General features: G+C 42.5%; 1 protein-coding gene, 5 non-coding genes and 3 pseudogenes across 6 annotated transcripts; 3 read left to right on the plus strand and 6 right to left on the minus strand.

Annotated features, from left to right (window-relative positions):
- Positions 1-3,942: 3,942 nt before the first annotated feature.
- On the minus strand, positions 3,943-12,290 carry LOC135560343 (zinc finger protein 501-like; annotated as a pseudogene).
- A 3,285-nt stretch (positions 12,291-15,575) lies between these two features.
- On the plus strand, positions 15,576-26,789 carry LOC135560332 (zinc finger protein 271-like; annotated as a pseudogene).
- Positions 26,790-29,337: 2,548 nt separating this feature from the next.
- Positions 29,338-29,419, minus strand: trnal-uag (transfer RNA leucine (anticodon UAG)). Its single transcript has one exon. It is a non-coding gene; the product is annotated as a tRNA-Leu (tRNA).
- A 729-nt stretch (positions 29,420-30,148) lies between these two features.
- On the minus strand, positions 30,149-30,230 carry trnal-uag (transfer RNA leucine (anticodon UAG)). The gene has a single exon. It is a non-coding gene; the product is annotated as a tRNA-Leu (tRNA).
- A 727-nt stretch (positions 30,231-30,957) lies between these two features.
- trnal-aag (transfer RNA leucine (anticodon AAG)) lies at positions 30,958-31,039 on the minus strand. Its single transcript has one exon. It is a non-coding gene; the product is annotated as a tRNA-Leu (tRNA).
- A 727-nt stretch (positions 31,040-31,766) lies between these two features.
- Positions 31,767-31,848, minus strand: trnal-aag (transfer RNA leucine (anticodon AAG)). Its single transcript has one exon. It is a non-coding gene; the product is annotated as a tRNA-Leu (tRNA).
- Positions 31,849-32,575: 727 nt separating this feature from the next.
- trnal-aag (transfer RNA leucine (anticodon AAG)) lies at positions 32,576-32,656 on the minus strand. Its single transcript has one exon. It is a non-coding gene; the product is annotated as a tRNA-Leu (tRNA).
- Positions 32,657-35,486: 2,830 nt separating this feature from the next.
- LOC135560316 (gastrula zinc finger protein XlCGF17.1-like) lies at positions 35,487-43,789 on the plus strand (annotated as a pseudogene).
- Positions 43,790-52,461: 8,672 nt separating this feature from the next.
- LOC135560342 (zinc finger protein OZF-like) lies at positions 52,462-60,044 on the plus strand. Its single transcript, XM_065002230.1, has 2 exons — positions 52,462-53,220; positions 56,557-60,044. The coding sequence occupies exons 1-2, from the start codon at positions 52,722-52,724 to the stop codon at positions 57,609-57,611; spliced, it is 1,554 nt and encodes a 517-aa protein (XP_064858302.1). The 5' UTR covers positions 52,462-52,721; the 3' UTR covers positions 57,612-60,044.
- Positions 60,045-72,089: the final 12,045 nt, after the last annotated feature.

The following is a 72,089-nucleotide window of genomic DNA, read 5'->3' on the forward strand; positions in this document are numbered from 1 at the left end:
AGGATGGAAGTAGCCATCCACACTCTTCGGGGACTCCCTGAGTAACGCCTGGAAACCTCTCTTTCCGTTCCAGAAACCCAGGGAGTCCCTGAGGTACCTCGCTGAGGAGACATTGTCCATATATCTCCCCAGAAAGGCCCTCACCTCTTCATCCTTCACATGCGGATTGTACATGGTTACGGTGACCACCCTGAAGTTGTTCTTCGCCAGGCTGGTCACCGCATAATGGCACAGGGGTCCCGTTTTCTCCGCTTCCTTTGCCATCTTCATTACTTCGTCATGTTTTTCTTCTTTGTGAAACGTCACATCGAAAGCCTTCTCATTCGGGTTCCCTTGAAGGCAGAGCACTTCCTTCACCTCTATCCTGAGGCATCCCATCAAAATGGTCCTTCCAAATGTCTCTCTACTCCACGGTTCCATCTCCTTTTCAGTCCAGGCAAATCGTAAGGTATTTGCCATACCAATCCCCGGAACCGATCTTGTTTGCTTGTATTGATTCATTTTCAAAAAATAAGCTCTCTTCAGAAAGAAGCTTCAACCTGAAATGAAAAACATCTTTAATAGGAAACGGTGGAGCAACTAAAAGGTGTTGACTCTCCACATCTATCAAGACAACTGGAGCACTGGGCCAGACCCTCTTAAATAGAACCTGGACCAGCTCAGTGAAACACCTTCCCACTAACGAGAAGGACAAGCCAGCACAGGTGTAACACATACTGACTAAGGAGGTGACACCAATCAGTGCACACTACGTGCTAACGAGATAGACGTGCTAAAGTCCAACCTCAAAACATACATGGAAAAATCAAAGCCTGTATCACCTTCCCCCTTAAGAAAACAAACATATCCTATATTTTTGTTGGACAAGTTTGCTCACCACCAACATAAAACAACTTCCATTTCACATTATAATCAACTACAATGCTTCACCTTCACCAATATAAACATGGTGTCTACTGGCTGTCAACAATTAAAAACAAGAAAAAACACCTATTCCTAAATAATAATAAACAATCATGTTATTTTTTTCTCCTTTTTTTTCTTTCTATAGAATCCTACAACAACTCACTAGCTTCTAGAACTCTCGTCTTCCTAAAACTCACTAGCTTCTAGAACTCTCGTCCTCTTGGAACGAGCCCAAACAAAACTCAGATCAAATTGTATTAGTCACATGCACCGAATACAACAGTGAAATGCTTCCTTATGAGCCCCTAACCAACAGTGCAGTTTCAATACGGAAAAGAATAAGAGATAAAACTCCAAATAAACACACTGGCTCAACGCAAAACACAAATCTTTTTGACTGCCCACCCCAGAGATAATCAGCAACCAAGTTTTCCTTACCACGGACTGATTTCAAGAGGAAACTCCTGCGATATCCGTAATAACTTTCCACCTCACTGCGGAGCTTCTCTCTCTTTTCAGGGTTCACTAGATAGGCATGTTGTTGGATCTGGGCCCAGTCCCCAATATCATGCTCTAGAACATTTGGTTTGGCACATGTGAGAATTAACCCTGATATTCTAAAAACAGGGCAACAATGTCAATATAATTGTACCAAAAAATGGTCATGTTGGTTGCATGAATAAATATCACTACCAAATGTTACATGAAATGTAAATATGAAATATTTGATTGCATAGTCATATTTTCAACGTCTTTTCAATATAATTTTGCTTGGTGGGATAGCCCAATGTCAAAACACAGTTTTAACGTGTCCAAATCAATAACCAATATGCAGGAACAGTTTGGGGATAAATTGAAAACCTAAACATAACATGTGCTATTTACACAAACATCTGCCACAATAATCATATTACTTGTATTTTTAAACAAGCTCCTTATAAACTGCACAAGCACCAGAAACACTGTTGTTTTGACAAATAGCAATAAATCACTGATATCGATTAGGTGGGAAATTAGGTTGTACGTGCTGTTGAAACTGACACAAAAAAACACATGGAAATGGGAGATATATTTTACCTCCCTGGTTAGAGGACAACCTGCAGAAGAGTCAGCTACATTTGGGAGTGATGCATTAAATTTAGGGGTCGCTAAACAAGGGAATGCAACACTTATTTGTCATCACTCATCGATATCATGCTAAAAAAAATTGTGAGAGAGGAGAGAGATGAGGTTGCACGTCCTGTTAAAACTAACAGCTCAAAAACCACACGGAATCTGGGAGTACATCCCTGGGAGTACATCCCTGGTTAGAGGACAATTTGTAGAAAACAGCACGCCACATTTTGAAGTGTTGCATTTTGATTCAAGTGGGTCACCAACGTGGTAAGTGTAACACAACTCCTAATTGTCCCTAGAATTTCTAAGCAAACAGCTGGAGGCAGGGCTTTCTCCTGTAGATCTCCATTTGAATGGAATGGTCTGCCTATCCATGTGAGAGACGCAGACTCGGTCTCAACCTTTAAGTCTTTACTGAAGACTCATCTCTTCAGTAGGTCATATGATTGAGTGTAGTCTGGCCCAGGAGTGTGAAGGTAAACGGAAAGGCTCTGGAGCAACGAACCGTCCTTGCTGTCTCTGCCTGGCCGGTTCCCCTCTCTCCACTGGGATTCTCTGCCTCTAACCCTATTACAGGGGCTGAGTCACTGGCAAACTGGTGCACTTTCATGCCGTCCCTAGGAGGGGTGCGTCACTTGAGTGGGTTGAGTCACTGACGTGATCTTCCTGTCTGGGTTGGCGCTCCCCCTTGGGTTGTGCCGTGGCGGAGATCTTTGTGGGCTTTACTCGGCCTTGTCTCAGGATGGTAAGTTGGTGGTTGAAGATATCCCTCTAGCGGTGTGGGGGCTGTGCTTTGGCAAAGTGGGTGGGGTTATATCCTTCCTGTTTGGCCCCGTCCGGGGTTATCATCGGATGGGGCCACAGTGTCTCCTGACCCCTCCTGTCTCAGCCTCCAGTATTTATGCTGCAGTAGTTTATGTGTCAGGGGGCTAGGGTCAGTTTGATATATCTGGAGTACTTTTCCTGTCTTATCCAGTGTCCTGTGTGAATTTAAGTATGCTCTCTCTAATTCTCGCTTTCTTTCTCTCTCTCGGAGGACCAGGCCTCAGGACTACCTGGCATGATGACTCCTTGCTGTCCCCAGTCCACCTGGCCGTGCTGCTGCTCCAGTTTCAACTGTTCTCCCTGCGGCTATGGAACCCTGACCTGTTCACCGGATGTGCTACCTGTCCCAAACCTGCTGTTTTCAACTCTCTAGAGACATCAGGAACGGAAGAGATACTCTTAATGATCGGCTATGAAAAGCCAACTGACATTTACTCCTGAGGTGTTGATCTGTTGCACCCTCGACAACTACTGTGATTATTATGATTTGACCATGCTGGTCATTTATGAACATTTGAACATCTTGGCCATGTTCTGTTATAATCTCCACCCGGCACAGCCAGAAGAGGGCTGGCCACCCTTCATAGCCTGGTTCCTCTCGAGGTTTCTTCCTAGATTTTGGCCTTTCTTGGGAGTTTATACTAGCCACCGTGCTTCTACACCTGCATTGCTTGCTGTTTGGGGTTTTAGGCTGGGTTTCTGTACAGCACTTTGAGATATCAGCTGATGTAAGAAGGGCTATATAAATACATTTGATTTGATCCGATATAGTACTCTTCCATTTCAGAGCCTGGATTTTCCCCATGAGGCTAATATCCATAACATGTTGAAATCAATTCATAAGTGGGCAAACGTTTAGGCTTCTACATTGTGAAATCATTACAATACTCCTCCTACAATGTAAAAAACATTCTACATTGTGACATTAATTCACTGAAACAACTCCTTCATGTATGTATTAACTAATATTTGATCAGAGATCTCTTATCAGATGATCTCTGGTCACAGCTATGAGATTTCAATCCTGTGTGTTCTCTGGTGTAGAGTCAGATGGCCAGATTGACCAAAACTCTTCCCACATTGATCACACACAGCTATAAGATTTCTCTCCTATGTGTGTTCTCTGGTGTGATACCAGATGGCCAGATTGACCAAAACTCTTCCCACATTGATCACAGCTATAGGGGTTCTCTCCTGTGTGTTCTCTGATGAACTGTCAGCTGTCCAGATCGACCAAAACTCTTCCCACATTGATCACAGCTATAAGGTTTCTCTCCTGTGTGTGTTCTCAGGTGTAGAGTCAGAGAGCTAGATGTTGTAAAACTCTTCCCACATTGACCACAGCTGTAAGGTTTCTCTCCTGTGTGTGTTCTCTGGTGCACTGTCAGCTCTCCAGATCGACAAAAACTCTTCCCACATTGATCACAGCTGTAAGATTTCTCTCCTGTGTGTATTCTCTGGTGTGATACCAGATGGCTAGATGTAGCAAATCTCTTCCCACATTGATCACAGCTATAGGGTTTCTCTCCTGTGTGTATTCTCTGGTGTGATACCAGATGGCCAGATGTAGCAAATCTCTTCCCACATTGATCACAGCTATAGGGTTTCTCTCCTGTGTGTATTCTCTGGTGTAGAGTCAGATGGTCAGATCTAGTAAAACTCTTCCCACATTGACCACAGCTATAAGATTTCTCTCCTGTGTGTGTTCTCTGGTGTAGAGTCAGATGGTCAGATCTAGTAAAACTCTTCCCACATTGACCACAGCTATAAGATTTCTCTCCTGTGTGTATTCTCTGGTGCACTGTCTGTTCTCCAGATCGACGAAATCTCTTCCCACATTGATCACAGCTATAGGGTTTCTCTCCTGTGTGTATTCTCTGGTGTAGAGTCAGATGGTCAGATCTTGTAAAACTCTTCCCACATTGACCACAGCTATAAAGTTTCTCTCCTGTGTGTGTTCTCTGGTGTAGAGTCAGATGGTCAGATCTAGTAAAACTCTTCCCACATTGACCACAGCTATAAGATTTCTCTCCTGTGTGTGTTCTCTGATGAATTTTAATGCCTGATGAGGTGAATCTCTTCCCACAGTCAGAGCAGCAGTGAGTTCTCTTCTCTGTGGGTCTCTGCAGGTGTTTATTGAGGTGTTCTGATCTGGAGAGACTCTCCTCTGCCTCTTCAGCATCATGAGGTTGTTGAGGCTCCCCAGAGGATCCACGATAGTCCCGTATCTCTCCTGTGTGAACAACAAAGTCAGACAGATGATTAAAGGCCCACAACAGCAGAAGTCCACTGTAAAAGGTGATGCCAACATGATGTTGTACAGCAATTGACGTCTGTAATGAATGTTAATATCATTTCACAATTGTCTTAAAATTAGCAAGAAAAGTCATATTTTGTCTTGTTTTCACATTAGTAGTAACATAGATGATTGTAGGCTAGAAATAGGATATTCATGTTGTTGAAACTCTAAGCAGTGTGGTAGAAGACTTTTGTTCTCCAAGGCCCCCTTCTGTGTTTGCTAAAATTGTGGCACGAGGGCAATTTGATTGCAGAAACTCCTCCCTGCTAATGAGGAAACCGATAGTTATGGATGTACTATATCTGCCTGGAACAAAAATGGTGAGCAAAGATTTTAGTTTTTCACAATGTATTCTGAATATGAATGGGGGAAAACTCAGGGGAGTAACCTCCATTTCCAGGTTGCTTATGAGAGCATTTCACACTACTTTGGATTATACATTTAAGGCTCATTTGAATGTCCTGTTTAAAATTATGTTTGCTACAGTAGTATGAATTATGTGTAATTATTGAAGAACCGCGTTAATGACAGTATCCATTTGGGTGTTGTCAAAGTTACGATTTAATTTTTTATTTCACCTTTATTTATACTTCCTGTACTACCTGCTGGAGCGCGTGCTATGGGTGGGTGTTGCTATGGTGACCAGTGAGCCGAGTTAAGGCGGCCTAGCAAAGACTTATAGATGACCTGGAGCCAGCGGGTTTGGCGACAAATATGTGATAGCAAACTGGATGCAGTCTGATTAGAGTGTTGGAGGCTATTTTGTAAATGATATCGCCGAGGTTAAGGATATGTAGGATAGTCAGTTTTACGAGGGTATGTTTGGCAGCGTGAGTGAAGGAGGCTTTGTTTCGAAATAGGAAGGAAATTGTAGATGCTTAATAGGAGTCTGGAAGGAGAGTTTACAGTCTAACCAGATACCTAGGTATTAGTAGTTGTCCACATATTCTAAGTCAGAACCGTCCAGAGTAGTGATGCTAGTCGGGCAGGCGGTTGCGGGCAGCGATCGGTTGAAGAGCATGCATTTAGTTTAACTTGCGTTTAAAAGCAGTTGGAGGCCACAGAAGGAGTGTTGTATGGCATTGAAGCTTGTTTGGAGGTTTGTTAACACATTGTCCAAAGAAGGGCCAGATGTATACAGAATGGTGTCATCTGACTAGAGGTGGATCAAGGAATCACCCGCAGCAAGAGCGACATCGTTGATATATACAGAGTCGGCCCGAGAATTGAACCCTGTGGTAACTCCATAAAGACTGCCAGAGGTCCGGACAACAGGCCAGGTTGATGAAGACGGCTGCACAGTACTGTCTTTTATCGATGGTGGAAATTATATCGTTTAGTACCTTGAGCGTGGATGAGGTGCACCTGTGACCAGCTCGGAAACCGGATTGCACTGCGGAGAAGGTACGGTGGGATTCGAAATGGTCAGTGATCTGTTTGTTAACTTGGCTTTCGAAGACTTTAGAAAAGGCAGGACAGGATGGATGTAACAGTTTGGGTCAAGAGTATCACCCCCTTTGAAGAGGGGGATGACTGTGGAAGAGAGGTTGAACAGACTAGTAATAGGGGTTGCAACAATGGCGGCAGATAATTTTAGAAAGAGGGTCCAGATTGTCTTGCCCAGCTGATTTGTACGGGAACAGGATTTGCAGCTCTTTCAGAACATCAGCGATCTGGATTTGGGTGAAGGAGAAGCTGGGGAGGCTTGGGCAAGTAGCTGCGGGGGGTGCGGAGCTGTTGGTTGGGGTAGCCAGGCGGAAAGCATGGCCAGCCGTAGAGAAATGCTTATTGAAATTCTCGATTATTGTGGATTTTTCGGTGGTGACAGTGTTTCTTAGCCTCATTGCAGTGGGCAGCTGGGAGGAGGTGCTCTTATTCTCAATGGACTTTACAGTGTCACAAAACTTTTTGGAGTTAGAGCTACAGGATGCAAATTTCTGTTTAAAAAAGTTAGCCTTTGCTTTCCTAACTGACTGTGTGTATTGGTTCCTGACTTCTCTAATAAAGTTGCATATCGCGGGGACTATTCGACGCTAGTGCAGTAGGCCACAGGATGTATTTGTGCTGGTCGAGAGCAGTCTGGTCTGGAGTGAACCAAGGGCTATATCTGTTCCTAGTTGTACATTTTTTTAAAGGGGCATGCTTATTTAAGGTGGTGAGGAAATTACAATTAATGAACAATCAGGCATCCCCTACTGAAGGGATGAGGTCAATATCCTTCCAGGATACCCGGGCCAGGTCGATTAGAAAGGCCTGCTTGCAGAAGTGATTTTGTCTACAGATTTAGGGTTGTTCCTGGTGGGTTCCTTGAAAATGTGTGTGAGATTGAGGGCATCTAGCTTGGATTGTAGGACGGCCGGGGTGTTAACCTCACTAGGGTAGGGGGCACTATTTTCACCTCCGGATGAAAGTAAACTTGGTAGATTTGGATAGAAAACACTTTAAATTTTCCAAAACTGTTAAAATAATGTCTGAGTATAACAGAACTGATACGACAGGCGATGTTCTATGTTCTGATGGCTAGCATCTGATGGAGGTTCTAGCTATAAGGTCTAACAAAAACAGCAGATCCATATCATATTGGGTGAGGCGGGTTGCCGGAAGGTATATTTAATTTAAAAATGAAAAGGATTGAAATATATTGCAATATATACAAAAAAATGAAAAAAACATACCATTTACAACAAACACGTCTTAATGCTACGCCATCTTGGATTACAAAATGACTCAGTTAAAAACCATTGGATCTAGCAAACTCAAACTATTTAGTATTTCTGTGCCCATGAAAACTGTTTTCCCAGCGTAACATAAGGAGCCACTAAATGATACATAGTTCGAGTGCATTTCAGAATACAAAACAACTGTCTGACAGCAAGATCCCTTATTTAAGTTGATGTTCATCATATGACAAGAATAACGTTATGACTATAACTACTGTTCCCTGAAGGAGGGAAACTAGGTACAACATACTATTAAATCCACGCCTCGCTGGAAGCCCCGCCTTCTACAGGTGATGAGTGAGGCTTGGATTTATTCCTTAAAATGTAATGCCGCTCTACATCAACCCAGGAAAGGGTGGGGACAAACAGGTGTTGAACCTCGATTCCCTCCTTCAGGGAAGTGTAATTATAATCAAAGTTACACTCCCTTTCAGTCGGTCAACTTCGGTACAACATACTATGGGGAAATAAAATCATTCCCCAGCCGACCCAAACGGATACTAAATGAAACTTCCCCTGGCAGACCACCCAGACCTGACCCTACAAGATGTGTCAGTTTTGTCAATTTATTCATTGTCTTTCATTTGAAACACTCCTGTCAATGTTGAGTAAGGACGCACACCTGATTACCCATTTAGAAGTAGGATTAATCTATCTGGCCTGCACACAAATGTAGGCCTATAAATGTGCCCATTTGGGGATGTCTGATAGTATTTCTGATTGTCTTAACGCACCAACACTAATGAGTTGCGGAGCTTCTCAAAGTAATGCTTTATTCACCTCAAACAGCAAGTAAACAAAGTCTAATCAGAATCAATTGCAAATGACAATAGTTCCTCAAAGTATTTTTGTAAAATATTTCTAGCTCTCGCCCTTTCGATAACCACTCGGCATAAAAGGGAAAAATGTAATGCTCTGATCCAGTGGAAATGTCATAAAAAACCTGATTACTTCTTATCCTTTTCACAAATAGCCTACACCTACTGTGTCTGTCCAGAACTCATTGGAGCAGGACACTGAGGGCCTAGAATATTGTATACAATGGTGCAAGCTTGCTATATGAGTTTCCTGACCCAGTTGATAGTTGATACAATGTTTCAAGTTTGTTGTAGACAGGCCATTTATCGGGATATTTTCTACCTGCAGAAAGCAATGTTTTTATTTGTTGGCTTTATGTTTTTTTTTTTTTTTTTTTTTTTTTTACATAGGTGGCAATGGCAATAAAAGTTACTTTTAGATATCTATAATTTTCATTTAGATTTAGATAGAATGTAGATTAATCACAGACAATAATTTTGAGATACTATTCCACGAAAATGTGCATATGAAAATCATAACTGGCACACAGATTGGTAGAAATGGTCAGATACATTTGCACTCCAACTGGAAGGTTGCAGACTGCTGGTGTAGTCTATTACTAGTCTATCTATCTGTAGTCTATTAGTCTATTAGTCTATTACTGCAAACTTCAGGAGCAGAACGGCAGAATTTACAAAGTCCAGCAGCGGAGGGGGGGGCTCCCTCCGGTCAGGTTGTGTTGACGAGCGGCTCCCTCCGGTCAGGTTGTGTTGACGAGCGGCTCCCTCCGGTCAGGTTGTGTTGACGAGCGGCTCCCTCCGGTCAGGTTGTGTTGAGCTCCCTCCGGTCGGCTCCCTCCGGTCAGGTTGTGTTGACGAGCGGCTCCCTCCGGTCAGGTTGTGTTGACGAGCGGCTCCCTCCGGTCAGGTTGTGTTGACGAGCGGCTCCCTCCGGTCAGGTTGTGTTGACGAGCGGCTCCCTCCGGTCAGGTTGTGTTGACGAGCGGCTCCCTCCGGTCAGGTTATGTTGACGAGCGGCTCCCTCCGGTCAGGTTGTGTTGACGAGCGGCTCCCTCCGGTCAGGTTGTGTTGTGTCCTCCGGTCAGGTTGTGTTGGCGGCTCCCTCCGGTCAGGTTGTGGTTGTGCGGCTCCCTCCGGTCAGGTTGTGTTGACGGCTCCCTCCGGTCAGGTTGTGTTGACGAGCGGCTCCCTCCGGTCAGGTTGTGTTGACGAGCGGCTCCCTCCGGTCAGGTTGTGTTGACGAGCGGCTCCCTCCGGTCAGGTTGTGTTGACGAGCGGCTCCCTCCGGTCAGGTTGTGTTGACGAGCGGCTCCCTCCGGTCAGGTTGTGTTGACGAGCGGCTCCCTCTAGTTATGACGTCGAGTAATTTGTGTGTGTTAATTATTTAATTAAACAGAATGCTTCACTTCACTAGGGTAGGGGACAGCATTCAGAATTTTGGATCAAAAGCGTGCCTAAATTAAACTACCTGCTACTCAGGCCGAGAAGCTAGGATATGCATATAATTAGTAGATTTGGATAGAAAATATAAAGTTTCCAAAACTGTTAAAATAATGTCTGTGAGTATAACAGAACTGATATGGCAGGCGAAAACCTGAGGAAAATCCATCCAGGAAGTACTATTATTTTGAAAGGCAGTTTTTCCATTGAAAGCCTATCCACCATACAAAGACTTAGGACCCAGGTCACGATCTCTATGGCTTCTTCTACATGTGGTCATTCTTTAGGCATTGTTTCAGGCTTTTACTCTGAAAAATTAGGGAGATACATATCCACCATAATTTGCAAATAAATTCATAAAAAATCCTACAATGTGATTTTATGGATTTTTTTTCTCATTTTGTCTGTCATAGTTGAAGTGTACCTATGATGAAAATTACAGGCCTCTCATCTTTTTAAGTGGGAGAACTTGCACATTTGGTGGCTGACTTTTTTGCCCCACTGTACATCCTAGAAACCTGGTTAAACTATCATTATGACATCATGGATGAATTCTAGAATATACCATATATCCTAGAAACCTGGTTAAACTATCATTATGACATCATGGATGAATTCTAGAATATACTATATAGCCTAGAAAACTGGTTAAATTATCAATATGACCTCATGGATGGCCAGTCCTTGTATTCATAGTGTATTGAATTCAGGGGGTAGCCCTGAGCTGAACTCAAACCTGGGTCCAGCGACTGTCAAATCAACACCTTATGACTGTTACGCCAAGATGTCTGAACTTCTTGACGAGGTCGCTAGGTGTTCGGTTAAGGTTTCTTCAATATCGTTCTCTATGAATTTGAGAGTGGTTACACTTCTCCTTCCCCCATCCCTCAGCGGTTAACCAAGTCTCTGGGCAGCCATTTTGTTGCTGTTTAAAAAAAAACAAAACCCAGCAATCTGCAGTTCAAACAATAACAAATCTGTCATTCCACCACTATTTTGGTAATAAAAGATTATGGGGTTGGAGAAATGTAACTACAGACAGACCTATGGATGCAAGGACTGACCACCCATGATATCAACATTATAGCTTTAACCATGTTGAGGCGGCAGGGTAGCCTAGTGGTTAGAGCGTTGGACTAGTAACCGGAAGGTTGCAAGTTCATATCCCCGAGCTGACATGGTACAAATCTGTCAATTAACCCACTGTTCCTAGTCCGTTATTGAAAATAAGAATTTGTTCTTAACTGCTATACAGTGTTGATTTACATTGTTTCTAAACATTATAGTAAAAAAAGCTTATTTAGGGTTCTGATGGGGTACAACAGTTGAACTCAACTCATGAGGCATGTGTTATATTCTTCAAGAATCAATGGCTGTAAATAAATAATTTAAAAGTCACAATATGGATGTAGCAATTGCAGATTTCCACCTTAACACCAAACATCAGTTCAACTGCAGAGTTTGTGCCTCTGTTGTTAAGACAGTACTTACTAGTGTTAATCAGGGAACGGTTTCTCAAAACCATCTTATGGCTAAATTCTTCGTTAGAACCATTGGATGCCTTAAGATGCGTTTGGGAAACCGGGCCCAGATATCCAGGTTCCTCCTCTTCTTCCTCCTCCTTTTTCGATGTAAAAGTAATCTCCTCCCCCTCCTCTTTCACGCCATAAACTGCATCTTCCTCTCCTTTTACTGTGACATCATCCTCCTCTTTCACTCTGAACGCGCCCTCCTCTTCTTTCACAGTAACGGCCCCACTCTCTACTTCTTGTTTTACTGTGATATCTTCCTCGTCTTTCACTCTGAACGCGTCCTCCTCTTCTTTCACAGTAATAACCATCCCTACTTCTTGATTTACTGTGATATCCTTCTCTTCATTAGAAGGAGAGTAGCTTGGTGACTGCATGGTCGGGGATGTTAGCTAGGCTAATGCTAACTTAACCAGCCTGCTAGCTGACTAATAACAACAACACCATTAATATAGAATTCAATCCGATAACTAACTAGACCACAGAAGTAGGGTTTAAAACACAGTGGCTAATATACACTAAAGCGTCTAAAGAGCTTTATTGGTTCGGCTATTTGTCTAGCAAGCTACCGAGGTGGCTGACGAACTGTTGCTGCTGTTGAAAGAAGCGTTCCGTCCACTAGATTATACGTCACACCAACAGCATCACCATAAATTCTCAGACCGCATCTGCTGACTGGAGTGGGTAACGCAGTTGAGTAAAATGTATATTTTATCTTCAGATAACAAGTTAAAGTGTAGGAAGCATGAGTTTTAACTCACCAGTGTAACAATACAGTGTGGTTAAAGACTTAGTAAGCTAATTGTAATCACGATATGGTTACCTATAAGGACAAACAATGTTTTTGCGTTATTACATATTTATTAACTTATTTTGTGACTCTTCCAAACTACACACAATGCAGTATTTCTCAACGTCATATGGATGATCTTCTCTGTGCTACTGAGTTTGTTTGCCAGTGTAACGGTGTAACGAAGTTACATGTTTAAAATATTTGTATCCTCTATTTAACGAGGCAATTCATTTAAGAACAGTGCCTTAGACCGCTGCCCCGCTCGTGTGATAAAGGTATAGGATTCTGGGTAATCCACAGCAGATTTATGGAGAACTTGAAAATTGAGTGGTCCTGGGATAGAAATGTATAAAATTGACATTACATCATTAAATCCACGTTTTAAATCATACATTAGCGATTTATGTTTTAGTAACTACTGTTGTTGGTTTGGTGTCAAGTCAGCCTCTCTTTATATGTTATTTGCCAAATCTCTGTTTTCCATGTGGGTTTTATGCTAAAGATCCCTCTTTCAAGTTGGTATCTAACTGGAAAATGCATCTTCTTTTAGGAGTGCTATTTTTACACTGTTCACTACTGATCATTCATCCACACTGTGTGTCTCATCAATGCAGGTCATTTATGACAAATGTATAAAGTACATGTTTTATAAACTCATGAACACCAGCCAGTTTATCGGCCCGGTTTTGTTCGTTTAGGTGTATTATACTTCTTCGGCACCTGAGGGGGACATTGAGTAATTTTCCATGTCAATTTGATATATTTTGATACTAAAATGGATGACGCGTTATTCTGATGTTGTGAATATGAGACACATGGAAACAATTGATTAATTTATTATAGTAAATTAGGAATTAGTAGGAATTGTTAAATCCACTATACGATCACAATGACTTTGATAGACATTTCAACTGTTTTTTTGTTAGTATATTACAGGGCAGATGAATGTAGAATTGTTGTGGGAGTGGTATTTATATCCCGTCACTACTGATCATTCATCCATACTGTGTGTGTCCCATCATTGCAGCTTTGGAAATAAATTAACTATCCATTCATTGCTCCTTCCTGTGTTGACTCACTGACTTGAGAGACGGGACCAGGAAGGTCACACTAGGTCGATATCAAGCTCAAGCTTGCAAACGTTAAACACACCTCCATCTCCATGAACTACATCACACCTGCCCAGAACCACTAGAACACACCCCCATCTCCATGAACTACATCACACCTGCACAGACCCACTAGAACACATCTCCATCTCCATTAACTACATCAAACCTGCACAGACCCACTAGAACACACCCCCATCTCCATTAACTACATCACACCTGCCCAGAACCACGAGAACACACCCCCATCTCCATTAACTCCATCAAACCTGCCCAGACCCACTAGAACACACACCCGTCTCCAGCGCCCGCATCAGCACCATTTTCAACTTTTAGATAATAAAGCATTTTACCTTTCTATTGAATTAACAACAGAGGATTGGTTGATTTCCAGGTTTGAACTATAATATTTAAGATGACTGATTAGAAAACTATCATCCAACCATCGGGTATCTCACTGCATCCTCATATGCCATGTCTTGAAATATATAGACAGACGGATCAAAAGTCATTTTACATTGTATAACTGTACTTCTGACAGCCAACTTTCTAACTCCTCCCATAACTGTATGACGTCATAACATTCCCAGAAGGATTATTGAGTCATTGTTAGTTTTACACTTCAGACATGACTCTGCCGTTGTGCTGTAGAATTTGTGAATTTAGTCTCTTGTATAATAAGGGACTTTCATTTATCCCAACATCACAGGCCACAGACATTGATACAGTTCAAGACTTCCAAAAGTTTTTTAATGGGGTTTCTCCCTGTGCACCTGCCAATTGAAATCCATTAAATGAGACAAGTTACCAGACAGGACATATTGCTGATGCTCTTCCCATTGATAACCTGAATGACAATTAACTTGTGGGTGGTGGTGGTGATGACGGCCTATTGGATGACGTCGTCCATCGGGATTCCCGCCAAGAAAGAAGACGCTCTGGATTGATCACTGGAGTCAGATGTGAGGGAGGAGGTTGATCATCAGGAGTCAGATGTGAGGAGGTTGATCATCAGGAGTCAGATGTGAAGGAGGAGGTTGATCATCAGGAGTCAGATGGAAGGAGGTTGATCATCAGGAGTCAGATGTTGATCATCAAGGATGTGAGGTTGATCATCAGGAGTCAGATGTGAAGGAGGAGGTTGATCATCAGGAGTCAGATGTGAAGGAGGAGGTTGATCATCAGTGAACCTCTAGGATTGTGGCTGGGCTGGCGTTTCCACTTCCAGCTTGGTGATATATTTTGATACATTGAATGTTGATATTGTGAACCTATGTTATATATTTGTACCTGCTGTTTCATGAAGTGATGTCACTAAGTACTGCCCCTATATATACCGTGCATTTGGAAAGTATTCAGACCCCTTCACTGTTTACACATTTTGTTACGTTACATCCTTATTCTAAAATGGATTAAATGTATTTTTTCCCCTCATAATGACATCACAATACCCCATAATGACAAAGCAAAAACAGGTTTTTATAAATGATTAAAAACAATTGTTGATTTTCTTTCAAAAACAAGGACATTTCTAAGTGACCCCAAACTTTTGAACGGTAGTGTACATCTACATGATGTATTGTTACACCATGTAGGAGCAGTATAGACCTAGTCTGTTCATTATATACATCTACATGATGTATTGTTACACCATGTAGGAGCAGTATAGACCTAGTCTGTTCATTATATACATCTACATGATGTATTGTTACACCATGTAGGAGCAGTATAGACCTAGTCTGTTAGACCTAGTCTGTTAGCCTGTTATACATTATATACATCTACATGATGTACATGTAGGAGCAGTATGATAGTCTATTCATTTACACCATGTAGGAGCAGTATAGACCTAGTCTGTTCATTATATACATCTCATGATGTATTGTTACACCATTCAGTATAGATTATATACATCTACATGATGTATTGTTACACCATGTAGGAGCAGTATAGACCGACAGTAGCTAGCTACTTATTTAGATTTAGTTTGATTTAATGAAACTGCCTTTAATGTGCTGTAGTAAACATGTTTTATTTGCACTAATCAATCAACACATTCAGGTCTTTGTATGTCTCAATATAATAGTATTATTTAATTAAATCCATGTAAAATAATCTTTGTCTCAAAATAAAATATGATCCTCAACTGCGTTTCCCCTCCAGTCAGCAGGCGGCGAAGTGCGTCTTTCAGGCGACGCTGCCAGCGTGACGTATAATCTAGTGGACGGTTCTTCAGAAACAGCTCGTCAACCACCTCGGTAGCTTGCTAGCCAACATAGCCGAAAGATTCAAGATATTTATACGATTTCGGTGTATATTAGCTACTGTGTTTTAGACACACTTCTGTGTCTAAACTGGTTAACCTGTTTAATTTAATATTACGTTATTTTGTATTAGTCAGCTTTAGTAGCTGGCTGGTTTAAGTTAGCAGGAGCCTAGTCGCTAATGATAGCTAGCTAGCTAACATCCCCGACCATGAGCTCCCTAAACTACTCTCCTCCTGTTAAAGAAGATGAGGTCTGCTGGACGGAGAAAGAGGGTCTGTGGCAGAACATTGTTGTGAAAGAGGAGAAGGAAGAGGAGGATGTTACAGTAAAACAAGTAGAAGGTGATGCTGTTACAGTGAAAGAAGAGAAAGACGTTTCAGTGAAAGAAGAGAAAGACGTTTCAGTGAAAGAAGAGGAAGACGTTTCAGTGAAAGAGGAGGAGGATGTTACAGTAAAAGTAGAGGAGGATAAGAAAGAGGATGATGCCGTTTTTGGTGTGAAAGAGGAGGGGGAGATTACTGTCACATTGGAGGAAGAAGAGGAGGTTGGTGATCTGTTTAACACCAGTAAGTACCGTCTCTGCAGTCGTTGAACCAATATGCAGTAAAAGGGTTCTACACTTTAATGTTGTTCTGTAGGAATGGCTGAAGCTTCACTGTAACGTGTAGAACATCAAGAGTGGACCATCAACAAAACGTTAACAATTGATCAAATGCATCCAATGACAATGCCTGAAATACTGTATTCCCCAATATCTCCTATTAGATTAGCCCAGAAGGGGCTATCAGCAGTTGTTACATCCATTTTGGGACTTATACATCAAATCAAATCAAATGTATTTATATAGCCCTTCGTACATCAGCTGTTATCTCAAAGTGCTTACAGAAACCCAGCCTAAAACCCCAAACAGCAAACAATGCAGGTGTAAAAGCACTTATACATGAATGATATGTACCCATTGTTTCTTGAAGAAATCACTTACAAATGCCTCATGAGCTTAGGTCAACTGTCGTACCCCATCAGAACCCAAAATATAAGCTTTTTTTCACGACAATGTTCATTAGTAAATGTAAACAAACACTGTATATCCTCAAAACATGATTCATTAATTTGAGTCTCAAGCATTTCTAAAACATTTAATATTTTCATTTAATTCTTTAAAACAAATCTAATTTAGAATAAGTAACGTAACAAAATGTGTAAAAAGGGAAGCGGTCTGAACTTAATGAATGCACTAGGGCCCCAACTAAAACAAATCTTGGGTCAACCAAGAATCATCTTTTCTTTCTACCAACCGATTTGGAGAAATGTTATAAACGTGTATTTTTCCATATATAGACACATCCCATGTGGTTTTTAATAAAATCAACTATATGTACTGAACTGGTCTGATGCTTTGAGCACGCTGTTTGATTAAATAATTAAGACACACATATGACTCGGGAACCAGAGATCAAGATAGCCTAACCATCAGAAAAAAACTCTTCCTCCTCCTGCTGGCCTTTGTAAATTCTGACGTTATGCTCCTATAGTTTCTGGTAATAGACTACACCAGCAGTCGGCGACCTTTTCCATCCATCCTTTGGGTTCCTTTTGGCAAACTCCAAGCAGGCTGACATGTCTTTTTTTGTAAAAAATTTTTTTTTACCTTTATTTAACCAGGCAAGTCAGTTAAGAACAAATTCTTATTTTCAATGACGGCCTAGGAACAGCTGGTTAACTGCCTGTTCAGGGACAGAACGACAGCTCGGGGGTTTGAACTTGCAACCTTCCGGTTACTAGTCCAACGATCTAACCACTAGGCTACCCTGCCGCCTTTTACTGAGGAGTGGCTTCCGTCTGGCCACTCTACCATAAAGGCCTGATTGTTGGAGTGCTACAGAGATGGTTGTCCTTCTGGAAATTTCTTCCATCTCCACAGAGGAACTCTGGAGCGCTGTCAGAGTTACCATCAGGTTTTTGGTCACCTCCCTGACCAAGGCCCTTCTCCCCCAATCGCTCATTTTGGCCGGGTGACCAGCTCTAGGAAGAGTATTCCATTTAAAAATGATGGAGGCCACTGTGTTCTTGGGGACCTTCAATGCAGAATTTTTTGGTACCCTCCCCAGATCTGTGTCTCGACATAATCCTGTCTTGGAGCTCTACGGACAAATTCTTCGACCTCATTGCTTGGTTTTTGCTCTGACATACACTGTCAGCTCTGGGACCTTATATAGACAGGTGTATGCCTTCCAAATCTTACCCAATCAATTGCATTTACCACAGGTGGACTCTGAACAAGTTGTAGATACAGCTCAAGGATGATTAATGGAAACAAGATGCACCTGAAAGCAATTTCGAGTCTCATAGCAAAGGGTCTGAAAACTTATGTAAATAAGGTATTTCTGTTTTATCTGTTGTCATTATTGGCTATTGATGACACTCCTCTGAAACAAGATAGCCTAACCATCAGAAAAAACCTCTTCCTTAGCCTACACCTCCCGCTGCTGCTGGCCTTCGTAAATTCTGATGTTATGCTCCTATAGTTTCTGGTAATAGACTACACCAGTAGTCGTTATGCTCCTATAGTTTCTGGTGCTCCTATAGTTTCTGGTAATAGACCAGCTATAGTTTCTGGTAAGTCGTTATGCTCCTATAGTTTCTGGTAATAGACTACACCAGCAGTCGTTATGCTCCTATAGTTTCTGTAATAGACTACACCAGCAGTCGTTATGCTCCTATAGTTTCTGGTAATAGACTACACCAGCAGTCGTTATGCTCCTATAGTTTCTGGTAATAGACTACACCAGCAGTCGTTATGCTCCTATAGTTTCTGGTAATATAGTTTCTGGTAATAGACTACACCAGCAGTCGTTATGCTCCTATAGTAATAGACTCTGTTATGCTCCTATAGTTTCTGATAATAGACTCCACCATCAGTCGTTATGCTCCTATAGTTTCTGGTAATAGACTCCACCATCAGTCGTTATGCTCCTATAGTTTCTGGTAATAGACTACACCAGCAGTCGTTATGCTCCTATAGTTTCTGGTAATAGGCTACACCAGTAGTCGTTATGCTCCTATAGTTTCTGGTAATAGACTACACCAGCAGTCGTTATGCTCCTATAGTCTCTGGTAATAGACTACACCAGCAGTCGTTATGCTCCTATAGTCTCTGGTAATAGACTACACCAGCAGTCGTTATGCTCCTATAGTTTCTGGCTACACCAATAGTTATGCTCCTAGTTTCTGGTAATAGACTACAGTAGTCGTTATGCTCCTATAGTTTCTGGTAATAGACTACACCAGCAGTCGTTATGCTCCTATAGTTTCTGGTAATAGACTAGTCGTTATGCTCCTATAGATTCTGGTAATAACTAGACTACACCAGTAGTCGTTATGCTCCTATAGATTCTGGTAATAGACTAGTCGTTATGCTCCTATAGATTCTGGTAATAGACTACACCAGCAGTCAGCAACCTTTTCCATTTGGTGCCAAAGTTTGCTGTATCCAATGTTTTTTAACTGAGTCATCTTGCAATTCAAGATGGCGTAGCAGTGATGGCTGTTGTAAATGTTATGGGTTTTTTTCCTCATTTTTTGTATATATTGCAAAATATTCCAATCTCTTTTTCCATGTTTAAATTAAATATACCTTCCGGCATCCCGCCTCACCCAATGTGATACGGATCTGCTTATTTTTAGACTTTATAGCTAGAACCTCCATCAGCAGCTAGCCATCAGAAGCTAACCAGCTGATTAGCTACTAGCTATTTAGTCATTGTTAGCCACTGCTAGCGGCCTTTACCTTTTTAGCTCAGACACCAGCCGCTTTTAGCCTGGATAATACCTGCCAGTCTGCACAGCGTAATATCAACCCTGAGCATATCAGACTGTTTTTCTCCACTACATCACCGTATTCTTTCCGTATTCCTGCTCTGGACCATTACACCGGATAATCGCAGCTGGCTAGTTGCCACCAAGTGGCCCAGCCTCGAAGCTAGCCTTGAACCAGGCCCATCTCCCAGCCTGCTCAGTGGACCCTATGATCACTCGGCTACACAGCTGATGCCTCCCAGACTCTTCACTAAGACGACTCGAAGCCACTACATCACCGGATTCCTGCCGTAAGCTCTGGATCTTTGCACCAGTGTGGATATAGTGGCTAACGCCCTTGTTCCGAAGCTAGCACCAGTTAGCCTCGAGCCAGGTGCATCTCCCGGCTAGCAAACAAAATTACTCCAGCTACAGTACCTCTTTTGCCAATTGGCCTGGACCCTTTGTCAACACGGAGCCCCGCCGATCAATCACGACTGGTCTGCCGACGTAATTCTGTCCGATGTGCCCTCAACCGGCCTTTGCAGGACGTCCGTGACGCCCTTGTCCCGAAGCTAGCACCAGTTAGCCTCGAGCCAGGCGCATCTCCCGGCTAGCGTAGTAATGACTACCTAACGGCTTCCCTGGTTCATATATTCCTGTTCACTGGACCCTATGATTGGGGCGGCACGGTAGCCTAGTGGTTAGAGCGTTGGACTAGTAACCGGAAGGTTGCGAGTTCAAACCCCCGAGCTGACAAGGTACAAATCTGTCGTTCTGCCCCTGAACAGGCAGTTAACCCACTGTTCCCAGGCCGTCATTGAAAATAAGAATGTGTTCTTAACTGACTTGCCTGGTTAAATAAAGGTAAAATAAAAAATAAAAAATTTGTCTACATAGCTGATGCCTGCTGGATTGTTCATTAATCACGGGTCTCCATTTTGTTTTTTGTTTATCTGTCGGCCACAGTCTCGAACTCAGGCCCTGTGTGTAGTTAACTGACCCTCTGCCCATTCATTGCCATTTTACCTGTTGTCTTAGATGATTAACTGTTGTTGTCTTACCCGTTGTTGTCTTAGCTAGCTCTCCCAATCAACACCTGTGATTGCTTTATGCCTCGCTTTATGTCTCGCTTTATGTCTTTATGTTAGGTACAACCCTAAATCTGTAAACATGGGCACCCTCATAGATATTATCCTGACCAACTTGCCCTCCAAATACACCTCTGCTGTTTTCAATCAGGATCTCAGCGATCATTGCCTGCATCCGTTATGGGTTCGCGGTCAAACGACCACCCCTCATCACTGTCAAACGCTCCCTAAAACACTTCTGCAAGCAGGCCTTTCTACTCGACCAGGCCTGGGTATCCTGGAAGGATATTGACCTCAACCCGTCAGTAGGGGATGCCTCGTTGTTCTTTAAAAATAATTTCCTCACCACCTTAAATAAGCATGCCCCTTTCAAAAAATGTAGAACTAAGAACAGATATAGACCTTGGTTCACTCCAGACCTGACTGCCCTCGACCAGCACAAAAACATCCTGTAGCGTACTGCACTAGCATCGAATAGTCCCCGCGATATGAAACTTTTCAGAGAAGTCAGGAACCAATACACACAATCAGTTAGGAAAGCAACGGCTAGCTTTTTCAAACATACATTTTTATCCTGTAGCTCTAACTCCAAAAAGTTTTGGGACACTGTTAAATCCATGGAGAATAAGAGCACCTCATCCCAGCTGCCCACTGCACTGAGGCTAGGAAACACTGTCACCACCGATAAATCCACGATAATCGAGAATTTCAACAAGCATTTCTCTACGGCTGGCCATGCTTTCCTCCTGGCTACCACAGCCAACAGCTCCACACACCCCGCAGCTACTTGCCCAAGCGTCCCCAGCTTCTCCTTCACCCAAATCCAGATAGCTGATGTTCTGAAAGAGCTGCAAAACCTGGACCTATACAAATCAGCTGGGCTAGACAATCTGGACCCTCTCTTTCTAAATTGATCTGCCTCCATTGTGACAACCCCTATTACTAGTCTGTTCAACCTCTCTTTCGTTTTTTTCCGAGATTCCTAAAGATTGGAAAGCTTCCGCGGTCATCCCCCTCTTCAAAGGGGGTGACACTCTAGACCCAAACTGTTAGACCTAGGTCCATCCTGCCATCCTGCCCTGCCATTCTAAAGTCTTCGAATGCCAAGTTAACAAACAGATCACTGACCATTTCGAATCCCACTGTACCTTCTCCGCTGTACAATCCAGTTTCCGAGCTGGTCACGGGTCACCTCAGCCACGCTCAAGGTACGAAACGATATCATAACCACCATCGATAAAAGACAGTACTGTGCAGCAATCTTCATCGACCTGGCCAAGGCTTTCGACTCAATCAACAACCGATCGCTGCCCGCACCCCCCGGACTAGCACCACTACTCTGGACTGTTCTGACTTAGAATACGTGGACAACAACAATTACCAAGGTGTCTGGTTAGACTGTAAACTCTCATTCCAGACTAATATGAATCATCTCCAATCCAAAATTAAATCTAGAATCGGCTTCCTATTTCTCAACAAAGCCTCCTTCACTCACAGTGCCAAACATACCCTCGTAAAACTGACTATCCTACCGATCCTTGACCTTGGCGATGTCATTTACAAAATAGCCTCCAACACTTTACTCAGCAAACTGGTTGCAGTCTATCACAGTGCCATCCGTTTTGTCACCAAAGCCCCATATACCACCCACCACTGCGACCTGTATGCTCTTGTCCGCTGGCCCTCGCTACATATTCGTCGCCAAACCCGTTGGCTCCAGGTCATCTCTAAGTCTTTGCTAGGTAATGCTCTGCCTTAACTCAGCTCACTGGTCACCATAGCAACACCCACCCGTAGCACGCGCTCCAGCAGGTTTATCTCACTGGTCATCCCCAAAGCCAACACCTCCTTTGGCCGCCTTTCCTTCCAGTTCTCTGCTGCCAATGACTGGAACGAATAGCAAAAATCGTTGAAGTTGGAGACTTATTTCTCCCTCACTAACTTTAAGCATCAGCTATCTGAGCAGCTTACCGATCGCTGCAGCTGTATACAGCCCATCTGTAAATAGCCCATCCAACTACCTACCTCGTCCCCATGTTTTTATTGACTTTTTTGCTCTTTTGCACACCAGTATTTCTACTTGCACATCATCATCTGCACATCTATCTCTCCAGTGTTAATTTGCTAAATTGTTATTACTTCGCTACTATGGCCTATTTATTACCTTTCCACCCTACACCATTTGCAGACACTATATAGATATTTCTATTGTGTTATTGACTGTTCCTTTGTTAATCCCACGTGTAACTCTGTTGTTTTTTGTCGCACTGCTTTGCTTTATCTTGGCCAGGTCGCAGTTGTAAATGAGAACTTGATCTCAACTGGCCTACCTGGTTAAACTATCATTATGACATCATGGCCACCTGGTTAAATAAAGGTTAAATAAATAACATTAAGAAAAATTATAAATATTGTAACTTTATTGACAACACCCAAATGGATACTGTCATTAATGTGGTTCTTCAATAATTAAACATCATTCTTAATACTGTAGCTGTTTAGTTAGTCACATGTTCATCTATCATCAGCTGATCCAGGAAATCATTTTCTGAATGATTGTCACATGACAAACATCACAACATGCAACAACAACCAAAGTGCTTCTTCATTCATTACTCTGGTAAAGACAGTTATGCCGTGCTCCACGTTGGATCCAACATCCCTACTTTGGTCATAATTTGTAGAGAACTGTTCCTTGTTGGATAGGCTATTGTACAACACACAGAGCTATTTTCCTTCATTTGTTGTTAGGTTAAGTTATGGGCCAATTTGGCAAACCGTGTACAAACCCTCAGCCAAAGAGCATTTTACTGGTTGAAGTGTTTTTTAAGTACGAAGCGGTTGATTTGCGATGATGACACAAACATTATATTAAGCAGGACGTTCAAACGAGCATTACATTTATAATCCAAAGTAGTGTGAAATGCTCTCATAAGCAACCTGAACATGGAGGTTACTCCCCTGAGTTTTCCCCCATTCACATTCAGAATACTGAAAAACTAAAATCTTTGCCCACCATTTTTGCTCCAGGCAGATATACTACGTCCATAACTATCGGTTTCCTCATTAGCAGGGAGGAGTATCTGCAATCAAATTGCATGTGCATCGCCCTCTTGCTGCAAGTTTAGCAAACACAGAAAGGTGCCTTGGAGACCAAAAGTTGTCTGGCACACTGTTTAGAGTTTCAACAACATGAATTTCCTATTTCTAGCCTACAATCATCGATGTTACTACTAATGTGAAAACAAGAAAAAATATGACTTTTCTTGCTAATTTTAAGACAATTGTCAAATAATGTTAACATTCATTACAGACGTCAATTGCTGTACAACATCATAGCTACGCTGTTGGCATCACCTTTTACAGTGGACTTCTGCTGTTGTGGGCCTTTAATCATCTGTCTGACTTTGTTGTTCACACAGGAGAGATACGGGACTATCGTGGATCCTCTGGGGAGCCTCAACAACCTCATGATGCTGAAGAGGGAAAGAAGGGTCTCTCCAGATCAGAACACCTCAATAAACACCTGCAGAGACCCACAGTGAAGAGAACTCACTGCTGCTCTGACTGTGGGAAGAGATTCACCTCATCAGGCATTACAATTCATCAGAGAATACACACAGGAGAGAAATCTTTCAGCTGTGATCAATGTGGGAAGAGTTTTTGTCGATCTGGAGAGCTGACAGTGCACCAGAGAATACACACAGGAGAGAAACCTTATAGCTGTGGTCAATGTGGGAAGAGTTTTACAATATCTGGCCACCTGACTCTACACCTGAGAACACACACAGGAGAGAAATCTTACAGCTGTGGTCAATGTGGGAAGAGTTTTACAACATCTGGCCACCTGACTCTACACCTGAGAACACACACAGGAGAGAAACCCTATAGCTGTGATCAATGTGGGAAGAGTTTTACAACATCTGGCTCTCTGACTCTACACCTGAGAACACACACAGGAGAGAAACCTTATAGCTGTGGTCAATGTGGGAAGAGTTTTGTTCAATCTGGCCAGCTGACTCTACACCTGAGAACACACACAGGAGAGAAACCCTATAGCTGTGATCAATGTGGGAAGAGTTTTACAACATCTGGCTCTCTGACTCTACACCTGAGAACACACACAGGAGAGAAACCTTATAGCTGTGGTCAATGTGGGAAGAGTTTTGTTCAATCTGGCCAGCTGACTCTACACCTGAGAACACACACAGGAGACAAACCTTATAGCTGTGATCAATGTGGGAAGAGGTTTGGTCGATCTGGCCAGCTGACTCTACACCTGAGAACACACACAGGAGAGAAACCTTATAGCTGTGGTCAATGTGGGAAGAGATTTGCTTCATCTGGCCATCTGGTATCACACCAGAGAACACACACAGGAGAGAAACCTTCTAGCTGTCCTCAATGAGAGAAGAGATTTACTAAATCTAGCAGCCTGACTCTACACCAGAGAACACACACAGGAGAGAAATCTTATAGCTGTGATCAATGTGGGAAGAGATTTGCTACATCTAGCAGCCTGACTCTACACCAGAGAACACACACAGGAGAGAAACCTTATAGCTGTGATCAATGTGGGAAGAGTTTTACTACATCTGGCTCTCTGACTCAACACCTGAGAACACACACAGGAGAGAAACCCTATAGCTGTGATCAATGTGGGAAGAGATTTGCTACATCTGGCCAGCTGACACGACACCAGAGAACACACACAGGAGAGAAACCTTATAGCTGTGGTCAATGTGGGAAGAGTTTTTGTCGATCTGGAGAGCTGACAGTGCACCAGAGAATACACACAGGAGAGAAATCTTATAGCTGTGATCAATGTGGGAAGATGTTTGGTCGATCTTGCCATCTGACTCTACACCAGAGAATACACACAGGAGAGAAACCCTATAGCTGTGATCAATGTGGGAAGAGGTTTAGTCGATCTTGCCATCTGACTCTACACCAGAGAATACACACAGGAGAGAAACCCTATAGCTGTGATCAATGTGGGAAGAGTTTTGTTCAATCTGACCAGCTGACAGTTCACCAGAGAACACACACAGGAGAGAAACCTTACAGCTGTGGTCAATGTGGGAAGAGTTTTACAACATCTGGCTCTCTGACTCAACACCTGAGAACACACACAGGAGAGAAACCCTATAGCTGTGTTCAATGTGGGAAGAGTTTTGTTCAATCTGACCAGCTGACACGACACCAGAGAACACACACAGGAGAGAAATCATATAGCTGTGATCAATGTGGGAAGAGGTTTGGTCGATCTTGCCATCTGACTCTACACCAGAGAATACACACAGGAGAGAAACCCTATAGCTGTGATCAATGTGGGAAGAGTTTTTGTCGATCTGGAGATCTGAGAGTGCACAAGAGAATACACACAGGAGAGAAATCTTATAGCTGTGGTCAATGTGGGAGTAGTTTTACTACATCTAGCGGTCTGACAGTTCACCAGAGAACACACACAGGAGAGAAACCCTATAGCTGTGATCAATGTGGGAAGAGATTTGCTACATCCGGCCACCTGACTCTACACCAGAGAACACACACAGGAGAGAAATCTTATAGCTGTGATCAATGTGGGAAGAGTTTCACAACATCTGGCTCTCTGACTCAACACCTGAGGACACACACAGGAGAGAAACCCTATAGCTGTGGTCAATGTGGGAGGAGTTTTACTACATCTAGCGGTCTGACAGTTCACCAGAGAACACACACAGGAGAGAAACCTTATAGCTGTGGTCAATGTGGGAGGAGTTTTAGTCAATCTGGAGAGCTGACAGTTCACCAGAGAACACACACAGGAGAGAAACCTTATAGCTGTGATCAATGTGGGAGGAGTTTTGTTCAATCTAGCCAGCTGACTTCACACCAGAGAACACACACAGGAAAGACACCGTATAGCTGTGATCAATGTGGGAAGAGATACAATGATAAAAGATATCTGATCAAACATCAGAAAATACATACATGAAGAAGTTGTTTCAAGATATCAATGAAATAATGTCAGAATGTAGAATTTTTTGAAAACATTGTAGTAGGTGTATTTTAATGATGTCACAATGTAGAATGTTTTAACAATGTTTTGATGTCACATAGAATGTTTTAACAGTAGTAGGAGTATTTTAATGATGTCACAATGTAGAATGTTTTAACATTGTAGTAGGAGTATTTTAATGATGTCACAATGTAGAATGTTTTAACATTGTAGTAGGATTATTTTAATGATGTTCTACCTTATTGTTTGTCCTGTTCAATTGATTGTAGATATGGATATTAACCTCAGGGGGAAATCCAGGCTCTGAATTGAAAGAGTATTATTTTACGAAAAAAGAGCTGCGTTCCACTTACTGTGTTGGTGACCCACTAATCAAAATGCAGCACTTCAAAATGTAGCCAGCTGTTTTCTACAAGTTGAAAAAGCTGCTTGTTTAAAAAATATGATAATTGTTGCAGATGTTTGTGTATATACACACACATGAAAGCAGTATAATAAATTGGTCTATAATCAATTTTATTAACAATCTGACATCACTCCAGTATTTTTTGACAACATTCAAATGCTAATTGTCTTTATTCCACTACTGAAGAAGCATGTCTCAAATCACCTCATATTTCAAACATTCAGCCTGACAAAATATACATGTTTTATTATTCCATGCCTCACCATTAAGTGAATACATATTAACAAAGGGGTGAACATTTGGTTTTGATTTTCATAATTATTTATGCAACCAGCTGACCCTTTTTGGGTTTTTATTGGTAAAATTATATTGATGTTGTTGCCCTGCTTTTAGAATATCAGGATTCATTCTCAGATGTTCCAACCCAAATGTACTGGAGCACGACATTGGGGACTTGGCCCCGATCCAACAACATGCCCATCGAGTGAACCCTGAAAAGAGAGCGAGAAGTAAGGTGGAAAGTTACTACGGATATTGCAGGAGTTGGTTGCTGATTGTCTCAAGGGTGGGCAGTCAGCAAGTTTTGCATTTAGCCAGTGCTTGGCCATGGATTACAATTTATTTTGACTGCATGTTTTTCCGTATTGGAGATTAGAATTACAATTTATTTTGTTCCAAAGGAACGTGAGTTCTAGAATCTAGTGGGGGGGAAATATAGGATATATTTGTTGTCTTAACGGGGAAGTTGTTACAGGCTTTGGATTTGAGGTTGGACTTTCACACACAGGACGCACTGATTGGTGTCACCTCGTTAGTATGTGTTACACCTGTGCTGGCTTGTCCATCTGTTTCAGTGTTTACCTTCAGCAGGATCCATCTGTTTCAGTGTTTACCTTCAGCAGGATCTATCCATCTGTTTCAGTGTTTACCTTCAGCAGGATCCATCTGTTTCAGTGTTTACCTTCAGCAGGATCGATCCATCTGTTTCAGTGTTTACCTTCAGCAGGATCCATCTGTTTCAGTGTTTACCTTCAGCAGGATCCATCTGTTTCAGTGTTTACCTTCAGCAGGATCCATCTGTTTCAGTGTTTACCTTCAGCAGGATCTATCCATCTGTTTCAGTTTTCAGTTGTTGAATCCTTTGACGTATTGTTGATTTAAACATTTTTCAGGTTCAGCAAATGCACTGTGTTGGTTGAAAAGTGATACTAAAATGACAAACCATAGTAGAGATATACTGAATTTACACTAAGATGGATCAAGATAGTTTCTCATTGGGTTCATAATGTTTAAATCAAGCTTTATTTATACAGCACATTTCAGACATGGGTGCAACACAATGGCTTCACAGGAAAAAAAACAAATATTTAATACAAACATAAGAGAAAAAACTGAAGACTAATGAGCAAGTAAATGTCATCTATTAACAATTCACTGCAATATGCAACCCAAAATATCCTGTCATTGTTGGATGTTACGTTCTCCAGCAAGAAAACCAAAAATGTCCCTCAAACAGAAGAGGGAACTAACAACAACCACAACTAAACATGTTTTAGGAGGGGCTCTGAAAGACACTATGGGGGTGTCCACTGGAAGTTGACTAGTAACAACAACTGGGACATAAGACACCCACCATGAGACCAACTAATTCTGCCCAAGAAGAGGCAAACAAAAGAAAAACCAACAACAAACTTAAAGACAGGAAGCAAACCAAAAAGGTGTTGACTCCACATCTATCAAGACAACTGGAGCACTGGGCCAGACACTCTTAAATAGAACCTGGACCAGCTCAGTGAAACACCTTCCCACTAACAAGATGGACAGGTGTAACACATACTGGGACGTTTCTCCCCTCCCTGCGGTGGACTTTGAACCCACACCTCCGAAAGACTGGGTCCTTAAATCCAGTTCTCTGGACAGTTTGGCCCCAGTACCCACTGTTAAAATGGACTGCTTGGTCGTCGCACAGACCATCACAACTTTCCTTTTTTCCAATCAAGGATTTGACGTGAACAACCACCGGTAGGAGGTGCAACTGCCAACACGGGGGCACAGGACTTGGTGGCTGGTTGGTTAAGGCGATGGACTACACTATTGAGTTGGAACCCCATCCGTGACACACAACATTGCCTCTTTTCTCCCTTTCATGGCCCTACATGAAAGTAAAAATGCTGAAATAAAGCAGAACATGTGATAGCTTGCGCAAACAAACTCAATAAAGATGGCAGTATTGGGATTTGAACCCACGCCTCCTTGGAGACTGGAGCCTAAATACAGCGCCTTAAACCACTCGGCCACACTACCCAGCTCTGGCAAACAATTCACACTTTCTCGTCAGTTACCTAGAGCGTCTGCACTTCCTTGTATTTTAGTCTTCTTTTTCATTTTCTTCTTTAAAATCTTTATGTATCTCATGTTGCTCTTGCGTCCTTCATCTTTTTTTGATTCTCTTTTTAAAAATCTTAATTTATCTGATGTTGCTCTTTCTTCCATCGTATAAACTTAGAATTAGTTTCTGCTTTTATGTCTGAAGCAGATTGAATTAGAAAAACACGGCAGATAATTGCAATAACAGACGTGGGAATTAGGGTAAAGGCTGGATTCCCTTTATTTGTCCGGTGTCCTTGGTGGCCTTGTTTGAAATTACATTACAGTTTTCTGTTGAGAAAAACTTGCAGCGGTGGACTTTGAAGCGAAAGACTAGGTCCTTAAATCCAGTTCTCTGGACAGCTCGGCCACAGTACCCCCTGTTAAAATGGACTGCTTGGTCGTCGCACAGACCATCACAACTTTCCTTTTTTCCAATCAAGGATTTGACGTGAACAACCACCGGTAGGAGGTGCAACTGCCACCGCGGGGAGCACAGGACTTGGTGGCTGGTTGGTTAAGGAGATGGACTACACTATTGAGTTGGAACCCCATCCGTGACACACAACATTGCCTCTTTTCTCCCTTTCATGGCCCTACATGAAAGTAAAAATGCTGAAATAAAGCAGAACATGTGATAGCTTGCGCAAACAAACTCAATAAAGATGGCAGTATTGGGATTTGAACCCACGCCTCCTTGGAGACTGGAGCCTAAATACAGCGCCTTAAACCACTCGGCCACACTACCCAGCTCTGGCAAACAATTCACACTTTCTCGTCAGTTACCTGGAGCGTCTGCACTTCCTTGTATTTTAGTCTTCTTTTTCATTTTCTTCTTTAAAATCTTTATGTATCTCATGTTGCTCTTGCGTCCTTCATCTTTTTTTTATTCTCTTTTTAAAAATCTTAATTTATCTGATGTTGCTCTTTCTTCCATCGTATAAACTTAGAATTAGTTTCTGCTTTTATGTCTGAAGCAGATTAAATTAGAAAAACACGGCAGATAATTGCAATAACAGACGTGGGAATTAGGGTAAAGGCTGGATTCCCTTTATTTGTCCGGTGTCCTTGGTGGCCTTGTTTGAAATTACATTACAGTTTTCTGTTGAGAAAAACTTGCAGCGGTGGACTTTGAAGCGAAAGACTAGGTCCTTAAATCCAGTTCTCTGGACAGCTCGGCCACAGTACCCCCTGTTAAAATGGACTGCTTGGTCGTCGCACAGACCATCACAACTTTCCTTTTTTCCATTCAAGGATTTGACGTGAACAACCACCGGTAGGAGGTGCAACTGCCACCGCGGGGGCACAGGACTTGGTGGCTGGTTGGTTAAGGCGATGGACTACACTATTGAGTTGGAACCCCATCCGTGACACACAACATTGCTTCTTTTCTCCCTTGCATGGGCGACATGAAAGTAAAAACCCTGAAATAAAGCAGAACATGTGATAGCTTGCGCAAACAAACTCAATAAAGATGGCAGTGGTGGGATTTGAACCCACGCCTCCTTAGAGACTGGAGCCTTAATCCAGCGCCTTAGACCGCTCGGCCACACTACCCAGCTCTGGCAAACTATTCACACTTTCTCGTCAGTTACCTAGAGCGTCTGCACTTCCTTGTATTTTAGTCTTCTTTTTCATTTTCTTCTTTAAAATCTTTATGTATCTCATGTTGCTCTTGCGTCCTTCATCTTTTTTGATTCTCTTTTTAAAAATCTTAATTTATCTGATGTTGCTCTTTCTTCCATCGTATAAACTTAGAATTAGTTTCTGCTTTTATGTCTGAAGCAGATTGAATTAGAAAAACACGGCAGATAATTGCAATAACAGACGTGGGAATTAGGGTAAAGGCTGGATTCCCTTTATTTGTCCGGTGTCCTTGGTGGCCTTGTTTGAAATTACATTACAGTTTTCTGTTGAGAAAAAGTTGCAGCGGTGGACTTTGAACCGAAAGACTGGGTCCTTAAATCCAGTTCTCTGGACAGCTCGGCCACAGTACCCACTGTTAAAATGGACTGCTTGGTCGTCGCACAGACCATCACAACTTTCCTTTTTTCCAATCAAGGATTTGACGTGAACAACCACCGGTAGGAGGTGCAACTGCCACCGCGGGGGCACAGGACTTGGTGGCTGGTTGGTTAAGGCGATGGACTACACTATTGAGTTGGAACCCCATCCGTGACACACAACATTGCTTCTTTTCTCCCTTGCATGGCCCTACATGAAAGTAAAAACCCTGAAATAAAGCAGAACATGTGATAGCTTGCGCAAACAAACTCAATAAAGATGGCAGTGGTGGGATTTGAACCCACGCCTCCTTAGAGACTGGAGCCTTAATCCAGCGCCTTAGACCGCTCGGCCACACTACCCAGCTCTGGCAAACTATTCACACTTTCTCGTCAGTTACCTAGAGCGTCTGCACTTCCTTGTATTTTAGTCTTCTTTTTCATTTTCTTCTTTAAAATCTTTATGTATCTCATGTTGCTCTTGCGTCCTTCATCTTTTTTTGATTCTCTTTTTAAAAATCTTAATTTATCTGATGTTGCTCTTTCTTCCATCGTATAAACTTAGAATTAGTTTCTGCTTTTATGTCTGAAGCAGATTGAATTAGAAAAACACGGCAGATAATTGCAATAACAGACGTGGAATTAGGGTAAAGGCTGGATTCCCTTTATTTGTCCGGTGTCCTTGGTGGCCTTGTTTGAAATTACATTACAGTTTTCTGTTGAGAAAAAGTTGCAGCGGTGGACTTTGAACCGAAAGACTGGGTCCTTAAATCCAGTTCTCTGGACAGCTCGGCCACAGTACCCACTGTTAAAATGGACTGCTTGGTCGTCGCACAGACCATCACAACTTTCCTTTTTTCCAATCAAGGATTTGACGTGAACAACCACCGGTAGGAGGTGCAACTGCCACCGCGGGGGCACAGGACTTGGTGGCTGGTTGGTTAAGGCGATGGACTACACTATTGAGTTGGAACCCCATCCGTGACACACAACATTGCTTCTTTTCTCCCTTGCATGGCCCTACATGAAAGTAAAAACCCTGAAATAAAGCAGAACATGTGATAGCTTGCGCAAACAAACTCAATAAAGATGGCAGTGGTGGGATTTGAACCCACGCCTCCTTAGAGACTGGAGCCTTAATCCGCGCCTTAGACCGCTCGGCCACACTACCCAGCTCTGGCAAACTATTCACACTTTCTCGTCAGTTACCTAGAGCGTCTGCACTTCCTTGTATTTTAGTCTTCTTTTTCATTTTCTTCTTTAAAATCTTTATGTATCTCATGTTGCTCTTGCGTCCTTCATCTTTTTTGATTCTCTTTTTAAAAATCTTAATTTATCTGATGTTGCTCTTTCTTCCATCGTATAAACTTAGAATTAGTTTCTGCTTTTATGTCTGAAGCAGATTGAATTAGAAAAACACGGCAGATAATTGCAATAACAGACGTGGGAATTAGGGTAAAGGCTGGATTCCCTTTATTTGTCCGGTGTCCTTGGTGGCCTTGTTTGAAATTACATTACAGTTTTCTGTTGAGAAAAAGTTGCAGCGGTGGACTTTGAACCGAAAGACTGGGTCCTTAAATCCAGTTCTCTGGACAGCTCGGCCACAGTACCCACTGTTAAAATGGACTGCTTGGTCGTCGCAAGACCATCATCACAACTTTCCTTTTTTCCAATCAAGGATTTGACGTGAACAACCACCGGTAGGAGGTGCAACTGCCACCGCGGGGCACAGGACTTGGTGGCTGGTTGGTTAAGGAGATGGACTACACTATTGAGTTGGAACCCCATCCGTGACACACAACATTGCTTCTTTTCTCCCTTGCATGGCCCTACATGAAAGTAAAAACGCTGAAATAAAGCAGAACATGTGATAGCTTGCGCAAACAAACTCAATAAAGATGGCAGTGGTCCTCGGAGAGTTCATCAATGAGCTTGATGCCTTGAAGCGATTGGATTGCGTCCTACCTGACAGGTCGCTCCTACCAGGTGGCGTGGGAGAATCTGTCTCCTCACCATTTGCTCTCACCACTGGCGCCCCAGGGCTCTGTTCTAGGCCCTCTCCTGTTCTCAGCTTACACCAAGTCACTTGGCTCAGTTGTCATAACCTCACATGGTCTCTCCTATCATTGGATGCAGTTCACACAATTAATCTTCTCCTTTCCCCTTTTCTGATGACCAGGTGGCGAATCGCATCTCTGCATGTCTGGCAGACTTTAATATCAGTGTGGATGACGGATCACCACCTCAAGCTGAACCTCGGCAAGACGGAGCTGCTCTTCCTCCCGGGAAGGACTGCCAGTTCCATGATCTCGCCATCACGGTTGACAACTCCATTGTGTCCTTCTCCCAGAGCGCTAAGAACCTTGGCGTGATCCTGGACAACACCCTGTCGTTCTCAACTAACATCATTTGGCGGTGGCCCGTTCTTACCCAGGTTCATGCTCTACAACATCCCAGTTACCGACCCTGCCTCACACAGGAAGCAGCGCAGGTCCTAATCCAGGCACTTGTCATCTCCCGTCTGGATTACTGCAACTCGCTACTGCTGGCTGGGCTCCCTGCCTGTGCCATTAAACCCCTATCAACTCATCCCCAGAACGCTCAGCCCGTCTGGTGTTCAACCTATCCCAATTCTCCTCAACGTCACCCCTCTCCTCCCTCTCTCCACTGGCTTCCAGTTGAACTCTCATGCTGTCCAGCTATCCAAGACCATGGTGCTTGCCTCCGGAGCTGTGAGGGGAACGCACCTCAGTACCTCCAGGCTCTGATCAGGCCCTACACCCAAACAAGGGCACTGCGTTCATCCACCTCTGGCCTGCTCGCCTCCCTACCACTCTCTACATTTTCCGCTTCAGCCCAGTCAAAACTGTTCGCTGCTCTGGCCCCCAATGGTGGAACAAACTCCCTCACGACGCCAGGAAGCGGAGTCAATCACCACCTTCCGGAGACACCTGAAACCCCACCTCTTTAAGGAATACCTAGGATAGGATAAAGTAATCCTTCTCACCCTCCCCCTTAAAAGATTTAGATGCACTATTGTAAAGTGGCTGTTCCACTGGATGTCTTAAGGTGAACACACCAATTTGTAAGTCGCTCTGGATAAGAGCGTCTGCTAAATGACTTAAATGTAATGTAAATGTAGTCTGTTCATTATATACATCTACATGATGTATTGTTACACCATGTAGGAGCAGTATAGACCTAGTCTGTTCATTATATACATCTACATGATGTATTGTTACACCATGTAGGAGCAGTATAGACCTAGTCTGTTCATTATATACATCTACATGATGTATTGTTACACCATGTAGGAGCAGTATAGACCTAGTCTGTTCATTATATACATCTACATGATGTATTGTTACACCATGTAGGAGCAGTATAGACTTAGTCTGTTCATTATATACATCTATGTGATGTATTGGTACACCATGTAGGAGCAGTATAGACTTAGTCTGTTCATTATATACATCTACATGATGTATTGTTACACCATGTAGGAGCAGTATAGACCGAAAGTAGCTAGCTACTTATTTAGATTTAGTTTGATTTAATGAAAATGCCTTTAATGTGCTGTAGTAAACATGTTTTATTTGCACTAATCAATCAACACATGCAGGTCTTTGTATGTCTCAATATAATAGTATTATTTAATTAAATCCATGTAAATCCTTTGTCTCAAAGGATTTGCTCCAGGCGGCGATGTGCGTCTTTCAGGCGACGCTGCCAGCGTGACGTATAATCTAGTGGACGGTTCTTCAGAAACAGCTCGTCAACCACCTCGGTAGCTTGCTAGCCAACATAGCCGAAAGATTCAAGATATTTATACGATTTCGGTGTATATTAGCTACTGTGTTTCAGACACACTTCTGTGTCTAAACTTGTTAACCTGTTTAATTTAATATTACGTTATTTTTTAGTCAGCTTTAGTAGCTGGCTGGTTTAAGTTAGCAGGAGCCTAGTCGCTAATGATAGCTAGCTAGCTAACATCCCCGACCATGAGCTCCCTAAACTACTCTCCTCCTGTTAAAGAAGATGAGGTCTGCTGGACGGAGAAAGAGGGTCTGTGGCTGAACATTGTTGTGAAAGAGGAGAAGGAAGAGGGGGATGTTACAGTAAAACAAGTAGGAGGTGAGGCTGTTAGAGAAAAGATAAAGACGTTTCAGTGAAAGAAGAGGAAGACACGTTCAGAGTAAAAGAAGAGGAGGATGATGAGAGGAGGAGGGGAGATTACTGTCACATTGGAGGAAGAAGAGGAGGTTGGTGATCTGTTTAACACCAGTAAGTACCGTCTCTGCAGTCGTTGAACCAATATGCAGTAAAAGGGTTCTACACTTTAATGTTGTTCTGTAGGAATGGCTGAAGCTTCACTGTAACGTGTAGAACATCAAGAGTGGACCATCAACAAAACTTAACAATTGATCAAATGCATCCAATGACAATGTCTGAAATACTGTACTCCCCAATATCTCCTATTAGATTAGCCCAGGAGGGGCTATCAGCAGTTGTTACATCCATTTTGGGACTTATACATTAATGATATGTACCCATTGTTTCTTGAAGAAATCACTTATAAATGCCTCATGAGCTTAGGTCAACTGTCGTACCCCATCAGAACCCAAAATATAAGCTTTTTCACGACAATGTTCATTAGTAAATGTAAACACACTGTATATCCTCAAAACATGATTCATTAATTTGAGTCTCAAGCATTTCTAAAACATTTAACATTTTCATTTAATTCTTTAAAACAAATCTAATTTAGAATAAGTAACGTAACAAAATGTGTAAAAAGGGAAGCGGTCTGAACTTAATGAATGCACTAGGGCCCCAACTAAAACAAATCTTGGGTCAACCAAGAATCATCTTTTCTTTCTACCAACCGATTTGGAGAAATGTTATAAACGTGTATTTTTCCATATATAGACACATCCCATGTGGTTTTTAATAAAAATAAACTGTATGTACTGAACTGGTCTGATGCTTTGAGCACGCAGTTTGATTAAATAATTAAGACACACATATGACTCGGGAACCAGAGATCAAGATAGCCTAACCATCAGAAAAAACCTCTTCCTCCTCCCGCTGGCCTACGTAAATTCTGACGTTATGCTCCTATAGTTTCTGGTAATAGACTACACCAGCAGTCAGTTAGACCTTTTCCATCCATCCTTTGAGTTCCTTTTGGCAAACTCCAAGCAGGCTGACATGTGTCTTTTACTGAGGAGTGGCTTCTGTCTGGCCACTCTACCATAAAGGCCTGATTGTTGGAGTGCTACAGAGATGGTTGTCCTTCTGGAAGGTTCTTCCATCTCCACAGAGGAACTCTGGAGCGCTGTCAGAGTTACCATCAGGTTTTTGGTCACCTCCCTGACCAAGGCCCTTCTCCCCCAATCGCTCATTTTGGCCGGGTGACCAGCTCTAGGAAGAGTATTCCATTTAAAAATGATGGAGGCCACTGTGTTCTTGGGGACCTTCAATGCTGCAGAATTTTTTTGGTACCCTTCCCCAGATCTGTGCCTCGACATAATCCTGTCTTGGAGCTCTACGGACAATTTCTTCGACCTCATTGCTTGGTTTTTGCTCTGACATACACTGTCAGCTCTGGGACCTTATATAGACAGGTGTATACCTTCCAAATCTTACCCAATCAATTGAAATTACCACAGGTGGACTCTGAACAAGTTGTAGATACATTTCAAGGATGATTAATGGAAACAAGATGCACCTGAAAGCAATTTCGAGTCTCATAGCAAAGGGTCTGAATACTTATGTAAATAAGGTATTTCTGTTTATTATCTGTTGTCATTATGGGCTATTGATGACACTCCTCTGAAACAAGATAGCCTAACCATCAGAAAAAACCTCTTCCTTAGCCTACACCTCCCGCTGCTGCTGGCCTTCGTAAATTCTGATGTTATGCTCCTATAGTTTCTGGTAATAGACTACACCAGTAGTCGTTATGCTCCTATAGTTTCTGGTAATAGACTACACCAGCAGTCGTTATGCTCCTATAGTTTCTGGTAATAGGCTACGTTATGCTCCTATAGTTTCAGTCGTTATGCTCCTATAGTTTCTGGTAATAGACTACACCAGCAGTCGTTATGCTCCTATAGTTTCTGGTAATAGACTACACCAGCAGTCGTTATGCTCCTATAGTTTCTGGTAATAGACTACACCAGCAGTCGTTATGCTCCTATAGTTTCTGGTAATAGACTACACCAGCAGTCGTTATGCTCCAGTTTCTGGTAATAGACTACACCAGCAGTCGTTATGCTCCAGTTTCTGGTAATAGTCGTTATGCTCCTATAGTTTCTGGTAATAGACTACACCAGCAGTTATTATGCTCCTATAGTTTCTGGTAATAGGCTACACCAGCAGAGGTTTATGCTCCTATAGTCTCTGGTAATAGACTACACCAGCAGTCGTTATGCTCCTTAGTTTCTGGTAATAGACTACACCAGCAGTCGTTATGCTCCTATAGATTCTGGTAATAGACTACACCAGTTATGCTCCTATAGTTTCTGGTAATAGCTACACCCAGTCGTTAGATTCTGCTCCTAATAGACTACACCAGCAGTCGTTATTCTGATTCTGTAATAGACTACACCAGCAGTCAGCAACCTTTTCCATTTGGTGCCAAAGTTTGCTGTATCCAATGTTTTTTAACTGAGTCATCTTGCAATTCAAGATGGCGTAGCAGTGATGGCTGTTGTAAATGTTATGGGGTTTTTTTTTCCTCATTTTTTGTATATATTGCAAAATATTCCAATCTCTTTTTCCATGTTTAAATTAAATATACCTTCCGGCATCCCGCCTCACCCAATGTGATACGGATCTGCTTATTTTTAGACTTTATAGCTAGAACCTCCATCAGCAGCTAGCCATCAGAAGCTAACCAGCTGATTAGCTACTAGCTATTTAGTCATTGTTAGCCACTGCTAGCGGCCTTTACCTTTTAGCTCAGACACCAGCCGCTTTTAGCCTGGATAATACCTGCCAGTCTGCACAGCGTAATATCAACCCTGAGCATATCAGACTGTTTTTCTCCACTACATCACCGTATTCTTGCCGTATTCCCGCTCTGGACCATTACACGGATAATCGCAGCTAGCTTGCTGCCACCAAGTGGCCCAGTCTCGAAGCTAGCCGTGAGCCAGGCTCATCTCCCAGCCCGCTCAGTGGACCCTATGATCACTCGGCTACACAGCTGTTGCCTCCCAGACTCTTCACTAAGACGACTAGAAGCCACTACATCACCGGATTCCTGCCGTAAGCTCTGGATCTTTGCACCAGTGTGGCTATAGTGGCTAACGCCCTTGTTCCGAAGCTAGCACCAGTTAGCCTCGAGCCAGGTGCATCTCCCGGCTAGCAAACAAAATTACTCCAGCTACAGTACCTCTTTTGCCAATTGGCCTGGACCCTTTGTCAACACGGAGCCCCGCCGATCAATCACGACTGGTCTGCCGACGTAATTCTGTCCGATGTGCCCTCAACCGGCCTTTGCAGGACGTCCGTGATGCCCTTGTCCCAAAGCTAGCACCAGTTAGCCTCGAGCCAGGCGCATCTCCCGGCTAGCGTAGTAATGACTACCGAACGGCTTCCCTGGTTCATATATTCCTGTTCACTGGACCCTATGATCATTTGTTTACATAGCTGATGCCTGCTGGATTGTTCATTAATCACGGGTCTCCAATTTGTTTTTTGTTTATCTGTCGGCCACAGTCTCGAACTCAGGCCCTGTGTGTAGTTAACTGACCCTCTCTGCCCATTCATTGGCATTTTACCTGTTGTCTTAGATGATTAACTGTTGTTGTCTTACCCGTTGTTGTCTTAGCTAGCTCTCCCAATCAACACCTGTGATTGCTTTATGCCTCGCTTTATGTCTCGCTTTATGTCTTTATGTTAAGTACAACCCTAAATCCGTAAACATGGGCACCCTCATAGATATTATCCTGACCCACTTGCCCTCCAAATACACCTCTGCTGTTTTCAATCAGGATCTCAGCGATCATTGCCTGCATCCGTTATGGGTCCGCGGTCAAACAACCACCCCTCATCACTGTCAAACGCTCCCTAAAACACTTCTGCAAGCATGCCTTTCTAATCGACCAGGCCTGGGTATCCTGGAAGGATTTTGACCTCATCCCGTCAGTAGAGGATGCCTCGTTGTTCTTTAAAAATAATTTCCTCACCACCTTAAATAAGCATGCACCTTTCAAAAAATGTAGAACTAAGAACAGATATAGACCTTGGTTCACTCCGGACCTGACTGCCCTCGACCAGCACAAAAACATCCTGTGGCGTACTGCACTAGCAGCGAATTATCCCCGCGATATGCAAGTTTTCAGAGAAGTCAGGAACCAATACACACAATCAGTTAGGAAAGCAACGGCTATCTTTTTCAAACATACATTTTTATCCTGTAGCTCTAATTCCCAAAAGTTTTGTGACACTGTAAAGTCCATGGAGAATAAGAGCACCTCCTCCCAGCTGCCCACTGCACTGAGGCTAGGAAACACTGTCACCACCGATAAATCCACGATAATCGAGAATTTCAACAAGCATTTCTCTACGGCTGGCCATGCTTTCCTCCTGGCTACCACAGCCAACAGCTCCACACACCCCGCAGCTACTTGCCCAAGCCTCCCCAGCTTCTCCTTCACCCAAATCCAGATAGCTGATGTTCTGAAAGAGCTGCAAAACCTGGACCCATATAAATCAGCTGGGCAAGACAATCTGGAACCTCTCTTTCTAAATTGATCTGCCTCCATTGTGACAACCCCTATTACTAGTCTGTTCAACCTCTCTTTAGTTTTTTTCAGAGGTTCCTAAAGATTGGAAAGGTTCCGCGGTCATCCCCCTCTTCAAAGGGGGTGACACTCTAGACCCAAACTGTTAGACCTAGGTCCATCCTGCCATCCTGCCCTGCCTTTCTAAAGTCTTCGAATGCCAAGTTAATTAACAAACAGATCACTGTCCATTTCGAATCCCACTGTACCTTCTCCGCTGTGCAATCCAGTTTCCGAGCTGGTCACGGGTGCACCTCAGCCACGCTCAAGGTACTAAACGATATCATAACCACCATCGATAAAAGACACTGTGCAGCAGTCTTCATCGACCTGGCCAAGGCTTTCGACTCAATCAACAACCGATCGCTGCCTGCACCCCCCGGACTAGCACCACTACTCTGGACTGTTCTGACTTAGAATACGTGGACAACAACAATTACCGAGGTGTCTGGTTAGACTGTAAACTCTCATTCCAGACTAATATGAATCATCTCCAATCCAAAATTAAATCTAGAATCGGCTTCCTATTTCTCAACAAAGCCTCCTTCACTCACAGTGCCAAACATACCCTCGTAAAACTGACTATCCTACCGATCCTTGACCTTGGCGATGTCATTTACAAAATAGCCTCCAACACTTTACTCAGCAAACTGGTTGCAGTCTATCACAGTGCCATCCGTTTTGTCACCAAAGCCCCATATACCACCCACCACTGCGACCTGTATGCTGTCCGCTGGCCCTCGCTACATATTCGTCGCCAAACCCGTTGGCTCCAGGTCATCTCTAAGTCTTTGCTAAGGTAAAGCTCTGCCTTAACTCAGTTCACTGGTCACCATAGCAACACCCACCCGTAGCACGCGCTCCAGCAGGTTTATCTCACTGGTCATCCCCAAAGCCAACACCTCCTTTGGCCGCCTTTCCTTCCAGTTCTCTGCTGCCAATGACTGGAACAAATTGCAAAAATCGCTGAAGTTGGAGACTTATTTCTCCCTCAATAACTTTTAAGCATCAGCTATCTGAGCAGCTTACCGATCGCTGCAGCTGTACACAGCCCATCTGTAAATAGCCCATCCAACTACCTACCTCGTCCCCATGTTTTTATTGACTTTTTTGCTCTTTTGCACACCAGTATTTCTACTTGCACATCATCATCTGCACATCTATCTCTCCAGTGTTAATTTGCTAAATTGTTATTACTTCGCTACTATGGCCTATTTATTACCTTTCCACCCTACACCATTTGCAGACACTATATAGATATTTCTATTGTGTTATTGACTGTTCCTTTGTTAATCCCACGTGTAACTCTGTTGTTTTTTGTCGCACTGCTTTGCTTTATCTTGGCCAGGTCGCAGTTGTAAATGAGAACTTGATCTCAACTGGCCTACCTGGTTAAACTATCATTATGACATCATGGCCACCTGGTTAAATAAAGGTTAAATAAATAACATTAAGAAAAATTATAAATATCGTAACTTTATTGACAACACCCAAATGGATACTGTCATTAATGTGGTTCTTCAATAATTAAACATCATTCTTAATACTGTAGCTGTTTAGTTAGTCACATGTTCATCTATCATCAGCTGATCCAGGAAATCATTTTCTGAATGATTGTCACATGACAAACATCACAACATGCAACAACAACCAAAGTGCTTCTTCATTCATTACTCTGGTAAAGACAGTTATGCCGTGCTCCACGTTGGATCCAACATCCCTACTTTGGTCATAATTTGTAGAGAACTGTTCCTTGTTGGATAGGCTATTGTACAACACACAGAGCTATTTTCCTTCATTTGTTGTTAGGTTAAGTTATGGGCCAATTTGGCAAACCGTGTACAAACCCTCAGCCAAAGAGCATTTTACTGGTTGAAGTGTTTTTTAAGTACGAAGCGGTTGATTTGCGATGATGACACAAACATTATATTAAGCAGGACGTTCAAACGAGCATTACATTTATAATCCAAAGTAGTGTGAAATGCTCTCATAAGCAACCTGAACATGGAGGTTACTCCCCTGAGTTTTCCCCCATTCAGAATACTGAAAAACTAAAATCTTTGCCCACCATTTTTGCTCCAGGCAGATATACTACATCCATAACTATCGGTTTCCTCATTAGCAGGGAGGAGTATCTGCAATCAAATTGCATGTGCATCGCCCTCATGCTGCAAGTTTAGCAAACACAGAAAGGTGCCTTGGAGACCAAAAGTTGTCTGGCACACTGTTTAGAGTTTCAACAACATGAATATCCTATTTCTAGCCTACAATCATCGATGTTACTACTAATGTGAAAACAAGAAAAAAGAAAAAATATGACTTTTCTTGCTAATTTTAAGACAATTGTCAAATAATGTTAACATTCATTACAGACGTCAATTGCTGTACAACATCATAGCTACGCTGTTGGCATCACCTTTTACAGTGGACTTCTGCTGTTGTGGGCCTTTAATCATCTGTCTGACTTTGTTGTTCACACAGGAGAGAGACGGGACTATCGTGGATCCTCTGGGGAGCCTCAACAACCTCATGATGCTGAAGAGGCAGAAAGAAGGTCTCTCCAGATCAGAACACCTCAATAAACACCTGCAGAGACCCACAGTGAAGAGAACTCACTGCTGCTCTGACTGTGGGAAGAGATTCACCTCATCAGGCATTAAAATTCATCAGAGAATACACACAGGAGAGAAATCTTTCAGCTGTGATCAATGTGGGAAGAGTTTTGTCAATCTGGAGAGCTGACAGTGCACCAGAGAACACACACAGGAGAGAAACCTTATAGCTGTGATCAATGTGGGAAGAGTTTTTCAACATCTGGCCTCTGACTCTACACCAGAGAACACACACAGGAGAGAAACCTTATAGCTGTGATCAATGTGGGAAGAGTTTTGGTCTGCATCTGGCCATCTGACTCTACACCAGAGAACACACACAGGAGAGAAACCTTATAGCTGTGATCAATGTGGGAAGAGTTTTACTGTCATCTGGCTCTCTGACTCTACACCAGAGAGAACACACACAGGAGAGAAACCTTATAGCTGTGGTCAATGTGGGAAGAGTTTTGGTCATCTGAGCCATCTGACTTCACACCAGAGAACACACACAGGAGAGAAACCTTATAGCTGTGATCAATGTGGGAAGAGATTTTTCAACATCTGGCTCATCTGACTCTACACCAGAGAACACACACAGGAGAGAAACCTTATAGCTGTGATCAATGTGGGAAGAGTTTTGTTCAATCTGGCCAGCTGACTCTACACCAGAGAACACACACAGGAGAGAAACCTTATAGCTGCAATCAATGTGGGAAGTTTTACTCATCTGGCCATCTGACTCTACACCAGAGAACACACACAGGAGAGAAACCTTATAGCTGTGATCAATGTGGGAAGAGTTTTACTCACACCAGAGAACACACAGGAGAGAAATCTGCTGTGGTCAATGTGGGAAGAGTTTCGTCAATCTCTGACTCTCACACCAGAGAAACACACAGGATTGAAATCTTATAGCTGTGACCAGAGTTAATCTCTGTAAAATATCAGAAAATACATACATGGAGTTGTTTCATGATATCAATGAATTAATGTCACAATGTGGTATGTTTTAACATTGTATTACCCCAAACAAAAATACAGGTGAATATTTTAATAGTCTCAATGTAGAAGCCTAAACGTTTGCCCCCTCATGATTGATTTCAACATGATATGGATTTTAGCCTCAGGGAAAAATCCAGGCTCTGAAATGGAAGAGTACTATTTATGTGATTTAACAAAAAAAAACAAATCAAATTACATTTATAAAGCCCTTCTGTTCAGCTGATATCTCCACTTGTACAGAAACCCAGCCTAAAACCCCAAAATCAAAATGTAGCCAGCTGTTTTCTACCCACTTGAATCTGCAACACTTCAAAATGTGGCGTGCTGTTTTCTGCAAATTGTCCTCTAACCAGGGATGTACACATTACTCCCAGATTCCGTGTGGTTTTTGAGCTGTTAGTTTTAACAGGACGTGATAAACCTAAGTACTGCAGATATCTCCCTCTCTGAGACAGGATCTTTTTTGGCATGATAGGAAGGATATAATGAGTGATGACAAATCAACCACCAAGTGTTGCATTCCCTTGTTTAGTGACCCCTAAATTTAATGCATCACTCCCAAATGTAGCTGACTCTTCTGCAGGTTGTCCTTTAACCAGGGAGGTAAAATATATCTCCCATTTCCATGTGTTTTTTTTTTGTGTCAGTTTCAACAGCACGTACAACCTAATTTCCCCCTAATCGATATCAGTGATTTATTGCTATTTGTCAAAACAACAGTGTTTCTGGTGACTTGTGCAGTTTATAAGGAGCTTGTTTAAAAAATACAAGTAATATGATTATTGTGGCAGATGTTTGTGTAAATAGCACATGTTATGTTTAGGTTTTCAATTTATCCCCAAACTGTTCCTGCATATTGGTTATTGATTTGGATTGTCCTCTAGCAGCAGGGATGTACCGTTAAAACTGTGTTTTGACATTGGGCTATCCCACCAAGCAAAATTATATTGAAATTTTCGTTGAAAATATGACTATGCAATCAAATATTTCATATTTACATTTCATGTAACATTTGGTAGTGATATTTATTCATGCAACCAACATGACCATTTTTGGTACAATTATATTGACATTGTTGCCCTGTTTTTAGAATATCAGGGTTAATTCTCACATGTGCCAAACCAAATGTTCTAGAGCATGATATTGGGGACTGGGCCCAGATCCAACAACATGCCTATCTAGTGAACCCTGAAAAGAGAGAGAAGCTCCGCAGTGAGGTGGAAAGTTATTACGGATATCGCAGGAGTTTCCTCTTGAAATCAGTCCGTGGTAAGGAAAACTTGGTTGCTGATTATCTCTGGGGTGGGCAGTCAAAAAGATTTGTGTTTTGCGTTGAGCCAGTGTGTTTATTTGGAGTTTTATCTCTTATTCTTTTCCGTATTGAAACTGCACTGTTGGTTAGGGGCTCATAAGGAAGCATTTCACTGTTGTATTCGGCGCATGTGACTAATACAATTTGATTTGAGTTTTGTTTGGGCTCGTTCCAAGAGGACAAGAGTTCTAGAAGCTAGTGAGTTTTAGTTCTAGAAGCTAGTGAGTTGTAGGATTCTATAGAAAGAAAAAGGAGAAAAAAATAACATGATTGTTTATTATTATTTAGGAATAGGTGTTTTTTCTTGTTTTTAATTGTTGACAGCCAGTAGACACCATGTTTATATTGGTGAAAGTAAAGCATTGTAGTTGATTATAATGTGAAATGGAAGTTGTTTTCTGTTGGTGGTGAGCAAACGTGTCCAACAAAAATATAGGATATGTTTGTTGTCTTAAGGGGGAAGGTGATACAGGCTTTGGTTTTTCCATTTATGTTTTGAGGTTGGACTTTAGCACGTCTATCTCGTTAGCACGTAGGACGCACTGATTGGTGTCACCTCGTTAGTCAGTATGTGTTACACCTGTGCTGGCTTGTCCATCTCGTTAGTGAGAAGGTTTTTCACCTGAGCTGGTCCAGGTTCTATTTAAGAGTGTCTGGCCCAGTGCTCCAGTTGTCTTGATAGATGTGGAGAGTCAACACCTTTAGTTGCTCCACCTTTTTGGCTTGATGTTTTTCATTTCAGGTTGAAGCTTCTTTCTGAAGAGGTTATTTTTTTGAAGATGAATCAATACATCTGCAAACAAGATCGGTTCCGGGGATTGGACTGGCAAACACGGTACGCTTTTGCCTGGACGGGGAAAAGAGATGGAACCGTGGGGAGAGAGACATTTGGAAGGAACATTTTGATGGGATGCACCAGGATTGAAGGTTAAAGATGTTCTCTGCCTTCAGGGAACCCAATGGAGAAGGGTTTGATGTAACCTTTACAAAGAAGAAAAACACAATGAGATTATGAAGATGGCAACGGAAGGGAAAGAAGAAGGACCCCTGTGTCATTACACGGTGACCAGCCTGGCAAGAAACAACTTCAGGGTGGTCACCGTAACCATGTACAATCCGCATGTGAAGGATGAAGAGGTGAGGGCCTTTCTGGGGAGATACATGGACAATGTCTCCTCAGCGAGGTACCTCAGGGACTCCCTGGGTTTCTGGAATGGGAAAGAGAGGTTTCCAGGCGTTACTCAGGGAGTCCCCGAAGAGTGTGGATGGCTACCTCCATCCTCCGGCAATGTTCTCCCTGGGGGCTGACAGGGGAACCCTATACTATGCACGTCAGCCCCCGTTCTGCAGGCGTTGTATGGCCTACGGCCATATCCTGGCCTCGTGCAGTAACAAGAAATGTCGGTTTTGTGGGTCGGAAGAGCACGAGGCCAGGAATGTGACGAGCCCAAGGCTTGCCACGGGTGTGGCTCAAGAGCACACCTGTGGCGTGATTGCCCGGCTCGTCACAGGTCATACGCGTCTGCAGCTGGGGGAGCGGGGGATGGGGGAGGAAAGAGAGAGGACGCATGCGGATTGTACGGATGGCACAGGGGAAAGGACGGAGAAGGACGAAGAAGGGAAGAATGAAGAGGCGAAAAGAAAGAGGAGAGAAGATGGACCGAAGGAAAAAGAAGGAGAGAAGAAAAAGAAGGCGGAAGAACGGGAAGGAGCAGAGAAGAGGGAGAAGGGGACAGTGGTGCGAGAAGGAGTGGAAGAGGGAACGGTGACAGTGACGGGGACGGAGGGAGGTGTGGAGGTGGGAGGGGGGGGGTGGGAGGGGAGATGGGGGAAGGAGTGGGGGGACAGCCTGCCAAGCTTCCTCGAGGACGAGACAAGGGAATTGGTGGGGGGTTAGCGGGGATGGGACGTTGTGTCTCCCCGCTACCTCCTACACCAAAGAAGAAGGGGAAGAAGAGGGGAAGTTTGGCAGGTAGTGAGAGGGAGGGGGTGTGGAGGGGGAGGGGGGCTAAGAGAGTGGCGGGGGAGGGGAGGGTAATTTGTCCTCCCTGTTTGCCTCAGCCCCTTGCATTTTAGTGGATGACTCCAGTGAGGGGTCGGTGGGCTGTTTGCTAGAAGGATCCCAACTCCTCTTTGAGGAGATGGGGTCCCCTACATGCAGCCCCGAGGCAAACAGGGAGGGGGGGATGGTGGGTGGGGAGGGAGGACCCAACACACTGCCTGGGTCATGGGTTGGGATGGAGGACGGGGGGGCGTCAGGAGTGGAGAGGACGTCCCCGCCGGTGGAGATGGACCAGGGGAGCATTGGGTGAGTCTCCTGTTTTTTCTTTGGTTTTTGGGGTTTTATTTGTTGTTAATAATTAAATGAATAGTTCTGTTTCTTTTTTTAGTCTAAATGTTAGGGGGATAAGGAATAATGTTAAAAGGAGGGCGGTTTTTTGTTATTTAGAGGGTGTGGGGTTTGATTTCTGTTTTTTACAGGAGGTTCACCTGAGGGATGGTGGGGATGTGTGTAGATTTAAGAGGGAGTGGGATAAGGGGGAATCTTTTTGGGGCATAGGAGGGGTGTGCACTCAACAGGAGTAGGGATTTTGTGTGGGCATAGAGAGGTTAAAATAGAGAACACTTTTGTAATAATGCAGGGTAGAGTTTTGGGGATAGATGTTAAGTTTAGAGAAGCTAGATATAGGTTAATTGGGGTGTATGGGCCACAGGTGGCGGCAGACAGGAGGGAGATGGTGGACTGTCTGGCGCCCCTGTGTGTTACAAACAGGCACTTGGTGATAGGAGGAGACTTTAATATAGATTTAGGGGTAGGCGGTGATAGCAGTGCAGGTGCCATCTCTGGGCTAATGGCTTGCCATGGTCTGGTTGATGGTGGCCTGCACACTACTCCGGCAATGGTCGGTCCTACATGGCGCAACTCCAGGGGGTTGCGCGGAGGCTCGACTACATTTTTGTATCCAGGTCTTTGGGTCAGTTGTCTGGGCGGCTGTTGCCTGTTTTCTTCACGGATCACGACGGGGTGTTCCTGCAGGTGGGGTCGCCAGTCTGCCTCTTCGGTAGGGTACTGGAAGTTAGATCGGGATATACTGGAGGAGCAGGCTTTCGTTGACGCATTTTTTGTTTCTTTCGGAGGCTTGACGGCCTCCGGTCTATGTGCGAGGGGGTGTTAGAGTGGTGGGATTTAGTTAAGGGGAGGATAAGGGCTTTTATAATAGGATATTGTAGAAGGAAAAAAAGGGAGGAAAGGAGGGAGGTGGATCGTATCCAAAGGTTAATTGAACTCGAGTACGAGGCAGGCAACCTCGGCGGGTCGATTGACTGGGAGAGATTCGCAGCCCTAAAGGCGCAGCTCAGGGAGCTGCAGGAGCAGAAGGCTCGAGCTTTCCTGGAGCGTGCGCATAGTGGCTTTCTAGAACATAATGAGACTTGTTCCGCTATGTTCTTTAAGTCGGTTAGGGCCAGGCAGAGTAGGAAGGTAATGCATGGAGTTAGGGAAGAAAATGGTAGTATAGTAAGTAAACCAGAGGAAATGGTCAGGGTGACAACTGATCATTTCCAAGGTTTATTTAAGGAAAGGGAAATAGATGTAGAGCAGGGAAATGTGTTTTAGAACACTTGTCCCGGCGGTTGCCAGAGGACATTAGAGACGTGATGGAGGCCCAGATCTCACTAGAAGAGGTTGAGAGCGCTCTTAGGAGGATGGGAAAAGGGAAGGTGCCTGGGATGGATGGGCTGCCGGCTGAGTTTTACCTCAAGTTTTGGGGTATACTTGGACCAGTGGTTCTCGAAGTCTTGAAGGCCATCCTTGAGACGGGGGTCCCGGGGGGATCAATGGCTGTTGGTGTGCTGTCACTTCTTTATAAGAAGGGGGAAGCAACTGACCTTGGCAACTGGCGGCCATTGACCATGCTGTGCGTAGATTACAAGATTCTTGCAAAGGTTTTAGCAGACCGGTTGCGCACAGCCCTTCCCTACGTCGTCCACGAGGATCAGACGTGCGGGGTAGAGGGCCGCTCTATAAGATGGAACCTACAGTTGATCAGGGATTCCATCGCTTGGTCGAAGATAGAGGGCTGCCTTTAATGGTAGCAGCGCTAGATCAGGCGAAAGCTTTTGATCGCGTGAATAGATCTTTTCTATTCAGGGTGTTAGGTAGATTAGGATTTGGGGAGAAGTTTATAGGATGGATCCGTACTTTATATGTCGGAGCGGGGTGTCGAGTTAGTGTAAATAGTCACTTAGGTGACGTTTTTGACCTCTCGTCTGGGGTCAGGCAGGGATGCCCACTCTCGGCTCTCCTCTTCATACTGTACATGGAGCCTCTGGGGGCTGCCATTAGGGCAGACACAGGGGTGGAAGGCTTGTTGATCCCTGGAAGTGGTGGGCTGCGTGTTAAGATGACGCAGTACGCCGACGACACTTCCTTGCTGTTGTGCAAGGACTCGTGCCTGACAAGGTCCCTTGCCATCTTTGGGGATTTTACCCGAGCGTCGGGAGCAGTTCTGAACCATGCAAAGTCTTCCGTCAAGTTTTTCGGAAGATGGCGCGGTAGAACGGATGTGCCTGGGGGGTTATCTCTCTGTGTAGGGGCCCAGAGGATTCTCGGGGTTCATTTTGAGACCTCCGGCTCAGCGACGCTAAACTGGAACATGCGTATCGCAGTGGTACAGAGGAAGCTAGCAATGTGGAAGGCTAGGTATTTGTCTTTTATGGGCAAAGTCCTGGTCCTAAAGGTGGATGTGTTGCCGTCTCTTTTGTATTTGGCATACATCTACCCATTGCCGGCTTGTCTGAGGAGGCCTCTAGTGAGGCTTGTGTTTCAGTTTATGTGGAGTGGCAGGTGCGAGTGGGTCGCCAGGGCACGCATGATCTGTCCCATCGGGGAGGGAGGTAGGGGGGTACCACATTTCCCCCTCAAGCTGGACTCAATTTTTGTTTCTTTCTTGTTAGCGGAGCTTGCTCAGCCAGTGATACACCCGTCCGGTTACCTCCTGCGGGTGTTCTTCTCGTACCAGGCGAGAAGCGTAATGGTGTGGTCTAACGCGGGTCCTCGGGCGGAACAGCTGCCGTGGCACTTTGGCCATGCGGCCAAGTGGCTGCGTGCGCACCCCGAGGTTGAAGTTGCCCGAGTAGGTTTAGACCACAGGCACCTGTACGAGGAGGTCAGGCAGGCAGGGAGTCCTGCGCCTGTAGCGGGCATCTCGTCAGTGGTCTGGGAGGGAGTGCAGGCGCGGGGCCTGGACAACGGGCTCAAGGACCTGAATTGGTTGAGCCTTCATAGCGCTTGCCGGTACGTTCCATCTTGTACCGGTATAGTTTGGTGCAATCCCCCACCTGTCCAAGATCCTCTTGTGGCAGGGAGGAGACTGTGCGCCATGTCTTTTGGGACTGTGCCTTTGCCGGACTAGTCTGGGCTAGGGCACGGGTGATGCTAGGTGTGGTTAGGAGTGATTTTGTTTTGACATGGGCTAGGCTAGAGAGAGGCGTAGGGAGAGCAAAGGGAACGGATAGGGACAGGTTTCTGCTCTGGCTTCTCATGAGTCTCTTTAAAAAGGGACTGTGGGAAGCCAGGAAGAATTTTGTCAAGACAGGGAGAGATTGGGGGGTGGAAGGGATAGTGAGAAGGGTGGAAGGTGATTTGAGGGGGAGGATGAAGAGGGAGGAGAGGAAGTGGGGGAAGCATGCGGCACGGGAGAGGTGGAAAGGGGGTTTAGGGCTGGGAGTGTTAGAGTGAGTTTGGTAAGGGGATAGATTAGGGAAGGGGAGATAGGGAAAGGGTTAGGTATTGGTTAGGTATGACGGGGAGGGACGATGCTCCCCTGAGGTTTGTTTTTGTTTGGTGTTTAGTGATTTGGTTTTGTAAATATAAGTAAGTAATTAAGAATGAATGAGAGATATGATTTTGTAAAGTGTGAATGGTATTGATTGTAAATAAATTATTTTCCGTGCTAACGCGTTCCACACAGTTCATATGAGATGAAGCTTGAGCTCGATATCAACCTATCGAGCTAGTGTGACCTTCCTGGTCCCTCAAGTCAGTGAGTCAACACAGGAAGGAGCAATGAATGGATAGTTCATTTGTTTCCAAAGCTGCAATGATGGGACACACACAGTACGGATGAATGATCAGTAGTGAAGGGATATAAATACCACTCCCACAGCAATTCTACATTAATCTGCCCTGTTATATACTAACAAAAAAAACAGTTGAAATGTCTATCAAAGTTATTGATCGTATAGTGGATTTAACAATTCCTACTAATTCCTAATTTACTATAATAAAAATAAATACATTATTACCATGTGTCTCATATTCACTACATCAGAATAAACTGTCATCCATTCTAGTATCAAAAAATTATCAAATTAACCTGAAATATTACTCAAAGTCCCCCTCTGGTGGCGAAGAATTATAATACACCTAAACTAACAAAACCGGGCTGATAAACTGGCTGGTGTTCATGAGTTTATAAAACATGTACTTTATACATTTGTCATAAATGACCTGCATTGATGAGACACACAGTGTGGATGAATGGTCAGTAGTCGACAGGGTAAAAATAGCACTCCTAAAAGAAGATGCATTTTCCAGTTAGATACCAATTTGAAAGAGGGATCTTTAGCATAAAACCCACATGGAAAACAGAGATTTGGCAAATAACATATAAAGAGAGGTTGACTTGACACCAAACCAACAACAGTAGTTACTAAAACATAAATTGCTAATTTGTGATTTAAAACGTGGATTTAATGATGTAATGTCAATTTTATACATTTCTATCCCAGGACCACTCAATTTTCAAGTTCTCCATAAATCTGCTGTGGATTACCCAGAATCCTATACCTTTATCACACGAGCGGGGCAGCGGTCTAAGGCACTGTTCTTAAATGAATTGCCTCGTTAAATAGAGGATACAAATATTTTAAACATGTTCGTTACACCGTTACACTGGCAAACAAACTCAGTAGCACAGAGAAGATCATCCATATGACGTTGAGAAATACTGCATTGTGTGTAGTTTGGAAGAGTCACAAAATAAGTTAATAAATATGTAATAACGCAAAAACATAACTGTTTGTTCTTATAGGTAACCATATCGTGATTACAATTAGCTTACTAAGTCTTTAACTACACTGTATTGTTACACTGGTGAGTAAAAACTCATGCTTCCTACACTTTAACTTGTTATCTGAAGATAAAATCTACATTTTACTCAACTGCGTTACCCACTCCAGTCAGCAGATGCGGTCTGGGAATTTATGGTGATGCTGTTGGTGTGACGTATAATCTAGTGGACGGAACGCTTCTTTCAACAGCAGCAACAGTTCGTCAGCCACCTCGGTAGCTTGCTAGACAAATAGCCGAACCAATAAAGCTCTTTAGACGCTTTAGTGTATATTAGCCACTGTGTTTTAAACCCTACTTCTGTGGTCTAGTTAGTTATCGGATTGAATTCTATATTAATGGTGTTGTTGTTATTAGTCGGGCTGGTTAAGTTAGCATTAGCCTAGCTAACATCCCCGACCATGCAGTCACCAAGCTACTCTCCTTCTAATGAAGAGAAGGATATCACAGTAAATCAAGAAGTAGGGATGGTTATTACTGTGAAAGAAGAGGAGGACGCGTTCAGAGTGAAAGACGAGGAAGATATCACAGTAAAACAAGAAGTAGAGAGTGGGGCCGTTACTGTGAAAGAAGAGGAGGGCGCGTTCAGAGTGAAAGAGGAGGAAGATATCACAGTAAAACAAGAAGTAGAGAGTGGGGCCGTTACTGTGAAAGAAGAGGATGGCGCGTTCAGAGTGAAAGAGGAGGATGATGTCACAGTAAAAGGAGAGGAAGATGCAGTTTATGGCGTGAAAGAGGAGGGGGAGGAGATTACTTTTACATCGAAAAAGGAGGAGGAAGAAGAGGAGGAACCTGGATATCTGGGCCCGGTTTCCCAAACGCATCTTAAGGCATCCAATGGTTCTAACGATGAATTTAACCATAAGATGGTTTTGAGAAACCGTTCCCTGATTAAAACTAGTAAGTACTGTCTTAACAACAGAGGCACAAACTCTGCAGTTGAACTGATGTTTGGTGTTAAGGTGGAAATCTGCAATCGCTACACCCATATTGTGACTTTTAAATTATTTATTTACAGCCATTGATTCTTGAAGAATATAACACATGCCTCATGAGTTGAGTTCAACTGTTGTACCCCATCAGAACCCCAAATAATATTTTTTTTACTATAATGTTTAGAAACCATGTAAATCAACACTGTATAGCAGTTAAGAACAAATTCTTATTTTCATTAACGGACTAGGAACAGTGGGTTAATTGCCTGTTCAGGGGCAGAACGACAGATTTGTACCATGTCAGCTCGGGGATGTGAACTTGCAACCGGTTACTAGTCCAACGCTCTAACCACTAGGCTACCCTGCTGCCTCAACATGGTTAAAACTATAATGTTGATATCATGGATGGTCAGTCCTTGCATCCATAGGTCTGTCTGTAGTTACATTTATCCAAACCCATAATAATTTTATTACCAAAATAGTGGTGGAATGACAGATTTGTTATTGTTTGAACTGCAGATTGCTGGGTTGTGTGGGTTTTTTAAACAGCAACAAAATGGCTGCCCAGAGACTTGGTTAACAGCTGAGGGATGGGGGAAGGAGAAGTGTAACCACTCTCAAATTCATAGAAAACGATATTGTAGAAACCTTAACCCAACATCTAGCGACCTCGTCAAGAAGTTCAGACCTTCTAACAGTTATAAGGTGTTGATTTGACAGCCGCTGAATTCACTACACTATGAATACAAGGACTGGCCATCCATGATGTCATAATCATAGTTTAACCAGGTTTCTAGGATATACAGTGGGGCAAAAAAGTATTTAGTCAGCCACCAATACTTATTTTCCACCATAATTTCCAAATCAATTCATTAAAAATCCTACAATGTGATTTCTGGATATTTTTTTTTCTCTCATTTTGTCTGTCACAGTTGAAGTGAACCTATGATGAAAATTACAGGCCTCTCGTCTTTTTAAGTGGTAGAACTTGCACAATTGGTGGCTGACTAAATAGTTTTTGCCCCACAGTATGTCATGCAACAACAACCAAAGTGCTTCTTCTTTCATTACAGGTATATTTGTTGTTAGATGAAGTTGTGGGCCAATTTGGCAAAGGTTGATGGAAAAGCCAAAAAGCATTTTACTGGTTGAAGTGTTTTTTGATTTGTGATGATGACACAAACATTATATTAAGCAGGACATTCAAATGATCCTTACAATTAAAATCCAAAGTGGTGTGAAATGCTCTCATAAGCAACCTGGAAATGGAGGTTACTTCCCTGAGTTTTCCCCCCATTCACATTCAGAATACATTGTGAAAAACTAAAATCTTTGATCACCATTTTTGCTCTTGTCAGATATACTACATCCATAACTAGTGGTTTCCTCATTAGCAGATATACTACATCCATAACTAGTGGTTTCCTCATTACCAGATATACTACATCCATAACTAGTGGTTTCCTCATTAGCAGATATACTACATCCATAACTAGTGGTTTCCTCATTACCAGATATACTACATCCATAACTAGTGGTTTCGTCATTACCAGTGTCATGGTGCTGACTTTTGCCTTATACCTGCAGCAAATGCCTCTACCCCGTCTTCTGGCTGGGCAGAGTACTTTAGGATTTTAGTTACTGCGGTGTAACAGGGGCCTAGGCGTGCGGCCCTACCAACCCTTCTATTTCTTCGTAATGGCCCTTCGTGTGAGTTGGGTTTGTTCCTTCGTTCATGTTGTCACTCCCTTATTTTCCGGTCTAGTATGAGGCCTTGGATAGATATACTCCTATTTAAATATTCTGAGTGTTATGGATTCCTCCTATAATTCCTTACCTTCAAGTTTCTTTTACCTCTGTATATATCAATACCGAATAACTTCTTCTATTGGTTATTATGCTCGTCAGCTAGTAGTCACTTGGAAACTAGTGTTGGTATATATTTTGACTCTCCTAATCACTTTAACCTATAACCAGTGTCACTTTCTGTTCAGTGAGAGTGTCAAAGGCGTTTGCTCTCCAGATCGTTAATCTGGCCTAGTTGTCAAAGTTTCAAGCTTTTATTAAGTCACTCTGTTTTTTGTCTTCTACACATTATTACAATTCAATGGTTCTACAGTTTCCTAATACATCAATAATGCTCAATCAATCCTTAATGCTTTAAGCTATGCCATAATAATAATATTGCAAAACTTTAAATGCATTAACACTTCTAACAATATTGACTAAATAGCAAAAATAGTTCAATTACCTTAAATGCTCAGCCCCTTGGTCACTTTCCTGTAATTGGTATTTTCACAGCACTAACTCTCGATTCCGAATTCCAATATCCTAATACACTTCCAACTCTGTGTATGGACTCAATATATTGTAACCGGTACTTGGCTATGTCCTTGTATTGCTAATCACATCTGTACCTGATGTCTCACTGTGTGACTGCCGCTTTGTCTGTGATCAAGAGGTGTCAAGACCCCTGTGTTTCAAATATTGTTCTAGTCAAACAAAAAGCGTATAGTGCAATAGTAAATTTACCTATGATGATTCTCCATATGAAGTCTGTCTCATATGTCAGTGAGGATCATGCCTCTCTTATGATCTCTGTTCTCTTTATATACCTTTTTACAGGGGAAGTTCGCAAGTTTCTGGAGCTGTGGCTAAACCACACTTTCACACTGACACTGCCCTGTGCTTGCACCGGCCGCTTACTCGGGGACTGTAGATTGCTTACACTGAGTGCTTACTCAGGGACTGTAGATTGCTTACACTGAGTGCTTACTCGGGGACTGTAGATTGCTTACACTGAGTGCTTACTCGGGGACTGTAGATTGCTTACACTGAGTGCTTACTCGGGGACTGTAGATTGCTGACACTGAGTGCTTACTCTGGGACTGTAGATTGCTTACACTGAGTGCTTACTCGGGGACTGTAGATTGCTGACACTGAGTGCTTACTCTGGGACTGTAGATTGCTTACACTGAGTGCTTACTCTGGGACTGTAGATTGCTTACGCAATTTTAGAAAACACAAAGGGGCCTGTATTGTAGACCAAAAGTTTTCTACCACACTGTTTAGAGTTTCAACAACATGAATAACTTATTTCTAGTCTACAATCTTAGATGTTACTACTAATGTGAAAACAAGACAAAATATGACTTCTTGCTCATTTTAAGACAATTTTAACATTCATTACAGACATCAATTTTTGTACAACATCATGGCTATGCTGTTGGCATCAACCTTTACCCTGGATTACCGCTGTTGTGGGCCTTTAATCATCTGTCTGACTTTGTTGTTCACACAGGAGAGAGACGTGACTATCGTGGATCCTCTGGGGAGCCTCAACAACGTCATGATGCTGAGGAGACAGAGAAGAGTCTCTCCAGATCAGAACACCTCAATAAACACCCACAGAGACCCACAGGGAAGAGAACTCACTGCTGCTCTGACTGTGGGAAGAGATTCACATCATCAGGCATTAAAATTCATCAGAGAACACACACAGGAGAGAAATCTTATAGCTGTGATCAATGTGGGAAGAGATTTGGACAACCTGGAGATCTGACCGTACACAAGAGAACACACACAAGAGAGAAACGTTATAGCTGTGATCATTGTGGGAAGAGTTTTGTTTATGCTTGCCATCTGACTCAACACCAGAGAACACACACAGGAGAGAAACCTTATAGCTGTGGTCAATGTGGGAAGAGTTTCAGTCAATCTGGATGTCTGACAGTGCACAAGAGAATACACATAGGAGAGAAACCTCATAGCTGTGATCAGTGTGGGAAGAGATTTACTCAGTCACGCAGCCTGATATACCACCAGAGAATACACACAGGAGAAAAACCTTATAGCTGTGATCAATGTGGGAAGAGATTTGCAAAATCTGTCCACCTGACTCTACACCAGAGAACACACACAGGAGAGAAACCATATAGCTGTGAACAATGTGGGAAGAGATTTGCTACATCTGGCCACCTGACAGTACACCAGAGAACACACACAGGAGAGAAACCTTATTGCTGTGGTCAATGTGGGAGGAGTTTTAGTCATTCTGGATATCTGACAGTGCACAAGAGAATACACACAGGAGAGAAACCTTATAGCTGTGATCAATGTGGGAAGACATTTGCGACATCTGGCCATCTGACTTTACACCAGAGAATACACACAGGAGAGAAATCTTATAGCTGTGATCAATGTGGGAAGCGTTTTACCAGATCTGACCATCTGACTATACACCAGAGAATACACACAGGAGAGAAACCGTTTAGCTGTGATCGATGTGGGAAGAAGTACTCTGATAAAAGATATCTGATTAAACATCAGAAAATACATGAAGGAGTTGTTTCATGATATCAATGAAATGATGTCACAATATAGAATGTTTTAACATTGCTGGATTATTTTAATGATGTCACAATGTAGAACCCTAAATGTTTCTCCCCTGTTCTATTAATTTCAACATTAAATGGATATTATCCTCAAGGGAAAAATCTAGGCTCTGAATTGAAAGTACTATTTATGTGATTTAACTAAAAGTGACCCACGTGAATCAAAGTGAAACACTTCAAAATGTAGCTAGCTGTTTTCTACAAATTGTCCTCTAACCAGGGATGTACACATTACTCCCAGATTCCGTTTGGTTTTTGCTGCGTTAGTTTTAACAGGACGTGCAACCTCATCTCCCTCCTTTCGCACAATTGATTTCAACATGATATTGATGAGTGATGACAAATAAGTGTTGTGTTCCTTTGTTTAGCGACCCCTACATTTAAATGCATCACTCCAACATGTAGCTGACTGTCTTCTGCAGGTTGTCCTCTAACCAGGGAGGTAAAATATATCTCCCATTTCCATGTGTTTTTTTGTGTCAGTTTCAACAGCACATACAACCTAATTTCCCACCTAATCGATATCAGTGATTTATTGCTATTTGTTAAAACAACAGTGTTTCTGGTGCTTGTGCAGTTTATAAGGAGCTTGTTTTAAAAATACAAGTAATGTGATTATTGTGGCAGATGTTTGTCTATATAGCACATGTTATGTTTAGGTTTTCAATTTATCCCCAAACTGTTCCTGCATATTGGTTATTGATTTGGACACGTTAAAACTGTGTTTTGACATTGGGCTATCCCACCAAGCAAAATTATATTGAAAAGACGTTGAAAATATGACTATGCAATCAAATATTTCATATTTACATTTCATGTAACATTTGGTAGTGATATTTATTCATGCAACCAACATGACAATTTTTTGGTACAATTATATTGACATTGTTGCCCTGTTTTTAGAATATCAGGGTTAATTCTCACATGTGCCAAACCAAATGTTCTAGAGCATGATATTGGGGACTGGGCCCAGATCCAACAACATGCCTATCTAGTGAACCCTGAAAAGAGAGAGAAGCTCCGCAGTGAGGTGGAAAGTTATTACGGATATCGCAGGAGTTTCCTCTTGAAATCAGTCCGTGGTAAGGAAAACTTGGTTGCTGATTATCTCTGGGGTGGGCAGTCAAAAAGATTTGTGTTTTGCGTCCTCTTGGGCTCGTTCCAAGAGGACGAGAGTTCTAGAAGCTAGTGAGTTGTAGGATTCTATAGAAAGAAAAAGGAGAAAAAAAATAACATGATTCTTTATTATTATTTAGGAATAGGTGTTTTTTCTTGTTTTTAATTGTTGACAGCCAGTAGACACCATGTTTATATTGGTGAAGGTGAAGCGTTGTAGTTGATTATAATGTGAAATGGAAGTTGTTTTCTGTTGGTGGTGAGCAAACGTGTCCAACAAAAATATAGGATATGTTTGTTGTCTTAAGGGGGAAGGTGATACAGGCTTTGGTTTTTCCATTTATGTTTTGAGGTTGGACTTTAGCACGTCTATCTCGTTAGCATGTTGGACGCACTGATTGGTGTCACCTCGTTTGTCAGTATGTGTTACACCTGTGCTGTACACCTGTGCTGGCTTGTCCATCTCGTTAGTGAGAAGGTTTTTCACCTGAGCTGGTCCAGGTTCTATTTAAGAGTGTCTGGCCCAGTGCTCCAGTTTTCTTGATAGATGTGACAAATCAACACCTTCAGTTGCACTAACGTTTTGGTTTGCTTCCTGTTTTGAAGTTTGTTGTGGGTTTTTATTTTGTTTGCCTCTTCTTGGGCAGATTTAGTGGGTCTCATGGTGGGTGTCTTTTAGGTCCCAGTTGTTGTTACTAGTCAACTTTCAGTGGACACTGAGAGCAAAACTTCAACATTATGTTATTGTACTTTTATTGTATCAAATGGTTGTTTTATGCAACAGAATAGAGGGTTCTTAGAACTATTGTGTCTGTGTTCTACTGAGGATGGGCTTCTGGGAGAAAACACTGACAGGAGATTTACAATGTCTTTTGGATGATAAAACCTAAAGAGACAGTATTCCAGATTGAGTTAATGTTTCTGTTCTATATGTTACCAGGGAGAGATGACCCCAGGGCCAGACCCTGGTTTCTACACAGAGTACTGTTTTTACAGCAGATACTTATAATTCTCAGCAGACAGTATCTTTCATACAAATCTTAACCTTGTGACCCATTCTATACATCTGTTGTTGGTCATGTAGGTTGAAAGGGGTGTATTTTGGCTATATAATACCTTTGTACTTTTGTCTCGGGGCTCTCAACAAGTAGTCTGGGGGTGATTTGTTGACCAGCCATCATTATCGTAGAGCACTCAATTGATTCACTTCATATGTGTATGTTGTATTGACCTTCTCCCTTATTAAGTGAATAAAGATTTAGTTTAAGAATAACTCTGACTTGTGATAAGTTTGTTTCCTCATTTGATATTAATCTTCACTTGGTGAAGCTCCTGACGACCTGGGTAAATGGTACACCAGGAATCCCTCTAACTTGGGATCTCAGGGAGACCACACTTTGGGAACGGAGCAGATGGAGCACCTTTGATCTGAGAGGCAGCGAGGCGAGTGGATACCACATCTCAAACCTCGTTTAAGTAAGGGGTGAGCGAAACGCTCTAAGTGTAGTTTTTAGAAAAGCCTGGTAAACCGGGCCGAGGCATTAACATCTGCTAACCATGTGTATATGTGACAAATAAAGTTGGATTTGATTTGATTTGTTACACCATGTAGGAGCAGTATAGACCTAGTCTGTTCATTATATACATCTACATGATGTATTGTTATACCATGTAGGAGCAGTATAGACCTAGTCTGTTCATTATATACATCTACATGATGTATTGTTTACAGTATAGACCAAGTATGGAGCAGTATAGACCTAGTCTGTTCATTATATACATCTACATGATGTATTGTTACACCATGTAGGAGCAGTATAGACCTAGTCTGTTCATTATATACATCTACATGATGTATTGTTACACCATGTAGGAGCAGTATAGACCTAGTCTGTTCATTATATACATCTACATGATGTATTGTTACACCATGTAGGAGCAGTATAGACCTAGTCTGTTCATTATATACATCTACATGATGTTACACCATGCAGGAGCAGTATAGACCTAGTCTGTTCATTATATACATCTACATGATGTATTGTTACACCAAGTAGGAGCAGTATAGACCTAGTCTGTTCATTATATACATCTACATGATGTATTGTTACACCATGTAGGAGCAGTATAGACCTAGTCTGTTCATTATATACATCTACATGATGTATTGTTACACCAAGTAGGAGCAGTATAGACCTAGTCTGTTCATTATATACATCTACATGATGTATTGTTACAGTATAGACCTAGTCTGTTCATTATATACATCTACATGATGAGTTACACCATGTAGGAGCAGTATAGACCTAGTCTGTTCATTATATACATCTACATGATGTATTGTTACACCATGTAGGAGCAGTATAGACCTAGTCTGTTCATTATATACATCTACATGATGTATTGTTACACCATGTAGGAGCAGTATAGACCTAGTCTGTTCATTATATACATCTACATGATGTATTGTTACACCATGTAGGAGCAGTATAGACCTAGTCTGTTCATTATATACATCTACATGATGTATTGTTACACCATGTAGGAGCAGTATAGACCTAGTCTGTTCATTATATACATCTACATGATGTATTGTTACACCATGTAGGAGCAGTATAGACCTAGTCTGTTCATTATATACATCTACATGATGTATTGTTACACCATGTAGGAGCAGTATAGACCTAGTCTGTTCATTATATACATCTACATGATGTATTGTTACACCATGTAGGAGCAGTATAGACCTAGTCTGTTCATTATATACATCTACATGATGTATTGTTACACCATGTAGGAGCAGTATAGACCTAGTCTGTTCATTATATACATCTACATGATATATTGTTACACCATGTAGGAGCAGTATAGACCTAGTCTGTTCATTATATACATCTACATGATGTATTGTTACACCATGTAGGAGCAGTATAGACCTAGTCTGTTCATTATATACATCTACATGATGTTACACCATGTAGGAGCAGTATAGACCTAGTCTGTTCATTATATACATCTACATGATGTATTGTTACACCATGTAGGAGCAGTATAGACCTAGTCTGTTCATTATATACATCTACATGATGTATTGTTACACCATGTAGGAGCAGTATAGACCTAGTCTGTTCATTATATACATCTACATGATGTATTGTTACACCATGTAGGAGCAGTATAGACCTAGTCTGTTCATTATATACATCTACATGATGTATTGTTACACCATGTAGGAGCAGTATAGACCTAGTCTGTTCATTATATACATCTACGTGATGTATTGGTACACCATGTAGGAGCAGTATAGACCTAGTCTGTTCATTATATACATCTACATGATGTATTGTTACACCATGTAGGAGCAGTATAGACCGAAAGTAGCTAGCTACTTATTTAGATTTAGTTTGATTTAATGAAACTGCCTTTAATGTGCTGTAGTAAACATGTTTTATTTGCACTAATCAATCAACACATTCAGGTCTTTGTATGTCTCAATATAATAGTATTATTTAATTAAATCCATGTAAATCCTTTGTCTCAAAGGATTTAAATCCAGGCGGCGATGTGCGTCTTTCAGGCGACGCTGCCAGCGTGACGTATAATCTAGTGGACGGTTCTTCAGAAACAGCTCGTCAACCACCTCGGTAGCTTGCTAGCCAATATAGCCGAAATATTCAAGATATTTATACGATTTCGGTGTATATTAGCTACTGTGTTTCAGACACACTTCTGTGTCTAAACTTGTTAACCTGTTTAATTTAATATTACGTTATTTTGTATTAGTCAGCTTTAGTAGCTGGCTGGTTTAAGTTAGCAGGAGCCTAGTCGCTAATGATAGCTAGCTAGCTAACATCCCCGACCATGAGCTCCCTAAACTACTCTCCTCCTGTTAAAGAAGATGATGTCTGCTGGACGGAGAAAGAGGGTCTGTGGCTGAACATTGTTGTGAAAGAGGAGAAGGAAGAGGGGGATGTTACAGTAAAACAAGTAGGAGGTGAGGCTGTTACAGTGAAAGAAGATAAAGACGTTTCAGTGAAAGAAGAGAAAGACGTTTCAGTGAAAGAAGAGAAAGACGTTTCAGTGAAAGAAGAGAAAGACGTTTCAGTGATAGAAGAGGAAGACACGTTCAGAGTAAAAGAAGAGGAGGATGAGAAGGAGGAGGGGGAGATTACTGTCACATTGGAGGAAGAAGAGGAGGTTGGTGATCTGTTTAACACCAGTAAGTACCGTCTCTGCAGTCGTTGAACCAATATGCAGTAAAAGGGTTCTACACTTTAATGTTGTTCTGTAGGAATGGCTGAAGCTTCACTGTAACGTGTAGAACATCAAGAGTGGACCATCAACAAAACGTTAACAATTGATCAAATGCATCCAATGACAATGTCTGAAATACTGTATTCCCCAATATCTCCTATTAGATTAGCCCAGGAGGGGCTATCAGCAGTTGTTACATCCATTTTGGGACTTATACATTAATGATATGCACCCATTGTTTCTTGAAGAAATCACTTATAAATGCCTCATGAGCTTAGGTCAACTGTCGTACCCCATCAGAACCCAAAATATAAGCTTTTTTTCACGACAATGTTCATTAGTAAATGTAAACACACTGTATATCCTCAAAACATGATTCATTAATTTGAGTCTCAAGCATTTCTAAAACATTTAACATTTTCATTTAATTCTTTAAAACAAATCTAATTTAGAATAAGTAACGTAACAAAATGTGTAAAAAGGGAAGCGGTCTGAACTTAATGAATGCACTAGGGCCCCAACTAAAACAAATCTTGGGTCAACCAAGAATCATCTTTTCTTTCTACCAACCGATTTGGAGAAATGTTATAAACGTGTATTTTTCCATATATAGACACATCCCATGTGGTTTTTAATAAAAATAAACTGTATGTACTGAACTGGTCTGATGCTTTGAGCACGCAGTTTGATTAAATAATTAAGACACACATATGACTCGGGAACCAGAGATCAAGATAGCCTAACCATCAGAAAAAAACTCTTCCTCCTCCTGCTGGCCTTTGTAAATTCTGACGTTATGCTCCTATAGTTTCTGGTAATAGACTACACCAGCAGTTGGCGACCTTTTCCATCCATCCTTTGGGTTCCTTTTGGCAAACTCCAAGCAGGCTGACATGTGTCTTTTACTGAGGAGTGGCTTCCGTCTGGCCACTCTACCATAAAGGCCTGATTGTTGGAGTGCTACAGAGATGGTTGTCCTTCTGGAAGGTTCTTCCATCTACAGAGATGGTTGTCCTTCTGGAAATTTCTTCCATCTCCACAGAGGAACTCTGGAGCGCTGTCAGAGTTACCATCAGGTTTTTGGTCACCTCCCTGACCAAGGCCCTTCTCCCCCAATCGCTCATTTTGGCCGGGTGACCAGCTCTAGGAAGAGTATTCCATTTAAAAATGATGGAGGCCACTGTGTTCTTGGGGACCTTCAATGCTGCAGAATTGTTTTGGTACCCTCCCCAGATCTGTGTCTCGACATAATCCTGTCTTGGAGCTCTACGGACAATTTCTTCGACCTCATTGCTTGGTTTTTGCTCTGACATACACTGTCAGCTCTGGGACCTTATATAGACAGGTGTATGCCTTCCAAATCTTACCCAATCAATTGCATTTACCACAGGTGGACTCTGAACAAGTTGTAGATACAGCTCAAGGATGATTAATGGAAACAAGATGCACCTGAAAGCAATTTCGAGTCTCATAGCAAAGGGTCTGAATACTTATGTAAATAAGGTATTTCTGTTTTATCTGTTGTCATTATTGGCTATTGATGACACTCCTCTGAAACAAGATAGCCTAACCATCAGAAAAAACCTCTTCCTTAGCCTACACCTCCCGCTGCTGCTGGCCTTCGTAAATTCTGATGTTATGCTCCTATAGTTTCTGATAATAGACTACACCAGCAGTCATTATGCTCCTATAGTTTCTGATAATAGAATACACCAGCAGTCGTTATGCTCCTATCGATTCTGGTAATAGACTACACCAGCAGTCGTTATGCTCCTATAGTTTCTGGTGATAGACTACATCAGCAGTCGTTATGCTCCTATCGATTCTGGTAATAGACTACACCAGCAGTCGTTATGCTCCTATAGTCTCTGGTAATAGACTACACCAGCAGTCGTTATGCTCCTATAGATTCTGGTAATAGACTACACCAGCAGTCAGCAACCTTTTCCATTTGGTGCCAAAGTTTTCTGTATCCAATGTTTTTTAACTGAGTCATCTTGCAATTCAAGATGGCGTAGCAGTGATGGCTGTTGTAAATGTTCTGGGTTTTTTTCATCATTTTTTGTATATATTGCAAAATATTCCAGTCTCTTTTTCCATGTTTAAATTAAATATACCTTCCGGCATCCCGCCTCACCCAATGTGATACGGATCTGCTTATTTTTAGACTTTATAGCTAGAACCTCCATCAGCAGCTAGCCATCAGAAGCCAACCAGCTGATTAGCTACTAGCTATTTAGTCATTGTTAGCCACTGCTAGTGGCCTTTACCTTTTTAGCTCAGACAACAGCTGCTTTTAGCCTGGATAATACCTGCCAGTCTGCACAGCGTAATATCAACCCTGAGCATATCAGACTGTTTTTCTCCACTACATCACCGTATTCTTGCCGTATTCCCGCTCTGGACCATTACACCGGATAATCGCAGCTAGCTTGCTGCCACCAAGTGGCCCAGTCTCGAAGCTAGCCGTGAGCCAGGCTCATCTCCCAGCCCGCTCAGTGGACCCTATGATCACTCGGCTACACAGCTGTTGCCTCCCAGACTCTTCAATAAGACGACTAGAAGCCACTACATCACCGGATTCCTGCCGTATGCTCTGGATCTTTGCACCAGTGTGGCTATAGTGGCTAACGCCCTTGTTCCGAAGCTAGCACCAGTTAGCCTCGAGCCAGGTGCATCTCCCGGCTAGCAAACAAAATTACTCCAGCTACAGTACCTCTTTTGCCAATTGGCCTGGACCCTTTGTCAACACGGAGCCCCGCCGATCAATCACGACTGGTCTGCCGACGTAATTCTGTCCGATGTGCCCTCAACCGGCCTTTGCAGGACGTCCGTGATGCCCTTGTCCCAAAGCTAGCACCAGTTATCCTCGAGCGAGGCGCATCTCCCGGCTAGCGTAGTAATGACTACCTAACGGCTTCCCTGGTTCATATATTCCTGTTCACTGGACCCTATGATCATTTGTCTACATAGCTGATGCCTGCTGGATTGTTCATTAATCACGGGTCTCCAATTTGTTTTTTGTTTATCTGTCGGCCACAGTCTCGAACTCAGGCCCTGTGTGTAGTTAACTGACCCTCTCAGCCCATTCATTGCCATTTTACCTGTTGTCTTAGATGATTAACTGTTGTTGTCTTACCTGTTGTTGTCTTAGCTAGCTCTCCCAATCAACACCTGTGATTACTTTATGCCTCGCTTTATGTCTCGCTTTATGTCTTTATGTTAGGTACAACCCTAAATCCGTAAACATGGGCACCCTCATAGATATTATCCTGACCAACTTGCCCTCCAAATACACCGCTGCTGTTTTCAATCAGTATCTCAGCGATCATTGCCTTTATCCGTTATGGGTCCGAGGTCAAACAACCACCCCTCATCACTGTCAAACGCTCCCTAAAACACTTCTGCAAGCAGGCCTTTCTAATCGACCAGGCCTGGGTATCCTGGAAGGATTTTGACCTCATCCCGTCAGTAGAGGATGCCTCGTTGTTCTTTAAAAATAATTTCCTACCACCTTAAATAAGCATGCCCCTTTAAAAATGTAGAACTAAGAACAGATATAGACCTTGGTTCACTCGACCTGACTGCCCTCGACCAGCACAAAAACATCCTGTGGCGTACTGCACTAGCATCGAATAGTCCTTGCGATATGGAACTTTTCAGAGAAGTCAGGAACCAATACACACAGTCAGTTAGGAAAGCAACGGCTAGTTTTTTCAAACATAAATTTTTATCCTGTAGCTCTAATTCCAAAAAGTTTTGGGACTCTGTAAAGTCCATGGAGAATAAGAGCACCTCATCCCAGCTGCCCACTGCACTGAGGCTAGGAAACACTGTCACCACCGATAAATCCACGATAATCGAGAATTTCAACAAGCATTTTTCTACGGCTGGCCATGCTTTCCTCCTGGCTAAATACCTAGGTGTCTGGTTAGACTGTAAACTCTCATTCCAGACTAATATTAATCATCTCCAATCCAAAATTAAATCTAGAATCGGCTTCCTATTTCTCAACAAAGCCTCCTTCACTCACAGTGCCAAACATACCCTCGTAAAACTGACTATCCTACCGATCCTTGACTTCGGCGATGTCATTTACAAAATATCCTCCAACACTCTACTCAGCAAACTGGATGCAGTCTATCACAGTGCCATCCGTTTTGTCACCAAAGCCCCATATACCACGCACCACTGCAACCTGTATGCTCTTGTCGGCTGGCCCTCGCTACATATTCGTCGCCAAACCCGTTGGCTCCAGGTCATCTCTCAGTCTTTGCTAGGTAAAGCTCTGCCTTAACTCAGCTCACTGGTCACCATAGCAACACCCACCCGTAGCACGCGCTCCAGCAGGTTTATCTCACTGGTCATCCCCAAAACCAACACCTCCTTTGGCCGCCTTTCCTTCCAGTTCTCTGCTGCCAATGACTGGAACGAATTGCAAAAATCGCTGAAGTTGGAGACTTATTTCTCCCTCACTAACTTTAAGCATCAGCTATCTGAGCAGCTTACCGATCACTGCAGCTGTACACAGCCCATCTGTAAATAGCCCATCCAACTACCTACCTCATCCCCATGTTTTTATTGACTTTTTTTGCTCTTTTGCACACCAGTATTTCTACTTGCACATCATCATCTGCACATCTATCTCTCCAGTGTTAATTTGCTAAATTGTAATTACTTCGCTACTATGGCCTATTTATTGCCTTTCCTCCCTACTCCATTTGCAGACACTATATAGATATTTCTATTGTGTTATTGACTGTTCCTTTGTTAATCCCACGTGTAACTCTGTTGTTTTTTGTCGCACTGCTTTGCTTTATCTTGGCCAGGTCGCAGTTGTAAATGAGAACTTGATCTCAACTGGCCTACCTGGTTAAACTATCATTATGACATCATGGCCACCTGGTTAAATAAAGGTTAAATAAATAACATTAAGAAAAATTATAAATATCGTAACTTTATTGACAACACCCAAATGGATACTGTCATTAATGTGGTTCTTCAATAATTAAACATCATTCTTAATACTGTAGCTGTTTAGTTAGTCACATGTTCATCTATCATCAGCTGGTCCAGGAAATCATTTTCTGAATGACAGTCACATGACAAACATCACAACATGCAACAACAACCAAAGTGCTTCTTCATTCATTACTCTGGTAAAGACAGTTATGCCGTGCTCCACGTTGGATCCAACATCCCTACCGTGGTCATAATGTGTAGAGAACTGTTCCTTGTTGGATAGGCTATTGTACAACACACAGAGCTATTTTCTTTCATTTGTTATTAGGTTAAGTTATGGGCCAATTTGGCAAACCGTGTACAAACCCTCAGCCAAAGAGCATCTTACTGGTTGAAGTGTTTTTTAAGTACGAAGCGGTTGATTTGTGATGACGACACAAACATTATATTAAGCAGGACGTTCAAACGAGCATTACATTTATAATCCAAATTAGTGTGACATGCTCTCTTAAGCAACCTGGAAATGGAGGTTACTTCCCTGAGTTTTCCCCCATTCACCTTCAGAATACATTGTGAAAAACTAAAATCGTTGCTCACCATTTTTGCTCCAGGCAGATATACTACATCCATAACTATCGGTTTCCTCATTAGCAGGGAGGAGTTTCTGCAATCAAATTGCATGTGCATCGCCCTCGTGCTGCAAGTTTAGCAAACACAGAAAGGGGAGTTTCAAAAATAGGAGTTTCAAAAACTTTAATAACTGATTTCTAGCCTACAATCATCGATGTTACTACTAATGTGAAAACAAGACAAAATATGACTATTCTTGCTCATTTTAAGACAATTGTCAAATAGTTTTTACATTCATTACAGACGTCAATTGTTGTACAACATCATGGCTACGCTGTTGGCATCACCTTTTACAGTGGATTTCCGCTGTTGTGGGCCTTTAACCATCTGTCTGACTTTGTTGTTCACACAGGAGAGAGACGTGACTATCGTGGATCGTCTGGGGAGCCTCAACAACCTCATGATTCTGACGAGGCAGAGAAGAGTCTCTCCAGATCAGAACACCTCAAGAAACACCTGCAGAGATCCACAGGGAAGATAACTCATTGCTGCTCTGACTGTGGGAAGAGATTCACCTTATCAGACCTTAAAATCCATCAGAGAATCCACACAGGAGAGAAACCTTATAGCTGTGATTGGTGTGGGAAGAGTTTTGTTCAATCTGGCTCTCTGACTTTACACCAGAGAACACACACAGGAGAGAAACCTTATAGCTGCAATCAATGTGGGAAGAGTTTTACTGGATCTGGCTCTCTGACTTCACACCAGAGAACACACACAGGAGATAAACCTTATAGCTGTGACCAGAGTTAATCTGGTAAAATATCAGAAAATACATACATGGAGTTGTTTCATGATATCAATGAATTAATGTCACAATGTGGTATGTTTTAACATTGTATTAGGAATATTTTAATAGTCTCAATGTAGAAGCCTAAAAGTTTGCCCCCTCATCGATTGATTTCTACATGATATGGATTTTAGGCTCAGGGGAAAAATCCAAGCTCTGAAATGGAAGAGTACTAATTTATGTGATTTAACAAAAAAAAAAGAGTTGTGTTACACTTACCACGTTCATGACCCACTTGAATCAAAATGTAGCTAGCTGTTTTCTACAAATTGTCCTCTAACCAGGGATGTACACATTACTCCCAGATTCCGTGTGGTTTTTGAGCTGTTAGTTGTGCGCTGCCCTAAGGGACTCCCAATCATTGCCTGTTATGATACAGCCTGGATTTGAACCAGGGTCTGTAGTGACGCCTCCAGCGAGATGCAGTGCCTTAGACCGCTGCTCCGCTCGTGTGATAAAGGTGTGGGATTCTGGGTAATCCACAGCAGATTTATGGAGAACTTGAAAATTGAGTGGTTCTGGGATAGAAATGTATAAAATTGACATTACATCATAAAATCCACGTTTTAAATCATACATTAGCAGTTTTAGAAACTACTGTTGTTGGTTTGGCGTCAAATAAGCCTGTTTATATGTTATTTGCCAAATCTCTTTTCCATGTGGGTTCTATGCTAAAGATCCCTCTTTCAAGTTGGTATCGAACTGGAAAATGCATCTTTAGGAGTGCTATTTTTACCCTTTTCACTACTGATCATTCATCCACACTGTGGGGGCGGCAGGGTAGCCTAGTGGTTAGAGCTAGTAACCGGACTAGTAACCGAAAGGTTGCAAGTTCAAATCCCCGAGCTGACAAGGTTTAGCCCTTGAACAGGCAGTTAACCCACTGTTCCTAGGCCGCCATTGAAAATAAGAATTTGTTCTTAACTGACTTGCCTGGTAAAATAAAAAAATAAACTGTGTGTCTCATCAATGCAGGTAATTTATGACAAAAGTATAAAGTACATGTTTTATAAACTCATGAACACCAGCCAGTTTATCAGCCCGGTTTTGTTAGTTTAGGTGTATTATACTTCTTCGCCACCTGAGGGGGACATTGAGTAATTTTCCATGTCAATTTGATATATTGTGATACTAAAATGGATGACGCGATATTCTGATGTTGTGAATATGAGACACATGGAAACAATTGATTCATTTATATAGTAAATTAGGAATTAGTAGGAATTGTTAAATCCACTATACGATCACAATGACTTTGATAGACATTTCAATAGTTTTTTTGTTAGTATATTACAGGGCAGATTAATGTAGAATTGCTGTGGGAGTGGTATTTATATCCCGTCACTACTGATCATTCATCCATACTGTGTGTGTCCCATCATTGCAGCTTTGGAAATAAATGAACTATCCATTCATTGCTCCTTCCTGTGTTGACTCACTGACTTGAGGGACCAGGATGGTCACACTAGGTCGATATCTAACTCAAGCTTCACCTCATGCTTTTCATGAACTGTGTGGTTGTGTTATCTAGTGGGAACCCGATAGCAGGGTAGGCTCTGGTGCCTTCTTGCCGTGGGCACAAAACAACAGAGGAAATTAACATGGTTGCTCCTTTTTGTTTTGTCAACTTTTCGGTAGGGATGTTACGTTTGATACCGGAGCTACGAGGCACGTGTCCAAATCGCTAAACAGTAAACTTCAAAGCAGTGTGCCGATGCCTGTATCACTTTATCAGCAGCATTGATCAATGACGTCTGAATATTAATTTTGTCCATCATTCTCTATGTCTCTGATCTTTTGATCTGCAAACACATTTAGGTTTTGTTAGTTTGGTTGTAAATGGTCTCCGTGCTGGTTGGCTACACTTGTTAGGCTAATTGCTATTTGGATAAATAGCTAACGTTAGCTGGCTGGCTAAGATAACTGCATACTGTATAGCTTTGATTATTTGGTTAGATGGCGTTATGTATTTCCAAAACATTGGTTTACTTGAATCACTCAAGTCATGATTGCAAACGATTGGTTAAATTTGAAGTAAAACATTTGAAGTTATTTCTGTTGTAGTTTACATCATAGGTAATAGGCTGGTCCTCCATATTACATCACACCATCATAGGTAATAGGCTGGTCCTCCATATTACATCACACCATCATAGGTAATAGGCTGGTCCTCCATATTACATCACACCATCATAGGTAATAGGCTGGTCCTCCATATTACTTCACACCATCATAGGTAATAGGCTGGTCCTCCATATTACTTCACACCATCATAGGTAATAGGCTGGTCCTCCATATTACTCACACCCATAGGTAATAGGCTGGTCCTCCATATTCACACCATCATAGGTAATAGGCTGGTCCTCCATATTACATCACACCATCATAGGTAATAGGCTGGTCCTCCATATTACATCACACCATACTTTACACATATTACATCACACCATCATAGGTAATAGGCTGGTCCTCCATATTACTTCACACCATCATAGGTAATAGGCTGGTCCTCCATATTACATCACACCATTATAGGTAATAGGCTGGTCCTCCATATGACATCACACCATCATAGGTAATAGGCTGGTCCTCCATATTACATCACACCATTATAGGGAATAGGCTGGTCCTCCATATTACATCACACCATCGTAGGTAATAGGCTGGTCCTCCATATTAATAAAATTG

Source organism: Oncorhynchus nerka, linkage group LG15 (genome assembly GCF_034236695.1).
Source record: "Oncorhynchus nerka isolate Pitt River linkage group LG15, Oner_Uvic_2.0, whole genome shotgun sequence".
Classification (NCBI taxonomy): Eukaryota; Metazoa; Chordata; class Actinopteri; order Salmoniformes; family Salmonidae; genus Oncorhynchus; species Oncorhynchus nerka.

Coding starts and splice junctions, on each gene's coding strand:
- LOC135560342 (XM_065002230.1), top strand. CDS start 52,722: ATGCAGTCACCAAGCTACTCTCCTTCTAATGAAGAGAAGGATATCACA. Junction 53,221..56,556: donor CCGTTCCCTGATTAAAACTA/GTAAGTACTGTC, acceptor TTGTTCACACAG/GAGAGAGACGTGACTATCGT.